Raw genomic sequence first — 72,089 nt, forward strand, 5'->3', positions numbered from 1 at the left:
CTTATATTGTTAAACAGCCTCATGTGCGTCACCTTGTCAAAGGCCTTCTGAAAATCCAAGTAAACAACATCCACTGATTTCCCTTTGTTTATCCTGCCTGTTATTTCCTCCAAGAATACAAACAGATTTGTCAAGCAAGATTTCCCCTAAGGAAGCCATGTTGAATTTGGCCTATTTCATCATGTGCCCCCTAGTACCCCGAAACTGCATCCTTAATAATTGACTCCAACATCTTCCCTACCACTGAATCAGGACAACTGGCCTATAATTTCCTTTCTTCTGCCTCCCTCCGAAGAGTGGAGTGACATTAGCAATAATTCATTCTAGAACCATTCTAGAAACTAGAGATTCTTTAAAGATCAATAATAGTGCCTCCACATTCTTCTTGGCACCCTCTTTCAGAGGCCTGGGCTGTACACCATCTCATTCAGGATACATTTCTAGCTTCAGGGTTTCAGTTTCCCACGCACCTTCTCCTCAGTAGTAGCATCAACTCTCACTTCTGTCCTGACTCTCTTGAACTTTCGCCATTCTGCTGATGCCTTCCAAAGAGAAGACTGACCCAGAACGTTCATCAAGTTTGTCAGCCAGCAGTCCAATACCTATTCTCGCCGTTCCCTCTTTATATATCTGAAAAACTTCTGGCTTTACCTTTTATATTATTAGGTAGATTACTTTCATATTTCATCTTTTATCTCCTTATGGGTTTTTAGTTTCTGTTGGTTTTTAAAAGGTTCCCAATCCTCTAACTTCCTACAAATTTTTGCTCTATTATATACACTCTTCCTTTTATGCTACTTTTGACTTCCCTTGTCAGCCAGGGTTGCCTCATCCTCCCTTTAGAATATTTCTTCATCTTTGGGATGTATCTATCGTGTGATTTCCCAATTTCCCCCTGAAAATCCACTCATTGCTGTTCTGCCATCACACCTGCTAGCGTTCCAATCAACTTTCACCAGGTCCTCTCTCATGTCTCTGTAACTCCCTTTACTCCACTGTGATACAGATACATCTGGCTTTAGCTGCTCCTTCTTAAACTATGGGTTTAATACAACTATATTATGATCATCTCCTAAGGGTTCCTTTATCTTAAGCTCCCTAATCAAACCCTGTTTATTATACAATCCAGAATAGTCGATCCCCTAATGGGTTCAACAACAATCTGCTCTAAAAACCCATCCTGTAAACATTCTGCCAATTCTAGGAATCCAAAATCAGCACAAAGCTGATTTTTCTAATCTACCCACATACTGAAATCCCCTACAACTATCATAACATTTCCCTTTTTACATGCCTTTTCTATCTCCCATTGTAGTTTATATCCCACATTCTGGCTACTGTTTGGAGGCCTGTACATAAATCCCATCGGTATCTTTTTACCCCTGCATTTCCTTAACTCTACCCGCAACTATTCTATAGTTTCCAGTCATATGTCACCTCTTTTTAAGAATTTGATTTAATTTTTTTTTAACCAACAGAGCCACCTCTCCCTCCTCTGCCTGCTCCTAACTGTGATCTTCTTTCAGCCATGATTCAATGCCAATCTCTAAATGCACTACAAGGTCATCTACCTTATTCCTAATACTGCATCCATTCTAACATAATACCTTCAGTCCTGTATTCATCACCCTTTTTGATTTTGCTATGTTACACCTCCAAGTCAACCACTGATTGCATTTTTATCAGCTGCCAGACCTTCCTCAGTCTACTATGTACTGCATCAACTTGTATAACAACTGCTCCATCTTCAGCCCTATCACTCCAGTTTCCATCCCTGTGTCAAATTAGTTTACCTTCTAATTTGGTTGACAGAATACATGCGTGTATTCTATATATATATACCTTCCTGAGTTAGTCTCATATGCTTGCATTTAGCCTCCAAACTTTTCCAATCCAGGAACCTGTCCACATGCCTTTTGGGGCGGCAAAGTAGAATAGTAGTTAGTATAATGTTATCACAACACAAGTGACCCAGCTTCAATTCGACCACTGTCTGGAAGGAGTCTGTATGTGACATATGGGTGAGTAGGTTAATTGTTCAAATGGGTGTGGTTGGAACATTTTAGCATATGGACTGGCACAGAGGTAAGAGATTTTGTCTTGATGAGCGAATTATTATCCAGGAAGAACTTGACTAGGATTAGTTTGATCTTGAGAGCATCATCAACTCATGATACAAATTGTGTATCATTCAAGATATAAAGGGAGATGGTTTGGAAAATAAAGGGGAAATCAAATACAGTGCTTTGCAAAGGGTATGCATAAACTACTGGGAACAAGAAATCAGATAGCTAACTAGCAACATTTCTGTCAAAACTATCTCAATCAAAGGCACCTTTATGAAATCCAGATTACCTGTATTTTTATGCTTGATCTGTTTAGGGCAAAGTCACATCATTCATTCTTAAGTTGTTAAGTGATTTTTGAGGTGCCAATATGACAATCAATGTGAAATTTATACATACCTCTTTCAAGCACATCATGGGTCAAAGGATGATCACCACCCTCCCTAAAGATGATTTTGCAGTCAGGGCTTGGGTATAACTGGAGGTTATTTACTATGTTTTTCCTGCTGAAATTAAGGATATTTTTCCAATCAATTTATATAAAGATGTAGAAATATGCTGACTGGATTGTAAGAATTCAGGTATACGGATTAGTTACAACCATAGACCCTTTCTATTTGAGATTCAATTATATTCTTTTGCATTGCTATAAACTTGGACTCAAGATCCTTTTTTTCCCACAGTTGTGTGGCTTTCTGTTTTTTTCCAATTCTCAGTGTTAAAGATTAGTGCTTTGAATTGCATGTATAAATACAACACAACATGATTTGTTGTAAAATTCTGCAATTCTCCAGTGGAACACTTTGGAGCATTTAAAGCCACTTGCACAATGTGGTGAACTATGTGCCTGTCTGGATACGCCCCCTGCTGACTGCTCCTGTGGCTCCTCCCACAGGCCCCTGTATAAAGGCGATCTGAGGCCTGACGCTCGGCCTCAGTCTCCAGGACATGGTATGATGGACACTCACTCCTGGTTCCTTCTTCCAGTCAGTAAAAGCCGATATCTCGCCTTACGTCTCAGTGTGAGTTATTGATGGTGCATCACACATGTTAAGTTGTTGCTGTTTAGATGATGCTGAAGCATTGAGAATTTTCATGCAAAGACTTCATTCTGTGAGATGTTATTCCACTGATTAAGTGCTAATTTGGACCACCATAGATTTTTGCATGCTTTTTTTTATCTTTGCAATGCTTACAGATACTTTAAGTGTTAAAGAGGATCCTGGATACAGTTAAGAATCCTGCCATTAATGGACACTTATGACATAGCATGTGAAGTACCCAGTCCGAAAGTCTTCATCCACACAGTCCACTGTGCTATTTTCCAAGACTACTTGATTGCAATCCAATTGAATGATGGGGCAGTTGCTTTGATCAATGATAAATTTCATTTCACTACTACAATCATCACTGAACTTGCTTCATTTGATATATTACTGAAACCCGTATCCATGCCTCCTCTGCTCCAAAAGGATTCTTACTGGTCTACTTTACTCTCCACGTAATTCTGCAGTTTAACCGTACACTTTGCCTGTTACATCTGTGGTCCTAATTAAGCAACACTGATGGTAAGTTTGGTAGATAGCACAGAAAATTGTCGTAGAGTACAATGGGATATTAACAGGATGCAGATATCCAGTAAAGTGTTAAATAATTCACTTTGGAAGGGCTGACTTGAATGCAGGGTTAATAGCAGGATTCTTAACTGTGTGGAGGAACAGGGGGACCTTGGGATTCACATCGACCTAAGCTTCAATGCACATATTGAATTGACTTTATTACGTACAACCTTCACATGTGAATAAAATTCTTTACGTTACGTCTCTAAATGTGCAATTTATAATAAATAATATGTACAACAGGATAGTCAACATAGAAATACAGTTGTATCAGCATGAGTTAAGGAGTCTGATGGCCTGGTGGATGAAGCTATCCTGGAGACTGTTGGTCCTGGTTTCTATGCTGTCGTACCGTTTCCCGGATGGTAGCAGCTGGAAAAGTTTGTGGTTAGGGTGACTCAGGTCCCCTATGACCCTATGGGACCTTTTTACACACTTGTCTTTGTAAATGTCCTGAATAGTGGGAAGTTCACTGGGCTGTCTGCTCCACTCTCTGCAGAATCCTGAGATTGAGGGGAGAACAGCTCCCATACCAGGCAGTGATGCAGCCAGTGAGGATGCTCTCAATTTTGGCCCTATAAGGAGTTCTTAGGATTTGGGGGCCCATACCAAACTTCTTCAACCATCTGAGGTGAAAGAGGCGTTGTTGTGCCTTTTTCACCACACGGCCAGTGTGTACAGACCATGTAAAATCCTCAGTGATGTTTGTGCCGAGGAATTTCAAGCTGTTGACCCTCTCCATCCCAAGTTCAGGGTTGGGGTGAGTGAAGCTATCCCAACTGGTTCAAGAGCCTGAAGGTTGAGGGGTAATAACTGTTATCTCCTTCCTAATGGCAGCTGCAAGACAGGAGATGACCTAGGCAGTGGGTGTCCTTGATGATGGATGCAGCTTTCCTGGAACAGAGCTCCTTGCAAATGTGCTCAATGGTGGAGGGGGCTTCACCTGTGATGGGCTGGGCTGTGTCCACTACTTTTTGTAGTTATTTTTTGTTCAAGAGCATTGGCATTCCCATACCAGTCTTGACACAATCAGTCAATATACTCTCCATTACACATCTGTACAAGTTTGTCAAAGCTTTAAATGACATTTTATTCTGCACAAACTTCTAAAGTAGAGGCTCCTTTGTGACTTCTTTTAATGGCAGCTGCACAGTAGACCCAGGACAGATCCTGAGGTGATTACGCTGAACCATTTGAAGTTGCTGCCTCTCTACATCTGCCCCTGATGAGGACCGGCTCACAGATCTCCGGTTTCCTCCTCATGTAGTCAATAACTAACCATTTGGTTTTGCTGACATTGAGGTTGCTGTGGCGCCACTGAACCAGATTTCCTCCCTCTTTCCTATATGCAGACTTATCATACTTCTGATCTCTCAAAGTTGTAGCCTTAAGAAGGTGTATAGTGTGTTTGCCTTTATTACTCTGGAGATTGAGTTCAAGAGCTGTGAGGTAATGTTGCAGCTCTATAAAACTCTAGACCATTGGAACATTGCGTTCAATTGTGGTCACTTTATAGGAAGGCGATGAAAGCTTTAGGGAGGATATACTAGGATGTTGCCTGGATTAGAAAGCATGTCATACAAGGATAGGTCAAGCGAGTTAATATTTTACTCTTACGAGAGGGGAAGAGGTGAAATGCCTCATAACTCTATTTAAACTTTCTAAATTGATCTTTATTGAAGTCTGTTCACTTATTGGAGGCAATTTTTTTCAGCTCCATGAAATTCTGAAGTTGAAGGCATTTGCTCCCCATCCACCCTTGATAAATATCTTTCAAAATATTAGTGAGACCAAAACACCTTATTTTTTTACCTAGATGCGTACAGCATAGATTTGCACTGACACGTGGAAGTACTTCAAGAATTGACACCCTCAATAGGCTACTCCAGCAGGTAGGGAAGAATAGAATAATGTTTACCCAATGTCTTGTTCACAAAACCAAAATCAGAGGACCTACCTCTGTTTGGACATTCAATCTAAAGACCAAAGAGAAGCCTGCTAGAAAGATTATTTCTGGAGTAGCCTTGCTTCTATCAATTTAAAGATACATCGTCAAGTAGTAAAGATTAAACTGAAAATTACCTTTTAATCCAAGAATTAAATATTGTTCAATATGTTCATGGACAGAATTGCAGAGAGGGGGCATTTTCCCAATCAAGGGTGTGTAATATACATCTCCCCCCCCTTCAATGGCCATCCATTTTAATTCCAGTCATTCCCCCTTCTCCAGCCCTCTATCTCTTTCACCCTTTCCAGCTCTTACTTCACCCCTTCCTCCCGATTTCATCCATCACCTTGTGTTTCTACCTCTCCCCACCTAACTTGTTGCCTCATTTTTCTTCTCTAGTCCTGATAAAAGTCTCAGCCCAAAATGTCAACTGTACTCTTTTCCACAGATGCTGCCTGGCCTGCCAAGTTTCTCCAGCATTCTGTGTGAGTTGTGTGCAATTTATAAATTAGCTGTGTTCATTAATATCACAATTTGCCAGCAATAAATCCACTGTACAAATATAAAGATGACTTTGCAATGTAAGTAAGTGCAACGGACAGAAATATATCCAGGTGACTGGAAGTCTAATGAATTGATTTTATCATACAACACTTACTCATTTTTATTTTATAGTTTGCGTTAATGATTGAACACATTTTTACAACATTCTCTTTAGGCCAGAAATGCAAACTTGCAGTCATAAAAAAAAAGCACTCAGATTAGCGAACAGTCAAATCAAAAATCTAATGCTTTAATGTTGCTGGGTTATCAGACTCATAGCTTTAATAGCTTTAACATTTCCAGTTTTAATTATCAATCCTTACGATGTGTAAAGAACACATCAGATGCATGCATCAACACCATCAGATTATGCACAAGAGGACATCTTATTAACCCTCATTTAGTGTTAACGTGGTCACTGTAAACAAGATGTTACCACTGAACAGCATGATGTTTTCTTGCAACCAAGACAATAACATTACAATTAACACCAGAAAATTTAACAACGGTTTAAACAAACTTTTCGATTGCTAAGCTATTTATTTCAAAAAACACAAACTCAACAGACCTTATTTAGCTTCAATAACCAAGTGTTTCCAGGCATCAATTATGAAGCTAAAAATTAAAGTATGCTTTTATACATGTTCCACTAAGAAAATTAAAATGTAACATTATAAGCAGCCGCATCTTTACAAATCCTAGTTCTTGTTTCAGTCTTCAGTTAGTTGTCTCTGTAAACTAAAGTACAATACAAACATTACAACAAGTAATCAAAATTTCTACCCATTACTAAATTAAGATAAGCTCTGGATAGACAAATGACAAATGTTGTATTTTGAAAGGGTCTTCAAAAATCTCATTCTTATTGTTGCCTGAGTTACTGTGCTATGGTGGATTCAACTGCAACATTCAAAGTCTAGAAGCCTGACATTTCCTTCCAAGATGGAAGCCATTTAGGCCCTTCATATTCCTGTCACATACTGAACAAACAATCTATTTCAATACGAATCCATTAATTACTCCCTACATTTCCCATCAACTGACTCAGGTTCTATTACTTGCCTATAAAGTTGTTAATTAACCTACCAACAGATACATCTTTGGAGAGGCCACATGGTCTTGGGGAGAATTCACAAGCTCCACAGAAACAGCAGCGGAGTTCAGAATGGAACCCAGATGACTGGCCCCGAATAGAACCAGTACTGCCTTTCCAGGGTTTAAATTTAATCCCTTAATTCAGGAACCGTGGATATCAGCTGAAGAATTAGCCAATATTCTAGTTGATGGTGGTAGTTTCAGGAGCTATGGCCAACTCCAGCAATTCCTTGCAATAATTAAGATCATATCATCTTTATTATCCCCATGGACATATCACCACAAAACTGCACAGCACAAAAAATGACATTCTAATCACACCTCCCACTATTTGTCTATTGTCCTGTATTCTTTGCGATTTAAGGGTTCAGAGTGGACAGCGGATTAATCAACCTTCACTATATAACATAAGGGACACCCTTGGATTCTGCAAGTCAAAATGTGCATTGGAAATCTGGGCAATGTTAAATAAATAGTTAGAAAGTTATATGCAGCATAGGTCAAAGTTCAGCTGCATACACTCCATTCATTTGCATCTAACCTAATGAGGAAAATATAAAGAGGACAAATCTAATTAGTATTATGTAGAGATTGAAATCTGTGAATGTAGAGAATGTTTTCGCCATTAATGTTGAGGAATTTATATTATCAATGTACAAATCCATATAGGTGCAGACAGCCAAGTGTTAGATAGATAATTGATTAAGTAGTTGTTGATAGATGATAGGGAAGTGATAAATAGAGAGTACAACAGTGGACAGGTAATAGCAAATGGATCACTTGCAACTAATTTTCAAGCTTTAATGTCAAAGACAAGAGAGGAAAATGGTCTAAGTACAGAACTTCAAGATAATATTAAATCTAAGGATAAAGCATTAGGTTTGCCAAGGTGGCAGTTAGTGGAGTTGTCTCACAGCACTAAAGACCCAGGTTCAAACCCAGTCTCTGAGTGAAGCTTGCACATCCTCCCTGTGACTGTGTGGCTTTTCGTCTGCATTCCAAACAGTGAGCAAGTGAATGTGAGAATGTGGTATTAATATGCAGATAGTGCATGTTTCCATGCTGTGTAACTCTTGACTGCTATATGAAAAAAATAGCAAGTCTTTGAGGACAGAGTGTCTGAAATTCAAAAAAGGAGAACCAGGACCTTAGGGGGAGGGGAGAAAAGAAAGGTGAAATGAAAACAAGAGCAACACACAAAGAACACATAAAACCAATGTGCAAGGACTTCATCGGCGCGGGGGGGGGGGGAATCAAGAGTATTCAATAGAGAGTAAGGGGAATACGAAAGCAGCAAGTAGCTAGTGTTGGTCTTCAGAGGACAAAAAAAACCTCCCACAAATTAGCCTTTAATTTGCAAATGAAGATGTGGAAGAAATTAATCAGCCTGAAACATTAATACCAAGCTCCTGAGTATGAGAATATATTGTGATCATCACCTTTCAAAATACAATATACTCTGGAATGTTTCCTGCAAACAGAGGAAACAAATGTAACTCCACTATTTGAAGTAAAGAGAATACAGGGAACTACTAATTATTTCCTGACAATGTTAATTGGGAAAATGTTGGAATGTATAGAAGATGTGATAGCAAATCTTCTAAAGAATTTGGTACAGTCATTGTAGCTTTACAAATGGGAAATATTTGGAGTTTCTTCGAGATCTACACAGAAATAAATGTGGAGTACTTGGGTTTTCAGAAAACCTTGGCCAAGATCCTACACACATGGTGAATAAGGTCACAGGGCAGGGAACGGGGAACAGTGTATGAATGAAAATTGAAATTAGGTTAAAAATGGGAAACGGATGCAGTTACAAAGCCGTAAAGTGACCAGTAGATACTGGAAGGATTGGTTTCAGGTTCTCGCTGAGCAGACCAAAGTTCCACCTTTTCAAAGGACATGAAACTACATCAGAAAAAGTCCAGTGAACAGAATGCAGAGGATTGGTTCAAGGACAGTAGACAAGTAAAATGGGAACCCACATCTGAAGTTATCCACATCAGCAGGGAAAATAAAAATGCTGTTTCTTTAAATTTTAAACATTAAGATTGTTTAGTGTTGATGTTCAAAGAAATTTGCTGTCCTTGTAATCAAATCAGAAAACTGAATGGCAAATGCAGCAGGTAGTTGAGAAGGCAGATGATACACTGGCCTTTACTGCTTTGATAATTTAAATACAACACTTCATTCCACAATTAGACAGAGTCTACATAAGACTTCCAAAAATACTGTATACAATTATGGTGCTACATGTAACTTGCTCTAGGAGGTGCAGCAATGTTTCACTTGACTGCCTCTGGGGTGCGACATCTGTAAAATTAATAGAGTTGACTACACCTCGGAGTTCAGAAGGATAGACAGTACACTCACTGAAATGTACTGAGAAATCAAGGGATATGGGACAAGATAGCACATTGTACTGATGTAGAGAACAGCCACAACGTTAGTGAATGGCACATCCATCTTGAGAAGCTGATTGAGGGAAATGAAGGGCCTTATTATAGGCAAAATATGGAGAGGAAGCAGATACCTTTCACCAGGACACTGCCTGGATTTGTGGTTTATGAGCTACAGGAAAGGCTGTTCTCCCTAGAGCACTGGAGGCTAAGAGGAGACCTTACAGGGAGTTTTTAAATTTTGAGAGGAATAGAGTAGGCAGTCAGAATTTTTACCCTTGGGGTAGGAACATCAAACACTGGAGCAAATGCTTTTAAGGTTAGTGAGAGAAGCTTAAAGGCATTTTTTTTTTAATTTTCACTTTTCTTCTTCATTTATTCAGAGAGAGTAGCAGGTTCCTGAAATAGGTTTCCAGTAGAATTGGCCACATCAATATGGTTCCAGAGGTTTTCAGATAAACACATAGGTATGGAATGGAGGGATATCGATGATTATATAGGAGGAGATTTCAAGACTGACACAACAGCGTAGACCAAATGGCCTGTCCAGTATGTTCTATCGTACGAATGTACTACACCTGAAGAGATTGATTAGCAGCACGAGCAACGTTGCTGAGGTAGGCTGAAAGAGCCCGTTGTGCTATGATTCGCGCTCCCATGTTCTCATCACTTTTAGGTGGTGAAAGTAATTTGATACGGAAATGGATAAAAATCCTAATTGATCCCATTCCCTCAAGAATCCAACTGATCCCATTCTCTTACCTTTCTAAATAGGCTTGAACATTGTCATATCCATAAAATTTTGCCAAATGAACTAGAATCCCAGTGGCACACCGCCCATCCCGACGACGGCAGAAGCTACAATTACAGATGCCTCTGCAAGGAGGGCACACCCAGTCCTAGAAAAAACAAAGCAATTACAGCATTACAGAAGTCAGCAATGAAGAGGGGAGTAGTTTTGATTCCTCTTGGTTACTTACAACTTAAAAGAACTAATTTAATGCACCATAAAATGAAGAAATGCTAATCCAGCCCTGGGGCATGCTTTAACTGGCAATATTATTAATGTATGCCAAAAGGCAAACAGGTCTTAAAGCATTTAACACCAGCCAGAAGTAGTACAAACTTGTTTTAGGATTCAAGGTAATTGCAATTCATATGAGATAAATAACTACATGAAAATGCACCCTTAGAAAGGTGTACATATGGAAGCAGCTACATACTGCTCTTGTATTTTATCAGAACTGAATTTAGTAGAATACAACATGCTACCACTATTTCATATGCAGATAGCATAGTGTTTTATCCTTTCAAACAGAAGAATGAACACAGTAATTGTATTGCCATGGAAAACCTGTACAGTATGATCTGGCACAGTACAGCAAATGTTTAGTACTTTTATCTGTATACATACTGGATTTAAAAGGGCTGATCTCACATTTTCCCCGTATCGGTTGCGCAAACAAGGTCCACAAAACTGTCCTCTTACGCCAAAACAATCATGATTACGACAGATTGTTTTTGTATCTATCGTCTTCTGTCGACACTGATGGCATGTGCTTCCCTACATGCAGAAAGTAAACATTTTGCCCTTTAGTACAATATTAAAAGAACACGATTCAATTATAAAGTGTGGTATAAAATTATGATTTCCTCAAAAAAATTTAGCAGACTCCATATTTAGTTATTAAAAAACTATACAAATTATAATCAATTTATTCACAGTAGAACTAAAATTAACTCCATTAATATGTTTAATCTTAGAGCCAGAGCATGGAAACAGGCCCTTTGGCCCATCTGGTCCATGCTGGCCATAGCATCCTCCATGTCACCCCAGTTACCTGCATTTGGCCCATAACCCCCGAGACCTTCCTATACATTGTCTCGTGAATATCACATGGTCAGACCTAGTACTCATTCCCTTCTGTGCAAAGAAGTTACATCGCAGATCTCCCTGACATCCCTTCCCTCTCATCTTCTATCTGGCCCCTCTAATTTTGAACTCTAACCCCAGGGAAACAGTTATGAATGTCCATCTTTTTCATACCATTATTTTAAACTTCTAGACTCTGGAAAGTCATATAAACATAACAGGAATATTGTGAAACAGACAAAATACAAGTAGTTAATGATAATGAACAGCCATTCCCAAATGAAAGTAGTGCAGCCCTGAAGTTGAATATACATGTGATATACTGACTTATCACCCTGTTAAACATGTAAACAACAAAATAGTGTACCGGTTTCTGGTTTGATGAAGATTTGTTCAATGGCATTATTAAAAAAGTCTGAAAATTACCATACAACGATCGTATATTTTATCTTTAACAGTGATGGCAATATTTTCTAAATCCTCTTCTGTGATATCATCAGCAAGTCTGGGCTTACATTTGGAAGATCTTCGCCTCTTTTTCTTTAAGCTTCCATCCTATTAAGTGATGTAAAGAAACAAAATTTAAACCAGAAATTCAAATTAACTATTAGAAGTAACCTTAAACATGCAACCACAAAATTATAGCTATACAATTATCTATTTTTGTAGCAACTTTTAATCTAAAACTTCATGGACGAAAATTTACTGCAAAGGAAATGCTGTAATTATTGTGGTTACTGTAGTTTATCATTTTTTGGCAGAATGCTAAAACAGAAGATCCTTTCCCGAAGACCAACTACCTCAACAAAACGTTCTGACAAATCATTTCTCAAGCGGAAGTTTTTCACTTGGTCCATAAGTTTGGTAGGAGAAATCGCCAACTTCTCCACAGAAAACCCCTTCGGAGGCCGCGCACTTCTTGTTGGATTCACGCGGCGCTCAATCTTTCCTTCAGAGAAAGTTCTTTTTGGGGTTCGTTTCTGTTTCTGAAAAGATAAAAGGTCACTGTACTTAAATAGAGTGGAACAAATAGATACCACATCATGCATACAGCTGAAATCTAACACATAAAAAACAATAGCAAATGTTTATATCACAGTATTTTGTTTGTACTGTACAGTAAAAGTATGTCAGTCCACATGCTTGTCTGGAGTGAAGGTGAAGCTAGTAGCTTTGAATGAAAGTTATGTTTCTTGGTAGACAATCATTTACTGTATACCGATAGTAATTTTATTGAAAAATGTACACTCTTGCTGCTTTTGTAAATTAGCCATTATTAAAAACCCCATTCACCCCGGACATTCTTCCTTCTCCCTCTCCTATCAGGCAGAAGATACAAAAGCCTGCAAGCACATATTCAAGGATAGTTTCAATCCTGACGATTAAATGGTTCCCAGGTACAATAAAATGGACTCCTAACCTCACCAACTACCTTATTATGATCTTGCACCTTATTGTCTACCTGCACTACATGTTCTCCTTATTCCGCATAGTTATTAATTTACCTTATGCTACCCTCTTAATGAACAGATCTATATGATCAGTACGCAAAGATTGCTTTCACTGTACCTTGGTACATGTGACAATAATAAACAAATTCCAATTTTGGATTGTGGGCAATTAGACAATACTTACTGAAGGTGAAGGAGTCTGTACGTTCACTGGAAAGAGCCCAGGGATTGTTTTTAGTTCTGCCATTAGTTTAGCAAGCTAAAAGAAAAATACAAATAATACTTAAAAAGGTAACAACATCTAAACAAATGTAAGATTAAAATCACAATATATCACCGGGTATGAGAAGCACAAAATTACTCAACATACAAGAACAAGCTGAAGTTGCTTGAAGAAGCAATTTAGCATGCCACACCGACCATACGTTAAAGCTATGCTTCTCATGTAAAAATGGTTATCTGCAAAACAATTACTTTTAGCGCCATCTTTACTTTCACTTTGTCAGTGAATTTTAGTTGTATCCAAAAATATCAGAAGAGTGGAGAATTTCACATGCAAAAAACTGGGTGCACAGCAATCATTACTGTTAAATTCTTGCTGTAAAAATGAACAGAAATTTATAGCAACTAATTCAGACTGCTGAAGCATGTTTTGGATTTGTTGAAAGTGAATGGCAACAAATATATTTGGGTATTTTAAAGATTGGCTATCGTATGCATTTGCTAAGATTAGTCATCTTATTTTTTATGACATAATTACTTAATCATTTTAAAACAACACTGTAACTTAAATCAGAATCCATATTTCTGATCCTAATCTTTAATTTATCAGCAAAGTCATAGAGCAACACACACAAAACGCTGCAGGAACTCAGCAAGTCAATAGTATCTATTGACGGGAATAAACAGTCAATATTTCAGGCTGAGATTGATCATCAGGATAGGAAAGGAAAGCAGCTATAGTCAGAATAAGATGCGTGGAGGGGGAGGAACACAAGCTGTCAAGTGGTAGGTGAGTGGGAAAGTGGATGGGTGGGAGAAGGGGAATGAAGTGAGGGGCTTGGAGGGGTAGGGATAGGTTGAAGAGGTAAAGGGCTGAAAAAGAAGGAATCTGACAGAAGAGGGAAGTGGACCCATCCATCTACCCCTTCACCTCGTCCTGCAGCTTTTACTATTTCCCCTACCTCCCCCTTCCAGTCCTACATAAAGGGTCTCAGCCTGAAATGTCAATTTTTTATTCCTGTTCATAGATGCTACCTGACTTGCTGAGTTCCTCCAGCACATTGTGTGTGTTCTTCAAGGTCTCCAGCTCCTGTAGAATCTCTTCTGTTCGGCGAGATGATGAAAGTTCCTATCAACAGTGTTATCAATTAGAAGGTAGCTGTGGCTGTCAGGAATTCCTTGGAGCAGCATTCTCAGCCCCATTACCTCTAACTCCTTTATGAGGTGACCAATCTTCGCTGCATCAAAGCCGGAAGTGAGAATGTTCAGCGATGACAGCAGACTGTTCAATTCCACTTGCAACTCCTCAACAGACTAAGGAATCCAGACAGTTAGAAGTGTGGGCCAATAAGTAGCAAGGAGAATGTGCAGCGTCATAAGGCCAGGTAGCGACCATCAGTAACAAATGGCATCCAACAATAACTTTCAATCGTTTCACTAATGGGAACCACTTTCCACTGTAATATACAATGACCACAAACATCTGCTAGACTAGGCACATAAACAGTGATTACAAGAGCATACCAAAGGAGTAACATTCTCTGACAGGTGAGTCACCTCCCAATACTTGAAAACTCAATACTCCCAACACAAAGGTCTTTCCACCATCTGCAAGGGTCAAATCAATCCCAAACATGTTGACATCACCCAGGACAGCCTGCTTGACAGCTTTTACACTACTCTAAAACATTCAACATCTCCACTAACAGTACAAAGCAACTGTAAAAGGATCCTTTAGTTACTTGCCAAGGCTACCTCAACAATACCTTCCAAGCCTGCAGCCTATAGCAAGAAACACAAGAGTAGCAGATGCATGGGAACACCACCTCTTGCAGGCTCTCCTCAAAGTAATGCACCATCTTGGCTTATAAACGGATTGCCAGTCCTCTGTCAATTGGTATAGATCCTGGCACGATAGAAGGATCTTCACCAGAACAGCTGCAAAGGCTTGAGAAGGTAGCATGACACCCTCTCTGAAGACTAAATTAGAGATGGGCAATAAGTGCCAGTTTTTCCAGAGATGTCATATCCTCAACGTGAAAGTAATAATAAAAGAAATTATAGAGTCTCTTGATCACTCATGTTTCCTGATCACTACACCCCAGTCAGAAACTCTAATCAACTCCAACTTGGTGGAAGGGAACTTTTCCAGGGTCAGAGCTCCAACGATGTCAACGTTCGATGCACCAGCGTCGGTATGGAAGGGTCTGAGAAACAGACTGACATAAGGAGCAGAACAGACAAGGTAAACCAGAGCTCTAGGCTGGGTAATGGCCAGGATCTCTTTAATAAAATAAATGCCAAAAAAATATTTCCAGGCTCACAACCAGAAATGAGTTTAATCATTCTTCCATTTCTGGTATCCATTGTGTACCCACGATTGTAATGGCATTCAAATATTTGGATCGAGTCCTCAGCACTCTTAAGTGGGAGGCTGAACAGCCAGAAGTTGTGGTCCATGTAGGTACCAATGACATGGGCATGACGAGTGATGAGGTTCTGCATAGGGAGTTCAGGGAGATCAGTGCTAGGATAAAGGGCAGAATGTCCAGGGTTGAGACTAGAACTAGGAAGAGTATACAGTTTAATCTGTGGCTAAGGAGTTGGTGTAAGATGGAGGACATAAGATTTCTGTATCATTGGGCTCTCTTCCAGGGAAAGTGGGACCTGTACAGAAGAGATAACTTGCAGCTGAACTGGAGGGGAATTAGTATCCTAGTGGGAAGGTTGTTAATGCTGCAATGTGAGGTCTAAAGTAGAGTCGCAGGGGATAGGATATGGACACACACGCACAGGAAGAAGTCTTCTAAAGGCAACAAGACACAACCAAACCACAAGTCCAAAGAGTAGGCCTATAATAGAACAAAATTAGTGGGAAGTTAAGAGGATTGGCAAGCTTTTAAAAACCAACAGAAGACAAATAATCATTATGGAAAAGATGGAATATGAAAGTAAGGTAGTCAATAACATTAAAGAGGATACAAGAAGTTTTTTCAGATACATAAAGTATATGAGAGGTGAGAATGGATATCAGACAGCTGATTAACAATACTGAAGAGTTAGTAATAGATGACAAAGAAATGGCAAACAAACCGATTAAGTATCTTGCATCAGTCTTTACTGTGGAAGACACTAGCAAAATGGTGGAAGTTCCAGGTGTCAGGGGTCATGAAGGGTGTTAAGGTATCATAACTAGAGAAGTTTCTTGGGAAATTGGAAGGTTTGAAGGTAGATAAATCACCTGGGGCAGATGATGTACACCCCGGAGTTCTGAAAGAGATGGCTGAAGAGATCATGGAGGCATTAGTAATAACGTTTCAAGAATCACTGGATTCTGGAATGGTTCTGGAAGACTGGAAAATTGTATATGACCCCCCTCTTCAAGAAGAGAGAGAGGCAAAAGAAAGGAAACTATAGGCCAGTTAGTCTGACCTCAGTGGTTGGGAAGATGTTGGAGTTGATTATTAAGGATGAGTTGTCAATGTACTTGGAGACACATGACAGAATGGGCAGTAGTCAGCATGGTTTCCTCAAAGGAAAATCTTGCCTGACAAATCTGTTGGAATTCTTTGAAGAAGCAACAAGCCAGATAGACAAAGGAGAATCAGTTGATATTGTGTACTTGGGTTTTCAGAAGGACTAAGACAAGGTACCACACATGCGGCTACTTAACAAGAGCCCATGGTATTACAGAAAATATCCTAGCATGGATAAAGCAGCAGCTGATTGGCTGGAAGCAAAGAGCAGGAATAAAGGCAGCCTTTTCTGATTGGCTGCTGTGACTGTGTTCCACAGGTGTCTGTGTTGGGACCAATTCTTCTTACATTTTATGTCTGTGATTTGGATGATGGAATTGACAGCTTTGTTGCAAAGTTCGCTGAATATATGAAGATAGGTGGAGGGGCAGGTAGTTTTTGAGGAAGCAGAAAGGCTACAGAAGAACAGACAGATTAGGAGAATGGGCAAAAAAAATGGCAGATAGGAAGTGTATGGTCATGCACTTTGGTATTAAAATGAAAGCACTATTTTCTAAATGGAGAGAAAATACAAAACACTGAGGAGCAAAGGGACTTGGGAGTTCCTGTGTAAGATTCCCTGAAAGTTAACTTGCAGGTTGAGCCTGTGGTGAGGAAGGCAAATGCAATGTTAACATTCACTTGGAGAGGACCAGAATATAAGAATAAGGATGTAATGCTGAAACTTTATAGAGCACTGGCGAAGCCTCACGGAGAACTGCCAGCATGTTTGGGCCCCTTATCAAAGGAGGGATGTGCTGAAACTGGAGAAGATTCAAAGGAGAGTCACAAAAATGATTCCAGGATTGAAAGGCTTGTCGTATGAAGAGCATCTGATGACACTGTACCTGTATTCACTGGAATTCAGAAGAATGAGGAGTGGCCTCATTAAAACCTATCGAATGGTAAAAGGCCTTGATAAAGTAGGATATTTCCTGAGATGGGAGACTCCAAGACACAGCCTCAGAATAGAATGGGCATCCTTTCAGAATGGAGTTGAGGAGGAATTTCTTCAGCCAGAGTGGTATATCTGTGGAATTCTTTGCCACAGGCAGCTGTGGCGGCCAATATTTTATGTATATTTAAGGCAGAGGTTGATAGATTTTTGATTAGTCAGGGCTAAGGCATCCGGGGGGTGGGGGGAGAGAGAAAACTGGATCAGCCATGATGAAATGGTGGAGCAGATGTGAATTCTGCTTCTATATCTATGGTCTAGAACAGAGTACTTCCTACTGACCCTAGGAAGTTTCCACATCAATGCCACCTCTCTTTGTATCTACACAAAAGGAAGGTGCCAGGTAGAGAAAAGCCACTCTCCCTTCTGGGATGAAGGTAGTAAAGCGGTCTGCTTTGTCCCAGCTGGGCATCTCACTGACATCTGAGGCCCTTTGCACATTTTCCTACATAGCAAGATGAAGAGAACAGGGGAAAAAAATATTGTAGATGTTTGTCAGTATTCACCTTACATTTACACTACCCCATTCTGCTGACCTTGTGTCAGTGAACAGAAAAACATTCTGCTTATGCAAGCATGAATTAAATTAAATAGCAGTGGAGGTAACGTGGCTGCAAAAGGCACAAAACTGATTTCTGTGGACTTTCATTATTGGGAAAAAAAAGCAGTCATTCCACAAATGTTATACAAATACTGTACATAAATGACAGGTCACATACTCTGGCAAATAAGATCTGAAAAAGTACAAGGAATCTTGCATACAGGACAATTGCATATATAACGGCTTTAATTGAAAGTATTTAAGCTGCTTCTCAGAATTTGTGCTGCTTTTGTCTGATCACAATTACACACTCCATTAACCGAGTATTTTGTAAAGCAGTACACTTACCATCTCTTTATTCTCTTTAATGTTCATAGCTCGCTTTAGCAAAACATTAGACCTCTTCTTCTTTGACCCAGAATCATCATCTGATTCAGATTCAGACATAGCCAGCTCATGCTCCTTTCTCTTTACCGGCCGCTTTGTGGGGAATTTAAATGCTACACGCAGTCCAAAATGGGTTTTCTTTGGCATTGGTTCAATTTCACTTTCAACGGAAGATATATCATCTTCATCCTCATCACATTCAGTGAAACCTTCATCTTCATCCTCATCCTCAATTTCCGAATTTGCAGACTGCAATGAAGATAAACTTAAGATATGAACATCAACTAAAATAACACCTACAATATTATGTGAATGCTTTTATGCTACTGGCCACATTTACGATCTTTAACTTCAGATTCAGATCATTTACTTATCACAGGTACTGCATATTGAAACCTACAATGAAATGCACTGCTTGCATCCACAACCAAAGGATGTACCAGGGAAGCAGACAAGTGTGACCACACATTCTGGCACTGCCACAGCATGCCCACGATGTCCAGCAGAACAACCACAAGAAAACAACAAAGCAAGACTCCTTCCTCCCTCACAACCCCTCCAGTCCTCTAATCGCAGCAAAAAGAAAAATGGCACAGACACAAATGGGTATTTTCAGAAAACAATTTGATATTCAGTCTATTGCCATTTTACCCAAATCAATGAAACAGATTTACTGAATGGCCAACTCAGTCACATCTATTGTGGTGAGGAGTGGCTGGGGGCCAACAACTGAAAATCATTTACACTTGCCACTGTATTAGTAACTAATTTACTAATCGGGAGCAATGTAAGCATCTAAGAGGGCAAACAAAAATAGTAAAGTTTAATTAATGTGTTAATTGAGTCAAATACAGTCCTCACCTTTAAATCCAGCTCACCATTAGCTTCAAAATTGTTTGAAGGAAACCCTTCAAAAACATAATCAGTTGAGCAACTATCCTCTGTGAAAATTTCAATCAGCTCTTCTGTAATGTACTTGGACTGAAATTTGGAAACCTGCAAACAAAAAGAGCAGAGCATGAAGTACAATTAATTAGATCTACGTAAACAAGCCAGTGATTCACCGGTAGCAGCAAATACTAATATAATTCATAAAATAACATTACCAACAGCTTCAACTTTCCTACAGTCATGAACGTTGACATACCTGGTCTGAGAATAATTATTTAAACTTAAGATCAAGTTACAAAAATGTCATCATTATACAGACTCATGAAGCAGGCATTATTGGCATGATATTTATTAGCAATCTTAAATTGTCCTGGGTTGGGGGGGGTTGGCAGGGGAGGGGTCTACAAACAAGAAAAGCTTGTATGATATTTCTGGAGAGCAGCTAAGATCTCAGCTTCTTCTTCACTCAGAGACTTAATGAATAAAATGAAGTTGCCAGTGTCATTTGTACTGGTGGGGTATTTTCCAATAACACTGTGTCTGTGTTTGGGATGGGTTGCTAGGGTAGTGTTGCAAGTATGATAATGCCACTTAGCAAACTTCTGGGCAAGCACAGGGAATAAAAGCAAATGGATCATGTGCAGGTAGAAGACATTAACTGAATTTGGCATTATGATTAGCCTGGATATTATGGGTTGAAGGGCACTTCTTACCCTCTATAGTTCCACGTACCCCAATCTCTGGAATACATTACCGTCCATTTCTTAAGTATTTCTATTACAACATAAATGCCCAGTAGCTATAAAGTATCATTAGAGGCTCCCAAAATATGAAGGCGACGAAATACACGATGACAGGAAAGCAGGGGAGTGCAAATCATTGGGGAGCAACAGGTCAGTGATATTTACCACCATGTCGCAAGTTCGGAATTGAATTTCTGCTAATTTAAAGTCCGAACAATGTGGATAATTTCGTAGAATACACCATGCAGGACAAGGCAGTGCACTTGACTAGCACAACAGCTTACCTCACACGGTAAAGTTGCAGATTAGACCACAAGCCACCGCAGCAGAATTAGGCCATTCAACCCATCGAGTCCTGACATTCCGTCATGGCTGATTTATTATCCCTCTTAACCCCATTCTCCTGCCTTCTTCCCGTAACTTTTAACGCACTGACTAATTGAGAACCTATCACCACCACTTTAAATACACTCAGTGACGTGGCCTTCAGTCATCCGTGACAATGAATTCCAGACTCACCACCCTCTGGGTGCAGAAACTTCTTTTCATCTGTTTTTAAAAACAGGAAGTCCTTCTATTCTGAGGTTGTGCCCACTGGTCCTAGACTACCACACTAGATAAAACATCCTCTCCACATATGGCACATTGGATGACAAACCTTGCTATTTCTTTAGCATTTGTCTGTTTTTTCTTTAAAAAAAAGAGGCAGAGTTCCTAGCTTGATGTTCAACCCAGCGTGGATGGAAATCCTGCAAGGAGCCGGCTGGATCTGAATCTGGGACCACTTGCCTCGAAATCCAGTGCAGATACCACTACACCACTAGCCAGCTTTTTCCACTCTATCCAGGCCTTTCAATATTTGATAGATTTCAGTAAGACCCCCCACCCCCAATTCTTACAAACTCCAGCGAGTACGGGCCCACAGTCAAACGCTCCTCTTTCATTTATCCTTTAATTTCCAGAAACCTTCTTGTGTATCTTGTAACCTCCAATAGCAGGCAGTACATCCTTTCTTAGATAAGGGGCCCCAAACTCACAATACACCAAGTGTGTCCGACCAATGCCATATAAAGCCTCAATATTACATCCCTGCCTTTATATTCTAGTCTTCTCAAAATGAATCCTGACATTGCATTTGGCTTCCTCACAACTGACCCAAACAGCAGGTTAACCTTTAGGGAATCCTACACAAGAACTCCCAAGTCTCTTTGCAGCTTTGATTTTTGAATTTTCTCCCTATTTTGAAAATTATCTACGCCTTTATTCCTTCTATCAAAATGCATGATCACACACTCCCCTACATTATATTCCAACTGTCACTTTGCCCATTTCCCCAATCTGCCTCAGTCTTCAGCAGACTACCTGCTTTCTCAACAATATTGCCCCCCCCCCACATATTTTCACATCATCCTCAAACTTGGATACAAAGCCATCAATTTCATCATCCGAATCATTGACATATGTGAAAGAAGTAGTCCCAAAAAACAGTTCCCTATACTCCCACTCTTTCCCTCCTGCCAGTCAGCCAATTTTCTACCCATGCCAGTATTTCTCCTGTAATGCCATAGGCTCTTATCTTTTTAAGCAGCCTAATGTGAAGCAACTTATGAAGCCTTCTGAAAGTCCAGAGACAACATTCACCGATTTACCTGTCTACTCTGCCTGCTATTTCCTTAAATAATTCCAATAGACTTATCAGACAAAACTTCCCCTTAAGGATACCATGCTGCTTTTGGCTGATTGTATCGTGTGCCTTCAAACACCCTGAAACCTCATCCTTAATGGACTCCATCATCTTCCCAACCACTGAAGTCTGGCTAATTGCCCCATAATTTACTTTTACTGCCTCACTCACCTTCTTAGAGTGGGGTGACATTTGCAATTTTCCATTCCTCAGGAACCATTCCAGAATGTAGAGATTCTTGAAAGATCATTACTGATGCCTTGACAATCTTTTCAGCTACCCCCGTTTAGAACCCTGGGGTGTAGTCCATCTGTTCCAGGTGACCTATCTACCTTCAGACCTTTCAGCTTTCTCTCTTTAGTAATAGCAACTGCACTCACTCTGCCCCGACACTTTTGAATTTCTGCTAAACTGATAGCATCTTCTGCAGAGAAGACTGACGTAAACTACTTAATAAGTTTGTCTGCCCTTTCTTTGTCCCCTATTACTACCTCTCCAGCGTCTGATATCCACTTTAGCCTCTTTACTTTTTATTTATCAGAAAAAAAACTTTTGATATCCTCTTTATTGGCTAGTTTTCCTTCTTATTTCCTCCTTTTCTCTTATTTTTTAGTTGCTTTTTAAAAGCTTTCCAATTCTCTAACATTCTACTAATGTTTTCTCTATCATATGCTCTCTCTTTTGCTTTTATGTTATCTTTGACTGCATCTGACTGTACCAGCCTATGTCCTATCACCGTGGTTCCCATTCCCCTGCCAAACTAGTTTAAACTCTCCCAGGCAGCTCTGGAAAACAAAACTTGGTTCCCAGCAATAGAGAAGACTTTGAAGCACGATTTGATTTCAAGCCAAGGTAAAAGTAACTTCAGGCTTCCACAATCAGTTGAATGACTGCTACAATCTTCACTTCCACTCAGATAAAGAGATCAAACTAACAAGTACCCTGACCACTCTGTCACCAGTGAACTAGATGTGGAATGTCTAGGCTCAAAACTAGCAGTCCACTGTACTGCCAGCCTCAACATACTCAAAAAGGCCCAGTTAGCGTGAAGAGAGCTAAATTTAGGAATTTCCAATCTAAGCAGGCTGTTTTGACATAACTACACAAGAATTCACTCATAGTTGCACAAAACACAAGAACCAGTAGGTTAGATAGCATTACTGACAAAAATTAACTGCATCTTGAAATTCCATTTTTACTAAATGCATCCTTAAAATTTCAAACAAATTACATCCTGTTCATCTCCACTCACATTTATGCCCTGGTTAAATTTGTCCTCAGCAGAACTAAGTAATGCATTGGATTCTTCATCTGGAAAACCGAAAAACTCTTCATCACTTGGTGCATCAAATATATCCGCCAAAAACTTTGGTATCTGTGAACATAATGAAGAAAGTAAGATCAAATGTGAGAAATTTATCTAGCGTACAGGATTTTAAAACCTTAACAAACAAAATTGAAAATGTTTCATTCCAGCAATCTGGAGAGCTCAACAAAGTTAGCAAAATTAAATCTCTATGGTCAACCAAGACCTTTTTGAATAGCACAACAGATAGGAGAGGCCAAGCAGTAAACGAAAGCAAGAGCAGACATTGATCTTAAGCTGTAGATTATCTGGAAAGAACTAAGAGCATAAAGATAGAATCAAAATAACAAAAGAGTTTAAATACAGGCCACTTTAAATTACTGAAAATTGGAGCAGGGATTAAAAAGGCTACAATAGAGTTCAAACAAGGAAATAAAAGACTAAATACAGAGATAATAGAGTGGGAATATAGCTATCGGTACATCAGATAAGCGCAAGACCGTGCTGAAAGATGAACAAAGTGGAATAAGTACAGATGCAGCACCCAAAGATATCAGAGTGGCAACTAGTGGAGTGGTTGTGGGGAAAAAGGTCGTTACGCCTACATACAAAGACAGGAATCGAAAGGTTGAGTATGGTGCAAATAATGCTCTGAGTTGCATCTATTTCAGTACAAGTATTGTAGGTAAAGCTGAACATAAATTCAGACATGGAATGAGCACGTTGTAATGAGACTTGGATTCAGGGAAGGCAGGACTGGCAGCTCACTGTTCCCAGGTTCCATTGTTTTAGATGTGTTAGATCGAGAGGCATTAAAGAGGGAGGAAAGGCATTACTAGTTAGGGAAAATGCCATAGCAGTTCTGAGACAGTCCCCTTGATCCCTTGCCTCCTTACTTTCTCAATAAGCCTTGCATGGGGTACCTTATCAAATGCCTTGCTGAAATAAATATACACTACATCTTCTGCTCTACCTTCATCAATGTGTTTAGTCACATCCTCAAAAAATTCAATCAGGCTGGTAAGGCATGACCTGCCTTTTACAAAGCCATGCTGACTTCCTAATCATATTATGCCTCTGCAAATGTTCATAAATCCTGCCTCTCAGGATCTTCCCCATCAACTTACCAACCACTGAAGTAAGAAACACTGGCCTGTAGTGATGTGCTACACACAGCGCTGAAATAATGACACGCAGTCAGTAAGTCATTTCGAGACTAGTTTATTCAAACTTTGCGGCGCTGGCATTAAATCCCTAGCACCCACCCTCTCTGGGCAGAAATGACCTCAGAGGTACATTATCAAAGTCTCCCCCCGTGCGCTAGCTATTTGTGAGCCAGTTCGCCTACACAAAAAGTGGGTCGCCACATAACCCCGCCCCCCCCAGAACCAGCAATACACCCACCAATGTCCACATTCTGGATCAGCCTCTGTTTGAGAGGTCTGCCTCTGCGCCATGGTGCCTGAACCTTGACTGGCTGCGCCAAGTCCACATAGGCTGGTTTGAGTTGGTCCACTGTGAAAACCTCCTCTCTCCCCCCAATGTCCAGAACGTACCTGGACCCGTTGTTGTTGATCACCTTGAATGGCCCCTCGTAAACACAACTGTAGCGGTGCCCGGTGTCCGTCCGTGCTGTGAACTTGGTACGGGGGCCAGGTTGCTGAGCCTTTCGCGCAGCCTGTCCAAGACTGTTGCGGGTTCTTCCTCTTGCCCCCTTGGGGCTGGTATGAACTCTCCCGGGACGGCCAGGGGTGCGCTGTACACCAACTTGGCCGACGAGGCGTGCAGATCCTCTTTGGGCGCTGAGCGAATTCCAAGCAGGACCCAGGGAAGCTCGTCCACCCAGTTAGGTCCTCTCAGAAAGGACATGAGAGCCGACTTCAAGTGACGGTGGAAACGTTCCACTAGTCCGTTCGACTGTGGGTGGTAGGCAGTTGTGTGGTGCAGCTGCATTCCCAACAGGCTGGCCACAACCGACCACAAGCTGGAGGTGAACTGGGCACTTCCATTGGAGGTAATGTGGGCTGGTACCCTGAAGCATGCTACCAAAGTTGCGCTCAGTGCTCGGTTGCAGGAATCGGCAGATGTGTCGGTGAGCGGGACCGACTCTGGCCACCTCGTGAACCGGTCTGCCATTGTTAGGACGTACCGCGCTCCTGATAGGGGGCCCACGATATCCACATGAATGTGGACGAACCTCCGGTGGGTGGGTTCAAACTGCTGCGGCGGAGCTTTAGTGTTCCGCTGCACCTTGGCTGTTTGGCACTGTGTGCACATTCTGGCACATTCACTGACCTGCTTGTGAAGTCCGTGCCACGTGAACTTGCTGGAGACCAGCCGGATGATTGTCCTGATAGATAGGTGCGCCAAACCATGTATGGAGTCGAAAACTCGCCGCCTCCAGGCTGCTGGGACGATGGGGCCGGTAGCCACGTCGCATAGGAGGGTCCCCTCATCTGGGCCTACAAGAGAGTCCTACAGCTGCAAACCCGAGACTGCGGTCCTGTAGCTGGGCATCTCGTCGTCTGCCTGCTGCGCCTCCGCCAGTGCTGCATAGCCCACCCCCAGGGACAGGGCCTGGACAGCTGGTTTGGAGAGTGCGTCCACCACGACGTTGTCCTTTCCCGAGACATGCTGGATGTCCGTCATGTACTCGGAGATGTAGGACAGATGTCGCTGCTGGCGAGCCAACCAGGGATCAGACACCTTCGTGAACGCGAAGGTCAACGGTTTGTGGTCCGTGAACGCAGTGAACGGCCTGCCTTCTAAGAAGTACCTGAAATGCTGGACTGCCAGATACAGTGCCAACAGCTCCCAGTCGAAAGCACTGTACTTGAGTTCGGGTGGTCGTAGGTGCTTGCTGAAGAATGCCAGGGATTGCCAGCGCCCCTCGATGAGCTGCTCCAGCACCCCACCGACTGCTGTGTCGGATGCGTCCACCGTGAGGGTGGTCGGAACGTCTGTTCTGGGGTGCACCAGCATCGCGGCATCTGCCAAGGCTTCCTTGGCTTTAACGAAAGCGGCTGCGGCTTCCTTGTCCCAAGTAATGTCCTTGCCTTTCCCCGACATCAGGGTGTACAAAGGGCGCATGATATGGGCTGCTGAGGGGAGGAAACCGTAGTAGAAGTTCACCATACCAATGAACTCCTGCAGGCCTTTGACCGTGTTGGGCCGGGCAAAGTGGCGGATCGCATCTACCTTGGCGGGCAGAGGTGTTTCCCCATCTTTGGTAATCCTGTGGCCCAGGAAGTCGATGGTATCGAGACCGAACTGGCATTTGGCTGGGTTGATCGTGAGGCCAAAATCACTCAGGCGGGAGTAAAGCTGGCGGAGGTGGGACAGATGCTCCTGGCGACAACTGCTGGCTACAAGGATGTCCTCCAAATAGATGAACGCAAAGTCCAGGTCGCGTCCCACCGTGTCCATTAGCCGCTGGAACGTCTGTGCGGCATTCTTCAGGCCGAACGGCATTCGGAGGAACTTGAACAGGCCAAACGGGGTGATGAGTGCTGTTTTGGGGATGTCTTCAGGGTGTACCGGGATTTGATGGTATCCCTAGATGAGGTCTACTTTGGAAAAGATTCTTGCCCTGTGCAGGTTTGCTGCAAAGTCCTGTATGTGTGGCACAGGGTAGCGGTCTGGAGTGGTAGCCTTGTTCAGTCTGCGGTAGTCACCACATGGTCTCCAACCCCCAGCTGCTTTGGGCACCATGTGCAGGGGGGAGGCCCATGGGCTGTTCGACCTCCGTACGATCCCCAATTCCTCCATCGCCAGGTGGAGCTTTTCCGAGGGGAGCCTTCGTGCGCGGGTGTGGAGGGGTGATCCCTGAGTCGGAATGTGGTGCTGTACCCCGTGTCTGGGCATGGTAGCCATGAACTGCGGTGCCAGGATCAAAAGTCTGCCAGGATTCTGGTAAATTTGTTGTTCGACAGCGTGATGGAGTCCAGGTGTGGGGGCGGCAACTTGGCTTCACCCAGGGAGTATGTCTGGAAAGTTTTGGCATGTAGCAGTTTTTTCCCTTGCAAGTCGACCAGCAGGCTGTGAGCTCGCAAGAAGTCCACCCCCAGGAGTGGTTGGGCCACCGCGGCCAGTGTGAAGTCCCACATGAACCAGCTGGTGCCGGACTGCAGCTGCACTGTGCGGGTGCCGTAGGTCTGTATCCTGCTGCCGTTCGCAGCCCTCAGGGTGGGTCCTGGCTTCCTGTTGCGGGTGTTGTACCCCGTTGGGGGCAAGACGCTGATCTCTGCTCTAGTGTCGACCAAGAAGCGGCGTCCCGACTGTTTGTCCCAGACGTACAAGAGGCTGTCCTGGTGGCCAGCCGCCATAGTCATTAGCGGCAGCTGGCCCTTGCAGGGCGGGCGACAACGGCGGGCTTTTGTGCCCCACAGCTGGTGGTAGAAACACTACTGTTCACTGTCCTCCTCACTCCTGCCTCTGTGTTGTGTGTGACCCCCCTGCCAGGCCTGGTCTGGTCTGCTGTTGTGCTCGTGGCCTGGTAATCTGACCGACAGATGCCATGCTCTCCCTCTTGACTTTCCACAGCACGTCCGCCCGGGCCGCCACCTTCCAGGGGTCGCTGAAATCTGCGTCAGCCAGCAGCAGATGTATGTCCTCGGGCAGTGGCTCTAGGAACGCTTGCTCGAACATGAGGCAGGGCTTGTGTCCGTCAGCCAGGGCCAGCATCTCGTTCATCAATGCTGACGGCAGTCTGTCTCCCAAACCGTCCAGGTGAAGCAGGCTGGCACCTCGCTCATGCCGTCAGAGGCCAAAGGTCTCAATGAGCAGCGCTTTGAATGCTTCATATTTGCCTTCTTCTGGGGGTGACTGTATGAAATCCGCAACCTGGGCACCCGTCTGCTGGTCAAGGGCGCTCACCACGTGGTAGTAACGTGTGGAATCAGAGGAAATCTGCCGAATCTGGAACTGGGCTTTTGCTTTGCAAAACCACACCCATGGTCGCGGCGTCCAGAAACTCGGCAGTTTTAGCGAAACTGCGTGAACAGATGAAGAGTCGGTCATCTTTGGTCCAAATCCCATTTGGATTGTCAGGGTCACCAATGTAGCGATGTGCTACACACAGCGCTGAAATAACGACACGCAGTCGGTAAGTCGTTTTGAGACTAGTTTATTCAAACTTTGCGGCGCTGGCATTTAATCCCTAGCGCCCGCCCTCTCCGGGCGGAAATGACGTCAGAGGTGCATTACCAAAGTCTCTCCCCGTGAGCTGGCTATTTGTGAGCTGGTTCGCCTGCGCAGAAAGTGGGTCGCCACAGGCCTATAATTTCCTGGGCTATCTCTACTCCCTTTCTTGAATAAATGAACAACATCTGCAACCCTCCAGTTCTCTGGAACCTCTCCCGTCCCCATTGATGATGCAAAGATCATCGCCAGAGGCTCAGAAATCTCGTCCCTCGCCTCCCACAGTAGCCTGGAGTACATCTCATCCGGTCCCAGTGACTTAACCAACTTGATGCTTTCCAAAAGCTCCAGCACACCCTCTTCCTTAATATCTACATGCTCAAGCTTTTCAGTCCGCTGTGTCATCCCTACAATCGCCAACATGAGTGAGTCTGCAGATGCTGGAAATAAATAAAAACACAAAATGCTGGCAGAACGCAGCAGGCCAGACAGCATCTATGGGAGGAGGTAGTGACAACATTTCAGGCCTTCATCAGGAGTGCAGTAACAAAATCGCCAATTTCCTTTTCCATAGTGAATACTGAAACAAAGTGTTCAATAATACCTCTGCTATCTCCTCCGGTTCCATAGACACTTTTCCACTGTCACAGTTGATTGGTCCTATTCTCTCATGTCTTATCCTCTTGCTCATCACATCCTTGTAGAATGCCTGGGGGTTTTCCTTAATCCTGTCCGCCAAGGCCTTTTTATGGCCCCTTCTGGCTCTCCTAATTTCTTTCTTAAGCTCCTTACTGCTAGCCTTATAATTTTCCAGATCTCTATCATTAGCTAGCTTCTTCAACCTTTCATAAGCTCCTTTTCTCTTCTTGACTAGATTTACAACAGCCTTTGTACACCACAGTTCCTGTACCCTACAATCCTTTCCCTGTCTTATTGGAATGTACCTATGCAGAACTCTACACAAATATCCCCTGAACTTTTGCCACATTTCTTCTGTACATTTCCCTGTTCCCAATTTATGCTTCCAAGTTCCTGCCTGATAGCCTCATATTTCCCCTTACTCCAATTAACACTTTCCTAACTTGTCTATTCCTATCCCTCTCCAATGCTATGGTAAAGGAGATAGAATTGTGATCACTTTCGCCAAAATGCTCTCCCACTGAGAGATACAGAAGTATTTGGATAGACAGCGACTGTTTAGGGATAACCAACATGGCTTTGTGCACGTTAGGGCATGTCTAACTAATCTTATAAATTTTCGAGGTTACCAGGAATGTTGATGAAGGAAAACCAGTGGATATTGTCTATATAGACCTTAGCAAGGCCTTTGACAAGGTCCTGCTTGGGAGGTTGGCCAAGGCTCAGTTATTTGGTATTCAGGATGAGGTAGTAACTGGATTCAACATTGGCTTCAAGGAAAAAGCCAGGATGGTTGCTTCTCTGACTGGAGGCCCGAGACGAGTGCTGTGTCGTGGGGATCGTTATTGGGTCCACTGTTGCTTGTCATCTATATCAATGATCTGGATGATAATGTGATAAATTGGATCTGCAAGTGTGTGGACGACACCAAAAGAGGGGGCACAGTGGGCAATGAGGAATGCTATCACGACTTGCAGAAGGATCTGGATAGGCTGAAAAGATGGCTGATGGAATTTAATGTGGACAACTGCCAGGTGTAGCACTTCAGGAGGACCAACCAGGGTAAATCTTGCACAATGAATGGTATGGTACTGAGAAGAGGGTAGAACAAAGGGATTTGGGAATATATACATAATTTCTTGAAAGTGGCATCAAAGGTTCATAAACAAAAACTCTTGGCACATTGGCCTTCATAAATCAATGTAGTGAGTACAGGAGCTGGGATGTTGATGTTGTACAAGACGTTGGTGAGGCCTAATTTGGAGTACTGTGTGCAGTTCTCATCGCCTACCTACAGTAAAGATATCAACAAGATTGAAAGTTCACAAGGATATTGCCTGGACTTAAGGATATGAGCTATAAGGAAAGGATGAATAGGTTGGAACTTCTTTCTCTAAAGCATAGGAAACTGACAGGAAATTTGATAGATGTATACAAAATTATGAGGGGTATAGATAGCGTAAACAAGCAGGATTTTTTCAGAGGGTGGTGAGTGGAATAAGCTGAACAGTGGAAGTGGAAATGATGGATCCAGGTTTAAATTTCAACATTTCAAATAAGTTCAGTTAAGTGTACAGATGAGAGGATACAGAGTGCTATGGTCCAGGTGTAGGTTGACAGGGATAGGCAGTATAGTAGTTCAGCACATACGAGATGAGACAAAGGCCCTAGTTCTGTGCAGAAGTGCTCTATGACTTGGCAGAAGAAACTGTGATAAATGATATGGTCTGGTAGCCATCACGTGGAGGCAGCTCATGTCATTACTTGACAACTCAAAAGCATCGCAACAATGAGAAAGAATCTTCGTTCAGAAAAAGAGAATGGACACTTTATCTGATGAGGAGAGGCTGGAAGCTGGACAAACTACATATATATCAGATAGTATTTAAAAGACCAAAAGGAGACTTCATTGAAACATATCACCCCAAGAAGTCTTGATGTTGGTCTTGGCTAGAATCAATCCTGTCTAAGCAAGGACTTTGACCCACTGCAATTTGCCTATTGCCACAATAGGTCTACACTGGATCTCAAAAACAGAAAACTACGGGTTCTGGTGAGAGGATCATTTTCACACCTAGATTTTAAAAGTGGTGTTTGGGGCCACTGCTGTTTTTAATTTACATTAACGATCTGGAAAAGCACTTAACAAATAAACTCGTAAAGTGTGCTGATGACACAAAATTAGAGGGATGGGCTGATAATCTGGATTAGGGTAGATACATGATAGATTAAATTTAATATAAATAAATGTGAAATATAACATACAAGTAGAAATATTAGATATAAATATACAATGGGAGGGTTTAAGTTAGAAAGTGCACCGCATGAGAAGGATTTGGATGTCCTGACAGACATCGCTATCAACATCTAGACAATGCACAGAAGCAATTAGGAAGGCTAATATAATGTTGGGCTATTTAATGTGCTCAGTGGAGTTCAAGTCCAGAGATAATCTCCTTAAGCTGAATAATTTCCGACAGATGTAAAGGCACTGTAGAGTTCAGAGAAGGGTGACTAGACTCATTCCAGGTCTGCAGAGTATGAGCTATGAAGAGAATGAAAGAATTAAATCTTTTTAGCCTAAGTATGCGTAAAATGACAGTGGACATGATAGAGATGTTCAAAATCATCAGGGGTATAAGTAAGGCGGATGCCAGCAGCTACTTCAAAATTAATCTATCAAGGACATGGGACCATAGGTGGAGACTGTTTAAAGGAATTTTTCAGACTGACATCAGAAAGCATTTCTTTACACAGCGAGTTGTGGACACATGAAACAAATTATCTAGCTGTGTTGTTGAGAAATTTTCAAATTTGAGCTCGTGATGTTGTTGTTAATGCAAACTGACCGGAATCTGCAAGTGAAGAAATCAAGGTCCCAATTGCACAAGGAGGTTTTGAAGCCAAGATCTTGAAGCTTATTAATTTGTTTTGAGATGAATGTCGAGCTGTAGTCAATAGACAGCATCCTGATGTATGCACCTTTGCTGTCCAGATGCTCTAGGCTTGTGTGAAGAGCCAATGAGATGGTATCTGCTGTGGACCCGTGGCTCCAGTAGGCAAACTGGAGAGGATCCAAGTCGTTTCTCGGACAGGAGTTGATACTCGTCATCAATAACCACTCAAAACACTTCAACACTCAAGACAACACAAACACGAGGAAATCTGCAGATGCTGGAAATGCAGGCAACACACACTAAATGCTGGTGGAATGCAGCAGACCAGGCAGCATTTATGAAACGTCGACTGTACGTCTTCCTATAGGTGCTGCCTGGCCTGCTGCGTTCTACAAGCATTTTGTGTGTGTTGCAACAATCAAGACAAGATGGTATGATGTTTAATATTCTGGGCATTATTTGCTTGTTTTATTTTGCTGTTTGTGCTTTGGTTGTTTGAACAGGTTCCACGGAGTTTCTTTCTTTCGTGGCTGTCTGAAGGAAGACCAGTCTTGGGGTTGTATTCTATATACATACCTTGATAAATGTACTTTGAATTTTTGACTTTGATCCTGTTGATGCAAATGCTACTCTTTGATAGTAATTGAGGCAGGCTACCACGTTCTTCTTAAGCATCGGTATAATCGAAGCCTGCTTGAAGCAGGGGGCTACCTCCCAACTGCTGAAGTGAGAGGTTAAAGATCTCAGTGAACACTCTAGCCAGTTGATCAGCACAGTTCTTTAGTACTTGGCTATCTGAGCTGGATGACTTTCAGGGATTCGCCCTCAGAAACTGAAATCATAGGATCACCAGGGGCTGTGGGAGTTGGTGGTGGTTCCACCATGTTTTGACAAGTCAAAGCAAGGACAGAAAGCATTGAGCTCATCTGGAAGCCAAGCCCTGTGGTCACCCACATTGCTTGATTTTACTTTATAAAAAGGTGATGTTTAAACAGTAGTTGAGCCCTGTGTTGATTTAAGTTTAGTCCAGAATTGCCACTTCACCTGTGAGATGGCATTCTGGAGATCGTACCTGGACCTTTTATAATTTTCTTGGTCACTAGACTTGAATGCCTCTAACTGAGGGCCCTCAGGTTACTAATCTCATGGTTTATCCAGGGAAGATTCGGGAAGACTCTGAATGATCTTGTGGGCACACACTCATCTACAAATGTTTTAATAAAGTCTGTTGCAACCATGGTGTATTCATTCAGATCTACAGACGAGTCCTTGAACAGGGCCCTGTCCACCGCAATCGAAGCAATCCCATAGCTGCTCTTCTGCCCCCTGCAACCAACCCTTTGTTGTCTTAATCTCTGGGGCTTTCTACTTTAGCCTCTGCTTGTATGCAGAGAGAGACAGCCAAGTGATCAGATTTACTGAAATGTGATCAGGACATGGAAATGTCGGCACCTTATCTTAGTGTAACAGTGTCCTGGGAACCCTGGTGCTACAAGTTATAAGCTGATAGTAATTGGACAGGGTTTTCTTCAAACTAGCCTGGTTGAATTACATGACTATGATTTGAAATGCGTCAGGATGGACTGTTTCTTGTTTGGAGATGGCATCATGTAATATCTCAAGCACTTGACTATAGTTGACCGCTCGTGGTTACGTAAGATGCAGTCAGGATTATGGAATTTACTCAGTAAATAGAACTGACAGCATTTGACCATTAGGTGTTCAAAGTGGGGGAAACATGAGTTTCTATGAAACACACACCTCCATCTTTTACCCTTACTGAATCAGCAGTTTGGTCAATCAAAGATATTGAGAAGCCTATGGGTCTGATTGCCATACCTGCCAGGATGGGAGTAAGCCATGTCTCATTCATACACAGAACGTAACTATACCTCATTTCCCTCTGATACAGATATCTTGCCCTCAGATCCTCAATTCTGTTCTCCAGTAACTGCATATTTGCTAACAAGATGCTGGGTAGAGAGGAGGTCTCACCCCTGTGTTTCAGACTGGCTTGGAGGTCCCGCACCTCCCTCCCCCCAGCCTCCTGCCTCACCTTCAACCATTGCAATGAATCTTCAGAAGGCTGTGAAATCTGTACATCATTAAGTTGATTTAAAAGTACATTTCTTCAAGGGAAAGTACACACTGCAGATTGCAGTGAGAGTAATCCAAAAGAGATATATTTAGAAACATTGTACATATCCCATACAATGTCGCCATGGATCACTGGCGCCATCTTCTATCTTAGTATAACAGTGGTCTAGTGTGTTGGGACTTCTGATGCTCAGGTTATATTCTAATGGTTAATTGGACAGGGTGTACCTATTTCCGAAATTAAGTGAATTTAAAATTAAGCAGCATGGCTCAAGCTCAGTCGGAATTGTTCTAAAATAATGCAACTAATTTGCTTGTTTAATGTAAACACTATCTATTACTAAAAACAAAATCTCCTTTACTACACCTGATAGAGGTGTATAAGATGATGAGAGGGCACAATTTTAAGGTGCTGGGAAGTAGATACAGAGATGTCCGGGGTAAGTTACGTGTGTGTTTTTTTAACACGGAGAGTGGTGAGTGCGTGGAATGGGCTGCTGGCGATGGTGGTGGAGGTGGATACAATAGGGTCTTTTAAGTGACTCCTGGACAGGTATATGGAGCTCAGAAAAAGAGGGCTATGGGTAATCCTAGGTAATTTCTCAGGTAAGGACATGTTCAGCACAGTTTTGTGGGCTGAAGGGCTTGTATCTTGCTGTAGGCTTTCTATGTTTCTATTATATTTTAGGCTACACCAGAACCAAGTCACTGGCTGAAAATCTGTTAGCCCTTTTCCCTTAAGGCATCTTTTTTTCCCCGAAAATATTCTTTGGCTTAAATTAATTGAATACCTCCAATACCTTATTCTCTTCCTATACTGGCCCAATCCATTCTGTTTAAGGTCATTGCTTCAATTTCAGTTCAATCCATTTTGCTTCAATTCAGAATATAATTATGTATCAAGTGGCGTTGTGAAAATGTCAAATTCTACCAAGCAACACACACAAAATGCTGGTGGAATGCAGCAGGCCAGGCAGCATCTATAGGGAGAAGCACTGTCGACGTTTCAGGCCGAGACCCCAAATTAAACTGCATCAGCACATGTTTTGATCTGCCCCTAGTCACAATGACCAATTCTTGATGCATGTTCTTCAGCTTTTCTTGGATCTACCCCTTTTCCCCCACAGGACCTTGCATGCCATCATCAGGCAGGCAAGGACATCAAGAGTTCTTGAAATGTGGCCGTACCATTTCCACCATCTCTCAGCATAGGTTACAATTTCAGAGTACATTTATTATCAAAACTTGTATGCCATATACAACCTTGAGATTCATCTTTTTGCAGCCAGCGACAAAACTGAGAGGGAAAAAAAGCTTCCATGAAAAGTCCCACGCCACAAAGACTGCCAAACAAGTCGTACGAAGGACAAAGAAAGTAAACAGACAATGCACAGAACGTGAATCAGAGTTTCCGAAAGTGAGTCCCGCAGCCACGGAACCAGTTCAGCACTGAGGCAAGTGACCATGACGGGATAAAATTTCTTCTATGACTTCCAACTTGCCACATCCTAAAACATCATATTCCAAGCTTACTTTTAAGCATCAGTGTCTTACCCCAATTGAAACTTCCCAGATAGAACCACAGAATACACCAGCCAAGTCAGAAAGCTAATGAAATTCTGATCCACAGCAATAATTGACTGAACATTTTAAGAAATTCTGAAAAAAAAATTCTTAAGTGGCAGGGGTTGAATTCCTGCACACACTCTGCTGTAGTGGTCTTCATTTCTAACTGGCTTTTGCCAAACTCGTTTTGTTTTAGGGGGATCTGGTCATGTCACTGCTTTGCATCATTGGAGTAGGTTTGAAATCGAGCTATGAGCACACATTTGACAGACAGACATGCAGATCTATCTTAATGTTTGAGCATGGAACTTAGTGAGTGACTTCCTCGACTAAGTCAGAATATTGACAAAACTGAAGTTAAACAAGGAATAGCAATCACGGAAATATAAAAGCAGGAAGTGCTCTAATCACATTCAGGTTATGCAGCCTCTGCTTGCAATCCACAAATGCTGCCTGATCTATTGTGCCTTTTCAGCATTTTCTGGTTATTTTTCAGATTTCCAGCACCTGCAGTTTTTCCTTTTATTTGCACCCACCAGTAGTATACTAAGGAAAAAGTCTAATTTCATAGAACATTTAACCAAATTCTGAACAACTAAATTATTAAGTCGTTTATACATAGCTCCACTTACATGTTTAAACTGTCCACATTCATTCCCAATATCAGTATCTTCAAAACCCATAAATTCTTCATCATCACTCTCTGCATTAAAGATGTCTGTAACCATTTTTGACATCTATAAAATGTGGGAAAAAAGTCAACTATTAAATGTTAAACATAATAATGTAAAAATAATTGCAAAAGCGCTAATAAAAGAGGCTTAATGTAATTATGGTCGTAATTGAGTATTAAGCAAAATGGTATTACTAAGGGAAAATATTGCAAACATTAGTTTCCTTCCTGTTGTGTTGTGTTTATGTTTAGCGTAAACAAAGATCCAAACACACGACTACTGCGTCATGTTGTTGATGACTGTGAAAGAGCACCGAAGAATGACAACGTCGTGACGGTTATAATTATTAAATTGCAAATAGGTCGTTATGAAGAATTCAGTAACTTTTGCAGCTCTTCAGATTGCTCCGCCTATTCAGTAGGAAAACTCTTAATAACACGTGTCACTATTATGCAGAGTTCTCTTGGGTCTAAAACTTTACTTTAACGTATTCACGTTCTGCTTTATGCGAGAAACCGTGGTTTTAAACTGGAAGCCAAGCTCGGTGGGATTTCTGACACTCCAGCACCGGCCGATACCGGAGAAAAATGAACTTTTAAGATATTTCGCGCCATCCGATTCCACGCCAGCGTTATGTAGCCGGTTGAGAGTGGGAAGTGGGGAGGAAGAGTCACTCACCAGGCCGGGGGGCTGCGCCATGCCGCAGGTTAAACGTCCCGGCACCGGGACCGGGACCCGGAGCGCTCGCCGACTCGGGACAATGGAACCCCGCGCTGCAACCGGGCCAGCCCCGCAGGGGAGCCCGCCGCTCCGGCCTCACTCCCCGCACCGGCCCCCGTCCTCCTCCCATCACCTGAACACACCTACGCACAGTTCCCCGCCGTGGCTGTCCTTTTGCGCACTTTACTAACCGGTGACTTCGAAAGTCTTGAGTAACCTTCCACTTCCCAAGTCATCCCCCCCCCCGTTCCGCAGATGGTATCGGCCATCAATTTAGAAAGGCGCCGCATCTTTTGGCGCGAAAAGCTGCGCTCGGCTTCGGGCTGTAGGAAGTAAAGTTCAAAGTGCAAAATGAGGTTCGGAGTACATGTGTGTCAGCGCACATGCAAGCCCGAGATTCCTCTTTTCCCCGTCGGTGTGCTGAGCGGATCTATAAAACAGTCAGTGTGAACAGGATCAGCGAACAACAAACTGTGCAATTGCAGATATAAATAAATAAGCAAGGGGAGCATGAAATAACAAGACAAAGAGTCCTTAAAATGAGATCATTGGTTGTGGGAACACCAGAAATAGAATGAGTGCGGTTATCCCTTTTTGTTCAAGATTGAGTACTATCTGTTCTTGAACCTGGTGGTGTGAGTCCTGAGGCACCTGTACCTTCTACCTGATGGCAAAAGCAAGAAAAGAGCATGGCCTTGATGGTGAGGATCTTTGATAAAGGATGCTGTTTTCTACAGCAACATTTAATGTAGATGTGCTCAATGATTCGGAGGGCTTTACCCATGATGTACTGGGCCAAATCACTACCTATTGTAGGATTGTCCACTAAAAGGCATTGGTGTTCCCATACCAGGCTGTAATGCAGCCAGTCAGCACACTTTCCACCACACATCTACAGAAGTTTGTTTAGGTTTTTGATGACATGCTGAATCTCTGCAAACTCTTGAGGAAACATAGGCATTGCCGTGCTTTCTTTACAATTACATTTGTATGACATGTCCAGGACAGGTCCTCTGAGATACTGACACCCAGGAATTTAAAGTTACAGATCCCCAATGAGTACTGGCTCATGAACCTCTGGTTTCTCTCTCCTGAAGTCTACAATCAGTTTCTTGGTCTTGCTGACATAAGGTGAGAGGTTGGGGTCTACAAGTGGGGGAATCCAGGATCCAATTGCACAAGGGGGTATTGGGGCTCAGGTCTTGGAGTTTACTAATAGTTTTGAGGGGATGATGGTATTCAGGTTAGTTTTGAGGGGATGATGGCATTCAGATTAGTTTTGAGGGGATGATGATATTCAGGTTGGTTTTGAGGGGATGATGGTATTCAGGTTAGTTTTGAGGGGATGATGGTATTCAGATTAGTTTTGAGGGGATGATGGCATTCAGATTAGTTTTGAGGGGATGATGGTATTCAGGTTGGTTTTGAGGGGATGATGGTATTCAGGTTAGTTTTGAGTGGATGATGGTATTCAGGTTGGTTTTGAGGGGATGATGGTATTCAGATTAGTTTTGAGGGGATGATGGTATTCAGGTTAGTTTTGAGGGGATGATGGTATTCAGGTTAGTTTTGAGGGGATGATGATATTCAGGTTAGTTTTGAGGGGATGATGGTATTCAGATTAGTTTTGAGGGGATGATGGCATTCAGGTTAGTTTTGAGGGGATGATGGTATTCAGATTAGTTTTGAGGGGATGATGGTATTCAGATTAGTTTTGAGGGGATGATGGTATTCAGGTTAGTTTTGAGGGGATGATGGTATTCAGGTTAGTTTTGAGGGGATGATGGTATTCAGGTTGGTTTTGAGGGGATGATGGTATTCAGGTTAGTTTTGAGGGGATGATGGCATTCAGGTTAGTTTTGAGGGGATGATGGTATTCAGATTAGTTTTGAGGGGATGATGGCATTCAGGTTAGTTTTGAGGGGATGATGGTATTCAGATTAGTTTTGAGGGGATGATGGTATTCAGATTAGTTTTGAGGGGATGATGGTATTCAGATTAGTTTTAAGTGGATGATGGCATTCAGATTAGTTTTGAGGGGATGATGGTATTCAGATTAGTTTTGAGGGGATGATGGTATTCAGGTTAGTTTTGAGGGGATGATGGCATTCAGGTTAGTTTTGAGGGGATGATGGCATTCAGGTTGGTTTTGAGGGGATGATGGTATTCAGATTAGTTTTGAGGGGATGATGGTACGGTAGGAGGTTATGAAATACAAACACTGCCACAGCTGTCGAGCATCCCTTGTTGATTCCAGTCTAGCCTGGAATCTCTACTTCACCCATGAGATGGTTTTTCAGAGATCGTACCTGCACCTCTTGTAACATTCTTGATCTCCAGACTTAAATGCCTCTGATCTGACCCTCAGCAAGTTCCAGATTTCATGGTTCATCCAGGGCTTCTGATTGGGGTAAACCCTGAACGATCTTGTGGGGACACAATCATCCGCAGTTGTTTTAATAAATTCTGTTACAACCCTGGTGTAGTCATTCAGATCCTTACCTGAGTGCCTGAACACAGCCCAGTCTACTGACTCAAGGCAAACCTGTAATGGTTCCTCTGCTTCCCTTCTTAGCCGTCCTGATCTCTGGAGCCTTGCTGTTCAGGCTCTGTCTGTATGCAGGTAGTAGGAATACTGCAAAATCGTCCGATTGGCCAAAATGTGGTCTCAGGAAGGGACAACAGGCTTTTCTTATCGTAGTGTAGCAGTGATCTAGTGTGTTGGGACCTTTGGTGCAACAGGTGATGTACTGGTGATAGTGGGTCAAGGTTTTCTTCAAACAGGCCTGGTTGAAGTCACCAACTGTAACTTGAAATGCATTGGGATGGGCTGTTTCTTGCCTGCAGATAACATTGTGCAGTTTTGCAAGTGCTTGCTTATAATCAGCCATTGGTTGTGTAATAACTGTGGTCAGGATGACGGATGGGAACTCCCAATGCTGTTAGAATTGTCTACATTTGATCACTAGGTGTTCTAGGTCAGGGGAATAAAAGGTCAACATAACCCTTAAGTCTGAACGTCAAAGACAATTGACTAAAAACTGTAAAACCTTCTGGTCGGATTGGTGGGGCAGGCATATCCACTCTTAACCACGTCTCCATGCAACAATTTCCTGATTCTGCAGCTGTGCCCTGAGATCATCAGATTCCAGTGACTGCACATTCACCTACAAGATGGAGAAGGCCTCATTCCTCACTGTCTCAGCCTGGTTTGACTTCCGCCTCTCCTGCCATGTTTCTGTCCATGGCATGGACCCTAACAGGCACCACACTTAACTGCTCTGCTAGAACTAATGACTTATGCTCTGCATTCAATCGTCAAGCATGAGATCGGAAGATCATTGATGTGATTTTGTAGTCCGTTGTTAAGAGGAAATTTACGTGCTGCAGATTGCACTGAAAGTAATTCAAAAGGAGTATATTTAAGAGAAAAACTGCAACACTTTTCTGCAGCCCGCAGAAAGTCACCAATGTATACCAGTACCATCTTGCAGAGTTTTGTACAGAGAAATAAGGACTGTTAGGAAAATCTTGATGAAGGGTCTCAGCCCGAAACATCGATTGTTTACTCTTTTTCAAAGATGCCTCTCAGCCTGCTGAATTCCTTCACCATTTTGTGTCCGTTGCTTGGGACAATTTAGTGGTGTTCCACTTACTTGTAGTATTTTGATTCTTTATTAGGAGTTTGAAGAGATTTGGCATGTCAACAAATACATTCAAAAACTTCTATGGTTGTACCATGGAGAGCATTCTGACAGGCTGCATCACTGCCTGGTATGGAGGGGCTACTGCACAGGACCGAAAGAAGCTGCAGAAGGTTGTAAATCTAGTCAGCTCCATCTTGGGTACTAGCCTACAAGGTACCCAGGACATCTTTAGGGAGTGGTGTCTCACAAAGGAAGTGTCCATTATTAAGGACCTCCAGCACCCAGGGCATGCTCTTTTCTCACTGTTACCATCAGGTAGGAGGTACAAAAGCCTGAAGGCACACACTCAACGATTCAGGAACAGCTTCTTCCCCTCTGTCATCCGATTCCTAAATGGACATTGAAGCTTTGGACACTACCTCACTTTTTGTAATATACAGTATTTCTGTTTTTGCACATTTTAAAACCTATTCAATATACGTAATTGATTTTACTTGTTCATTTATTATTATGTTTTATTTATTATTAGTTTTTCTGTCTCCCTCTGCTAGGTTACGTATTGCATTGAACTGCTGCTACTAAGTTAACAAATTTCGTATCACATGCCGGTGACAATAAACCTGATTCCAATTCTGATCTTTTCCTTATAGCTGCTGGCTTAAAGGAATAATTAGTCTATCAATTTAGTTACTTGCAACCTGGAGACCAGTTCATTCGGCATTTATTTTTTTAAAAGATGTAGATGCCAGAAATAAATGCATAATATGGTGAGTTTGTAAGTTTTGCAACCTCTTCTGGAAGTTCTTTCTTCCCAAGGTCCAGAAGAGTTTTAGATCAGGGAACATCTGAGGAGGGAAAAGCAGTTAATAGTAACCTCAAGAGATTCTGCAAATGCTGGAAACCCAGACTAACATGCACAAATGCTGGAGGAATTCAGCAGGTTAGGCAGCATCTATGGAGAAGAATAAAGAGTCAATGTTTCAGGCTGAGACCCTTCATCATTAACCTCTCTCTTCAGATGTTCCCTGATCTAAGTTTCCCCGATTTTCAGCTGTATTTATCTGCATTTGCACAATTTTGCTTTTGTACCGCCTTTTTACCAAGGTCACTCAACACTACACTTCACCCTCTGCCAACTCTCAGGGTCGATGAACTTGATGTCATGATCCAGACCAGGTCATAGAGACACCTCCCAAAGGCTGTGGATTGCCGTGATTGTAGCCCAGAAAAGGTGTATTTAATGTAGTTAGTAATTTTATCTGCTGCTGGCAAAACATTGCCGCGCCTCACCAGCCCCCATGGCTAGAAATGAGTTTCAGTTCTCAGGGCTCTGGCACCTGTGAAGAAATGTTCCAGTGGGATGGGCTCCTGACAAATTGCAGAAATGGGGCTGCAAACAGGGCTTTGAATTTACTATAATAAGTGGGGGGATCTAGTGGATGGGATGTTCAATAAATCTAAAAATGAGGGCAGTGGCACGGGATAGTGAAGGTTTAATGGCACTGAAATGTAACAAGGAAGAACAAAAAATAGAAGTGAAAGCATGCAACAGAAGTGATAAATTGCAAAAAAAAACTAGGATGTATATCAAAATGCATGTAGCATTTGCAGCAGGAGTGGTAGTCCGATAGCACAAATAGCAACATATGAGTTTGATCCAGAAGCTATTATGGAGCTGTGGTTGTGGGGAGGGCAGGAGTCAATGTTCCCTCTAACTTGTAATGACCGGTGTGCACAAAAATCTTGTGCTGTGCACGTTTTTGCCCGGTAACAATGTGTGTACTGAGTTTTATATATAGAGGTATTCATTTTAGCAGATACCAAAACACTGTCAGAAAGAACTTTGATCTCCTCTTGGTTTGATTGTCCTCACTCTCGTTCATCTGCACTCTGACAAATCATACGAGGCGGGCCTGAAGGAGGTAGTGAAGGATTTTCTCGTTGGAGCTTTTGCACACAGTACATATGTGATTTGCTTGCTAAATGACACTTTGAAAAGTCAGGATTCCAAATATCACTTCACTTCTTCCCACTTGCAAATTCTGCAGCAACTTTTGCATTACAACAATACACACAGTTTCTGTATTGTACATAAATATTTCTCGTAGCTGCACATTCCTGACCTCATGAGCTATCGGCATTGCAGTTTCTCCTGTTTCATTAAGCCATTCCTCTTTAAATGAACTAGCAGTTCTTTTGTGCTTCACGCCCTTTGCTTCTTTGGAATTCGACATTGTGAATCAATAATTTATTCAATAAAAACAGTATAAATAAGCCAGTTCTAAAATCTACAGAAATATCATCACAAACTCCATGCTGTCAACACTGTTCACATCAGGAACCAGAAAAGGAAATATAATTGTGTATGATTGCGAGATACACTTAACATGCCAACGAGATAGAGGGTGACAACCTTTTGTGCACTGTTTAAATTCCTTTGTGCACTAGTAGCAAAAGATGCGTGGGTGTACATGCACACACCTTAGAGGGAACACTGTCAGGAGTGGGTATTTAATATTCCGCTTTGCTATTTTTTATTAAAATAAACTTCATTCATAATAATAAAAAGGTATTTACAAGAATAAACCATGCAATGCCTTTTCACTCTTGCATTCATAGACAATACATTGATAAGTAGATTTCGTAAATCCAATATCAGTGTTGCCACTCATGGCCCCCTAGGGTGGTACACTACTACAATAATTGAGGGGCTTCTTCACCTGGCCACTCTACCCAGTAGCAGGTGAACTCTACGCTGGTTCTTAACCACCAAGCCTTTGCAGTAGCTGCACCAAGCTTCAGTATGTCCCTCAGCATTTGCTCCTGCAGCCTGGAATGTGGCAGTCAGCAGCATTCATCTGCGGACTGCTCCACGTGGTGGCAGACAAGCAGGCTTTGGGCAGACCAAAGGATGTCTTTCACCGAGTTGGTGATCTTCCAGTGGCACCTGATGTTCGTCTCCAAGAGCATCCCTGGGAACGTCCATAGATTGGAGAGTATTTGGTCATGCAGTTACTCGGGATGAGTCATGACACGGGCCTTTGCATCTTTCTTCATACCCTCTTCACAAGCCCGGAGCAAAGAGGCGAGCAGGCAGCGTGTGGTGGAAGTGGTGCTTCCGGCATCCAGGAATGATCTTCTGGTGCATGTCTTGGTAATTGTTGGTGAGATCTGGTGATGAGGCATCCTGCCAGATGGTCTAGAGTCTAGAATCATTCTGATTTTTTCCTTCCCACACAGCCCTCCGTTTTTCTTTCATCTATGTGCTTATCTAAGTGTCTCTCAAATATCCCTGAACTATGTACTTCTACAACACCCCTGGCAGTGATTTCCACATAGCTACCACTCTGTGTAAAAAACCTGTCTCTGACATCCCAGCTATAGGGTCCTCCCAGTTCCTTAAATTGCTGCCCCCTTGTATTAGCCATTTCCACCTTGGGACAAAGCTCCAGCCGATCTCTGCATCTTACCATCTTGTACTCATCTATCAAGTCACTTCTCATCCTCCTTCTCTCTAAAGAGTAAATCATAAGCTCACTCAACTTATTCTCATAAGACATGCTTACTGATCTATGCGTCACCCTGGTGAACACAGGTGCTGGAAATCCAGGCCAACAAACACAAAGTGATAAAGGATCTCGGCAGGTCAGGAAGCATCTACGGAGAGAAATAAACAATTGACATTTCAGGCCAAAACGCTTTATCACGTCTGGAAAGGAAGGTGGGTAGGTGTGTGGGACGGGGTAGATGAAGACAAAAGCTGGGACATTATAGGTGGAAGAGTTAAAAGGAGGAAGAAGAATGAATCTGATAGGAGAGGAAAGTGGACAATGGGAGGAAGGGAAGAAGGAGGGGCAAGAGGGGAAGTGATGGGCAGGTCTGGAGAAAAGAACGGTTGAGAAGGGAGCCAGAATGATGAATGGAAAAAGAGAAAAGGGGGATGCTGGAGAAATTACCAGAAGGTAGAGACATCAAAGTTACTGGAAGTTAGAGAAATCATCCTGATAAATCTTATCTGCATGCTCTTCAAAACTTCCACATCCTTCCTATGATGAGGTGACCAGAAATGAAGGTTTAACCAAAGATTTTAGAGCTGTGGTAATACCTCATGAAACTTGAACTCAATCCCATGACTAATGAAGGCCATATGCCTTTTTAACCACCTTATCAACTTGTGCAGCAACTTTGAGGGATCTATGATTGTGAAGATCCCTCTGTTCTTCCACATTGTTAAGAATCCTGCCATACTGCCTTCAAATTTGACCTTCCAAAGTGAGGCACTTCACCCTTTTTCAGATTGAACTTGAGCTGCTACTCTCAGCTCAGTTCAGCATTGTATCAATATTCTGTTGTAACCTACGAGAACCTTCTACACCATCCACACCACTACCAACCTTCATGTCATCTGCAGACTTAGTAACCCACCCTTCTACTTCCTCATCCAAGGAACGAAGAGCAGATGTCCCAGAACAGATCCCTGCGGAACATTATTGGTCACTGGCCTCCTGGCAGAATCACTTCTATCTACAACCACCCTCTGTTCAGTGAGCAAGCCAATTCTGAATCCACACAGCTAAGTTTCCCAGGACCCCATACCTCTGACTTTTCATATGACCCTACGAAGGGGAAACTTGTTGGAAGCTTTATTAAAATCTGTTCAGACCATATCCATTGCTCTGTCTTCATTCGATAAATCTTTGTTACTTCCTCAAGTAATTTAATCAGGCATATCAGGCATGACCTGCCCCTCACAAAGCCATATTGACTATTCCTAATCAGACTATGCTTTTCCAAATGCTCATAAATTCTGCCTTTAAGAATCCTCTCCAATATTTTCCCACTACTTTCAGAAGACACACTGGTCTATAAGTGGCAGGATTAACTATATTCGATTCTTGAACCAAGGAACAACATTTGCAACCCTCCAATCATCTGGTACTACTCCTGTGGCCAGTGATGACACAAAGGTCATTCCCAAAGGTGCAGCAATCTCTTCCCTTGCTTCCCGTAGTAACCTGGGGTGTATCCCATAATCCCCGGGACCTAATGCATTTCAAAGGCTCAAGTGCATCCTATTCCTTAACCAACAAGTTCCAGCAAATCAGCCTGTTCTATGCTGACCTCAGAGTCATCAAGGCCCCTCTCACTGGTGAATACTGATGCAAAGTATTCATTAGTAGCCTCCCTACCTCCTCTAACTCCAAGCACGTTTCCTCCTTTACCTGAGATCTGTCATAACCTTACTTTAATCATCCTCCTGTTCTTCGGGCCTTCTCTTGCCTCCTTCCAGATTTCCTTAGCTCCTTCTTGGCTACCATGCATCTTTCAAAAGTTCTGTCTGCCCCTTGCTTCCTAAACCTTAAGTAAGCTTCTTTCTTCCTTTTGACTAGATGTTCTACACCTTTTGTCAGCCACAGTCTCTTCACCCTGGCTCAATGGGACAACCTGTCCAGAACCCCATGCAAATACTCTCTAAACAACTTCTACCCTTCTGTTGTATATTTTCTCAATTTCATCGTTTCCAATTTACACTCCCAAGTTCCTGGCTAATAACGTTACAGTTCGCCCTCCCCCAATTAAATGCTTCCACATGCTATCTGCCCCTATCCCTGTCCAAAGTTATGGTAAAGGTCAGAGAGTTGTGGCCACTGTCACTGTAATGCTCACCCATTGAGAGATCTGTCACTTGACCAGGTTAATTACCTAGTGCCAAATTCAATATGGCCTCTCCTCTAGTCAGCCTGTCTACATACTGTGTCAGGACACATCCAACAAATTATACCCCATCTAAATCTTCTGCACTGATATGCCAATCTATATCAGGGAAGATGAAGGTACCCATGACAACAACCTTGTTATTTTTGCATTTTTGTAAAATCTGCCTCCCAATCTGCTCCTCGGTATCTCTTTTGCTATGTGGGGTGGGGGGGGGGGGGTCCTATAGAAATCTTTCAATGAAGAGATTGCTCCCTTCCTCTGTCTTACTTCCACCCAAATTGACTCAGTAGAGGATACCTCCAGGATATCCTTCCTTGCTACGGTTGTGATACAATCTCTGATTACCAATACCTCTCTTCCACCTCTTTTACCTCCCTCCAAGCCCTGCTCAGTAGCAAGGGGGGTAGCTGAGGGATTACAGGTGTAATCTAAGAAATTAATTACTTATTATAAGTATTTGATCCTCAGTGCCTCAAAATGAACTATGATCACTGGTGCGAAATCACCATTCTGTTAGACTGCTCGAAGAACATTATGGTTGTTGAAAAGCAATGTGACGTTTATGTCTTTGGTATATCATGAGAAACCCAGACTAAAGAAATTGTGCTATTTCCAGGCCTGGGTCATGTATTACTGCTCACTACTGCAGTACAGTGTTAGCTAGTAGAAATTCCTATGCTCGCACCATGCAGTGACACAATTCCTGTGAATTAGGGTATGGTGTTCAATGGGGTAAATTTCAGAATCTGCCCTTTCAAATGGTCTTGACTGCATTTCTCTAGCCCAAGGTCCAACAGAGATATCGCTGCTCAACTTTATGTACGCACATGCAGGCAGAGTCAGTCTTAACCTGAACTGTGATGATGTCATAACTTTTCCCTTTATTGAGGCTGGACCTAAACAATAGACGATTGACCATAGTCATTAACCCATAACGAAAATGACAAGAGGCAGACCAACTGATAAAGTGAGTGATAAACTGATCAGTGAGTGAGTGGGCCAGTGAAAGAGTGTAGATTTGAGGCTTTGACTCGAGAGATTCTGGCAGTTTTGGCAGTTGGACTGTGCAGTCAAGTCAATCAAGATTTGAATAGCTCAGCAGAAAGCCGTTGATTAGACAATCAAGATTTGAATAGCTCAGTCTCAGCAGAAAGCAGCTGATTGGGCAATCGAGGTCAGGTGACCAAGCAGTTTGAAAAGCTCAAACAAATAAGTAGAGGGTTAGCTCAAGCAGTGCAGCCTGTGGAAAGCGGCCAGTGAGTGAGTGGGCCAGTGGAGGAGTGGAGATTTGAGGCTTTGACTCGAGAAGCTTTGACGAGAAGAGACGGAGGACGAGCTTCACTCCAAGTGAGGTTCCTTTCAAAGGAGAAAGTTTCAAAAGTAGAGGCATGTATTGGGTAGGTCATGGCAGCTGAGATCGGCGCTGTGGTTTGTTCATCCTGCAGCATGTGGGAAATCAGGGATACTTCCAGTGTCCCTGACGACTATGTGTGCAGGAAGTGTGTCCAACTGCAGCTTCTGGCAGACCGTATTCAGCATCTGGAGCTGCGATTGGATTCATACTGGAGCATCCACGATGCTGAGAAAGTCGTGAATAGCACGTTCAGTGAGTTGGCCACACCGCAGGTAAAGGCTACACAGGCAGAAGGGGAAGGAGTGGCCACTTGACAGTGTAGCAGTAGGCAGGTAGTGCAGGAGTCCCCGAGGTCATCTCCCTCCTAGACAGATATACTGTTTTGGATACTGTTGGGGGAGATGTCTCATCAGGGGAAGGCAGCAGCAGCCGAGTTCATTGCACCATGGGTGGCTCTGCGGCACAGGAGGGAAGGAAAAGGAGTGGGAGAGCTTTAGTGATAGGGGGCTCGATTGTAAGGGGAATAGATAGGCGTTTCTGCAGCCGAAAAACGAGACTCCAGGATGGTATGTTGCCTCCCTGGTGCAAGGGTCAAGGATGTCTCTGAGTAGCTGCAGGACATTCTGGAATGGGAGGGTGAACAGCCAGTGGTCTTGGTGCACATAGGTACCAACGATATTGGTAAAAAATGGGATGTGGTCCTACAAGGTGAATTTAGGGAGTTAGTACATAAACTAAAAAGTAGGACCACAAAGGTAATAATCTCTGGATTACTACCAGTGCCACGTGCTAGTCAGAGTAGAAATAGGAGGATTTTTCAGATGAATACGTGGCTTGAGAAATGGTGCAAAGGGGAGGGATCCAAATTTCTGAGGCATTGGAATCAGTTCTGGGGGAGGTGGGACCGGTATAAACAGGACCTGGGCTGGACTGGAACCAAAGTCCTAGGGGGAGCGTTTGCTACTGTTGTTCAGGAGGCTTTAAACTAATGTGGCAGGGGGATGGGAACAAGTGCAGAGAGACAGGGGGGTGTAAATTGAGGGTAGAAGCAAAAAGTAGTAAGGTGAAAAGTAAAACTGGCATGCAGGCAAATCCAGAGCAAAAAGCAAAAAGAGCCACTTTTCAACATAATTGTATAAGGGCTAAGAGTGTTGTAAAAACAAGCCTGAAGGCTTTGTGTGTCAATGCGAGGAGTCGTAGCAAGGTGGATGAATTGAATGTGCAGATAGTTATTAATGAATGTGATATAGTTGGGATCACAGAGACATGGCTCCAGAGTGACCAAGGATGGGAGCTCAACATCCAGGAATATTCAATATTCAGGAGGGATAGACAGGAAAGAAAAGGAGGTGGGGTAGCATTGCAGGTTAGAGAGGAGATTAACACAATAGAAAGGAAGGACATTAGCCTGGAGGATGTGGAATCGATCTGGGTAGAGCTGCATAACACTAAGGGGCAGAAAACGCTGGTGGGAGTTGTGTACAGGCTACCAAACAGTCGTAGTGAGGTTGAGGATGGCATTAAAGAAGAAATTAGAAATGCATGCAATAAAGAAACAGTAGTTATAATGGGTGACTTCAATCTACATATAGATTGGGTGAACCAAATTGGTAAGGGTGCTGAGGAAGAGGATTTCTTGGAATGTATGCGGGATGGTTTTCTGAACCAACATGTCGAGGAACCAACTACAGAGCAGGCCATTCTAGATTGGGTATTGAGCCATGAGGAAGGGTTAGTTAGCAATCTTGTCGTGCGAGGCCCCTTGGGTAAGAGTGACCATAATATGGTGGAATTCTTCATTAAGATGGAGAGTGACATAGTTAATTCAGAAACAAAGGTTCTGAACTTAAAGAAGGGCCAATTTGAAGGTATGAGACGTGAATTAGCTAAGATAGACTGGCAAATGATATTTAAAGGGTTGACGGTGGATATACAATGGCAAGTATTTAAAGATCGCATGGATGAACTACAACAATTGTTCATCCCAGTTTGGCAAAAGAATAAACCAGGGAAGGTAGTGCACCTGTGGCTGACAATGGAAATTACGGATAGTATCAAGTGCAAAGAAGAAACATAAATTAGCAAAAAAAAAAGCGGCACACCTGAGGACTGGGAGAAATTCAGAGACCAGCAGAGGAGGACAAAGGGCTTAATTAGGAAAGGGAAAAAAGATTGAGAGAAAGCTGGCAGGGAACATAAAAACTGACTGTAAAAGCTTTTATAGATACATGAAAAGAAAAAGATTGGTCAAGACAAATGTAGGTCCCTTACAGTCAGAAACAGGTGAATTGATCATAGGGAACAAAGACATGGCAGACCAATTGATTAACTACTTTGGTTCTGTCTTCACTAAGGAGGACATAAATAATCTTCCGTAAATAGTAGGGGACCGAGGGTCTAGTGAGATGGAGGAACTGAGGGAAATACATGTTAGTAGGGAAGTGGTGTTAGGTAAATTGAAGGGATTAAAGGCAGATAAATCCCCAGGGCCAGATGGTCTGCATCCCAGAGTGCTTAAGGAAGTAGCCCAAGAAATAATGGATGCATTAGTGATAATTTTTCAAAACTCCTTAGATTCTGGATTAGTTCCTGAGGATTGGAGGGTAGCTAATGTAACCCCACTTTTTAAAAAAGGAGGGAGCGAGAAACTGGGGAATTATAGACCGGTTAGTCTGATATCGGTGATGGGGAAAATGCTAGAGTCGGTTATCAAAGATGTGATAACAGCAAATTTGGAAAGAGGTGAAATCATCAGACAAAGTCAGCATGGATTTCTGAAAGGAAAATCATGTCTGACGAATCTTATAGAATTTTTTGCAGATGTAATTAGTAGAGTGGATGGGGAGAGCCAGTGGATGTGGTATATTTAGATTTTCAAAAGGCTTTTGACAAGGTCCCACACAGGAGGTTAGTGTGCAAACTTAAAGCACACGGTATTGGGGGTATGGTATTGATGTGGCTAGAGAATTGTTTGGCAGACAGGAAGCAAAAGGAGTAAACGGGACTTTTCCAGAATGGCAGGCAGTGACCAGTGGGGTACTGCAAGACTTAGTGCTGGGACCCCAGTTGTTTACAATATATATTAATGATTTAGACAAGGGCATTAAATGCAGCATCTCCAAGTTTGCGGATGACGTGAAGCTGGGTGGCGGTGTTACCTGTGAGGAGGCTGCTAAGAGGATGCAGGGTGACTTGGATAGCTTAGGTGAGTGGGCAAATTCATGGCAGATGCAATTTAATGTGGATAAATGTGAGGTTATCCACTTTGGTTGCAAGAACAGGAAAACAGATTATTATCTGAACGGTGGCCGATAAGGAAAAGGGGAGATGCAACGAGACCTGGGTGTCATTGTACACCAGTCATTGAAGGTGGGCATGCAGGTACAGCAGGCAGTGAAAAAGGCAAATGGTATGTTGGCATTCATAGCAAAAGGATTTGAGTACAGGAGCAGGGAGGTTCTACTGCAGTTGTACAGGGCCTTGGTGAGACCGCACCTAGAATATTGTGTGCAGTTTTGGTCCCCTAATCTGAGGAAAGACATTTTTGCCATAGAGGGAGTACAAAGAAGGTTCACCAGATTGATTCCTGGGATGGCAGGACTTTCATATGAAGAAAGACTGGATCGACTAGGCTTATACTCACTGGAATTTAGAAGATCGAGGGGGGATCTTATTGAAACATATAAAATTCTAAAGGGATTGGACAGGCTAGATGCAGGAAGATTGTTTCCGATGTTGGGGAAGTCCAGAACGAGGGGTTACAGTTTAAGGATAAAGGGGAAGCCTTTTAGGACCGAGATGAGGAAAAACTTCTTCACACAGAGAGTGGTGAATCTGTGGAATTCTCTGCCACAGGAAACAGAGGCCAGTTCATTGGCTATATTTAAGAGGAAGTTAAATATGGCCCTTGTGCCTAAAGGGATCAGGGGGTATGGAGAGAAAGCAGGTACAGGGTTCTGAGTTGGATGATCAGCCATGATCATACTGAATGGCGGTGCAGACTCGAAGGGCCAAATGGCCTACACCAGCACCTATTTTCTATGTAAAGAAGTATGGACAGTTTTGTGTGGAGTATCTGAAATATGAATTAATACCAGCTTCAAGCAACCAACGTGCCTGCTGTGTGAAGTACTTTTTACTCATTTTAATGGACTAAAGAATACATCTGTGGGATTCAAACCTATGCCAGTAGTCCAGCAATTTAACCACCTCGTATATTTATGTCGTGGTTTCTCGTGCCCCACAAATGACCAGGAGATGCAGAAGATTCTTCAAGAAGGATTAAACTTTAATTTGCAAATCAAAGCTGAGACAGTCATTGAGCTAGTCACTGATTGCACACCGATCTCTGGACACAGCATTTTGTATATCAATCTCCTGGTCCAGTTTCACACGTAGCACACATACGTCCCATTGACTTAATCATGTTCTCATCTACATCTCTTAGCTACCTCTCATTAACACACCATTATCTTCTACATTCCTAGGATTTCATTTTGGATACATGCATAGCAAGCTGACTACATAGTTTTGGTTACACAGCAAATAATACAACTTTTATACTCCATAATATTTTTATACTCCAATATATCTCCCCTTTGAGACCCAGAGGGGCTCACACAGAGAAAGAAGACTAAGAGTCCGCGCACAAAAGCCGCAATAAACTCAAGCATTTATTTCCAAATCTCGGGTTAAACTATAATTTTCTGCGCCAAGATCTCAAAGCATTCTCTCCCTGTTACCCTGGGCCGCTGAGCCAAAAACCTGTCCCTTTGTACCTGAGACAGGGAAGAAGAATCATAAGCCCTTACAATCTACTCCCACACTGTCGTTTTGCTCTTGTTCATCCTGCAGGTGTTGTAGGCTGTAACGATACATTTTCGGTGTTTCTTCCTCCACTAAGCTTGCTTCAGTAATTGCCATGAGCATCGGAAATTGTTTGGTTGCAGCACGCACTACAAGAGACTTGAGACAAGGAAGAAAACGGCACAGCACAAACGCACAGCTCAACAATATAATACTGACAGTTATTGCTATTTTAGTCAGCCATGCTCCCCATCCTCCGAGTCTACTTTCTAACCAATCAAAGAACTGATGTTCAAATCCTGCATTCTGTTTGACCTCCGTCAGCAGATTCTTTAATTTATTCATTGCTCTGATGAAAGACCCTTCTGGGCTAGTATTGTTTGGTATGAAAGTGCAGCAACGTTCTCCAAACATTACACACACACCCCCTTTTTCTGCCAAAAGCCAATCCAGTACCTGTCTGTTTTGCCACGCCATCCTGCTAGTTGCATCCAGCTGTTGCCCTAAGGCCTCCAGTGCATTATCAGTGTAGTTGATGAATCTCTGTTGATAGTAGTATATATAGTTTATCCATTCAACATTTTTGCTTACCCCTATCACAGGTATGATAGCTTCCCAGTGAGCATCTCATGCGGTGTCAGGCATGTTATTCGATTAGTTTGCATGCGGTAACTCATCAATGCTAACGGTAAAGCATCGACCCAATTAAGTTTAGTGTCTGCACAAATTTTGTTTAGTTTGGCTTTCAGGGTTCCATTAATTCTCTCTATCATGCCCTGCGACTGAGGGTGGTATACACATCCAAATCTTTGCTTTATCCTCAGCACCTGTAGTACCAGTTTGACCACTTTCTGGATAAAAGCTGAACCTTTGTCTGAGCTAACTTCTGTAGGTATTCCAAACCTTGGGATCACTTCATTTGTCAGAAATTTTACCACTGTCTTTGCCCCTTGATCTCTTGAAGGTACCGCCTCCACCCATCTGCTAAATCGATCAATTACTACCAGCATGTATCTTTTCCCTCTCACTGTCTTTATCATGTCTAAGTAATCGATCACTAGATGTTTAAATGGTCCTTCAGGTCCAGGAATGTGACCTATTGGGGTTGTAATTCCCTTCTGAACATTATTCTGTGCGCATACCTCGCACTGTGACAAGACGAAGTCCACTGAAGCCTGTAAATAAGGTGACCAAAAACCATCCTTCTTTATTTTCTTTATCACTTCCCCCCTTGCACAATGGTCCATCCCATGCGCTTCTGAAATCAGAATCGTCAGTAGAGGGGTGGGCGCTACCAACAAACCGTCTTCCATGCTCCACAAGCCTTCCAGGTTCTGCTTGGCGCCCCTTTTTCTCCACATTGTCTGTTCTGCCAAAGTTGCCTTACCTTGTATTTCAATCAGGTCCTCAACCTCCGGTTCTGGAGTTAGGCTTACCTGGGGGGCAATGACAGCTGATGTACACCTAGACTGCCTCGTCCGCAGCTTGATTTCCCTTTGTTATTACATCATTTCCCTTTTTATGTGCCTGTCATTTTACTATAGCCAATGCTTTAGGATTCATTATGGCTTTTATTAAGTCTAGAATTTGCTGACAATGTTGTATGGGATCTCTATTACTTTTTTGAAAACCTCTCTGTTTCCACACTGCCCCGAACGAATGGCATACTCCATGAGCATATGCCGAATTAGTATAGATATCTACTTTCTCACCTTCCATCATTTCACACACAGCTGTCAGGGCTTTGATTTCCGCTAGTTGGGCGGAACACGGTTGGGAACAGGACTCCATCCTAATAATCTTATAGCTCAACTGATCCTGCTGTACGACTGAGAATCCTGCATGATTTCTATCATAATCCCTATAACAAGAGCCATCTACGAACAGAACCTTTTTATCTGCATCCTCTAGTGGTTCTGACCGTAAATCTGCTCTCAATTTGGCAAATGCTATTGTCTTCCCTACACAATCATGGGATTCTCCTTCATAGCCAAAAGGGACAAAATCGGTTATATTACTGGTAGAGCATCTCTGTATAGTTATATCTGGAAATGTCAATAGCATCTGATACATTGCTATCCTGGCTGGCGTCAGCACAAATTTCCCTCTTTCCAGCAATTCTGCTACTTTGTGGTGTGTGTACAGAGTCACAGGATAGCCCAGGGTTACAGATGATGCCTTTTCATATGCATAGTACAGCACCGCCTATCCCTGATATCAGGATACCCCTGAGCCACCTCATCTAGTCTCGTGCTGTAGTATGCTATCAGCTGCTTTGCTTTTCCTGTGCCTGTCTCTTGTGTTAGAACCGCTGTGACATAACCCTCCTGTCGGTTGGATACATACAAATGAAAAACCTTCTCGTAGTCAGGCAAAGCTAATGCTGCTGCTGACTGCAATTCCTGCTTAATAGTATTGAAAGCTATCGCCGCCTCTCCATTCCACTATAAGCCATTCTTCAAATTTGTATGTCCTGCTTCTTTCATTATCTTTCTCAAAGGTGCCACAATCTCAGCATATTCTCCTATCCAATCTGAGCTGTACCCTGCCATTCCCAAAAACGTCATCATCTGCCCTACAGTCTGGGGTTTGGGGGCATTAGTTATTGCCTCAATCTGATCTGGTGCTATCGCCTTCACTCCCTTGGATATTACCCTGCCTAAGTATTCCACTTGCTGCGTGCAAGATTGCAGACTCTTTATGTCCTCCGTGTGCCAGCTTCTCTACAGAGTTACAGTGTCCTGCTCACACTGTTCCTTACTGTGGGAGCAAATCAACACATACACATACTGTAACAATGTACTTTCTAACAGTATACCCTCTAGGTCTGCCTTCAACACCTGATTAAAAACATGTGGTGAATGTTTAAATCCTTGTGGCATTCTGGTATAGGTATACTGAGCACCTCTGTAAGTAAATGCAAACAAATACTGACACTGGTGGGCTAGAGGAATGCTGAAGAAAGCTGAACACAAATCAATCACTGAAAAGTAACTTGCTTCTGGTGGAACATTAGTCAAAAGCTTGTGTGGGTTGGGGACTACCTCTGGCCAGTCCTCTACCACATCATTTACCGCTCGCAAGTCATGCACCAATCTCCACTTAGATTTATCTGCTTTTAAGACGGGCAGCAATGGGGTATTGCATGGACTGTTTGTTCTTTTAAGCACTCCTATTTCAAGCAACCACTGCACTGTCGATGCTATTCCCTCTTCTGCTTCTTGTCTTGTATTGAATTGTATTGAGGGTATTGTGGTCTCCGGGGTGGAATTGCTCCCCTTTTTAGCCTTATTTCCACCGGACTAGCTGTTTTTATTTTCCCTACGTCCGTGTCATGCTGTGACCACAGAATAGACGGCAACTCATCTAACCTTTTATCTTTCTGCTGGCCTCTTTCCTTTCCCAGCAAGGGCAGGTGTGGTTGGGGAGTTATTTTGACCTCTCTCACTGTCCCTACCATATCTACACTTACCATTATTTTAATGCAATTGTTGTCTTCTGATATCCACACCTCTGGCGTGATTTTCCTCCACACTGTTACGGTTTCAACACTCTTAACTAAGGGTCCTAAGTTTTTAAACTGATATCTCTTGTTTACCAACAATGTTACGTGGGGCGCAGCCTCCGGTATCCTGTACCATTTTTCTAAAAAGGCGTTCCACTTAACTTGTAAAGCTGCCCCTTGCTTTCCAATTATCACAGCCTCCCCTTCCAGGTGCTGTTGGGTACATACCTCCAGGTGCCATCTCTCCTCTAATTCCCTGTTCTGAGTCTCGTCAAAAATCACTGTACAATGTAGCTCAGATTTGGGCATTACAGCCCTGGGTAATATAGCCTGCACGCCCTTTTTCCATTTTTCCCAGGTTTCCTGAATCTGATTTGCGATGTCTCCTATCCAAAAGACATTAGCCTTCTTGTCTTCTCGCACTATCAATTGAGCCCCTACTCTTTCCACACTCAGCCCATTTCTGGTGCATTCTAATTTTAATTCCAGTTTCAATAAGGCATCTCTGCCTAACAAATTAATCGGAGTTCCTTTAAATACTAGCACCAGCAAAACAATTCCTTTATTTCCCATTCTCAACTGCACTGTGTCAACTGTGTTTTGCCCGAGAACCCTACCGTCTTAATAAACTTTCCTGACATGGGAAGGTGAAGGGCATACTGTGGCTGTACACAAGTGTACGTGGCTACAGTATCTATCATCATTGGTGTCAGTTGCCCTTCTAACACAACCTGAACAATGGGTTCCTCGTCTGCCTCCCTTGTTATCATTGGGTAATGTCGCTTTCCACTCAAGTTCTCGGGGCACCCCTAATACCTTGCATAGGGGTTCACAGGTCTGTTTGGGCTTGTGGGGGCTGGTCCTTGGCTAAACTTTAGTTCCTTTCTTATCGGTTCCTGCTGGTGTGTGACAGGCCATAGTGTAAACCAGGCATGGGCAAACTACGGCCCACGGGCCATATGCGGCCTGTTAAGCTTTTTAATCCGGCCCGCAGAACTTGATGAAATTATATTAATAAACCTTGTTTAACGTCTTTTCCCCGCAATTCTGGCGTTTTCCCAATAGATGACGCACTCTATATACATTTGTGGCAACCCATTTCCTGGCACATCCGAACCGGCTCACAATTAGCCAGCATTCCGGCTAAGGGAGATAGCCTGCGGGGATTTGCGAGCACAGAGCTTTGGAGCCTCTGCGCCACGGGGGGGGGGGGGGCAGGTTGAGGGAGGCTTAAAAGTGAGGCTGGGAATTTCGAATAAAGTTTTTTTCTTCGACTGCAGTTACCGACTCTGTGTCGTAATTTTAGCGCTGCACGTAGCACACCGCTACACATTGACCTTTGTTGAGCTGCAGCGTATTACTCCACATTTGTGCTTTACTCTTTCTTCGGCTCGACCTATTTGTGTGAACAGGCGTTCAGCGTCATGAACATTAACAAAGCCAGCCACAGATCCAAGTTAACTGACCAACACCTCAGATCCATCCTGAGAATCGTCACAACAAAACTTAATCCAGACTTTGATGCGCTGGCTAAAAAGGGAGACCAACAACACTGTTCCCACTGAAATTAAAAATAAGTTTCTTCATTGTGTTATGTAAAAAATGCATTTGAAAATATTTTTTTCAATAAGCCTTACATGTTACATGTCATTTCTGTTAAGTGATGGACATGAGTAGTGCGCAGGTGCACGTACGTTCTCAAAATAAAAACTGCGCTCCAGATCAAATAACGTGCTCTGCATACTGGCGCGCTCTCACTGTTCTGTCCTTGTGCTGGTCGTTGTTGAGTTTTGGCACAGGGGACAATTGAATAAGAAGGAGCAGGATAAGTAGACCTGCATCTCCTACCGTTTTTGAAATAAAGACAGTCAGGAGGAGAGTGATGATGATAATATCTTGAAGGATAACAGAATTTTCAGTGCTTTAAAATAATAACTGTTACTATTAAAAAAAGCTGTATTTTATTCATTTAATTTTCAGTGTTTTAAAAATCATTTCAATAAATAGCTAAATGGGACTTCAAAGACAGATATTTTGTTGTAATGCATTTGTTCATTTTCAATTGAAATTAAAGCACATGTTTTCTACATATCCCATGATATTTTATTTTCTCTTATGAGGTGTATTACCAAAACACTCCGTCCATCTGCTCCTGGTCCGGCCCCCCTGTCAAATTTTAGAACCCTTTGTGGCCCACAAGTCAAAAAGTTTGCCCACCCCTGGTGTAAATGGACAATCTCTTTTCATGTGACCTGGCTGATTGCATTCCCAGCACAATCTCTCTACCTCTCTTTCCCCCTGTTTCCTTACTGGTCCGCTCTGCCCATAGCTTCTCTGTCCCCATCCTTGGGACTTCCAGTCCTGTCTGAGCAGTTTGAATTTAGTCTGTTCCTGATAGGGCATTTGTGGGAATGCTCCCCCAAAGACGATTATTGGCATGGGGTTTTCCAGCCCTTGACTTACAGTATCATTGGTCCCTCCATATAGCAGTGCTTTGTCCAGTTCGATGGCTGTACTCGGACCGGTGGTTGCTGGCAGCATCTTTTTGCTTTTCTCTTTTTCCTTCTTTTTGAGTTCTTCAAGCTGCATTTGTATTAACTTTCTTTGCACCTCTTCCTGCTGCTCAGCCAACCTTTGTTTGTCTTTCCGGTATTTCTCAACCGCATGGACTACGTGGTCTCTAGATTCTTGTGGGGTCTTTGACGTTAGCCCAACCACTTCCTCCAGTTTGGATTTTACTTGTGGAGTCATTGCATCCAAAATGCTATGTCGGAACAGTGAGGTCATAAATAAGCTATTCTCCACCTCTTGCTCAGTCTCCAGTCTCCACCTTTTCAACTGGTTTTCTACATAGGCTGTTGAGTTTTCAGTGTCTCCCAGTGGATCCCCTTTTAAGGCTTTGGGATCCACTTTGGGTGGATAAAGCTTTCTGAGGGCCTGCCATACCCTCTGCCTCACTCTGTCAAACCCGTCTCCATCTTCTTTGGTCGTTCGAGTTTACTATGCCAGCCATTTCCATTAGTTCGTTAAATTTGGAGGTTCCCATCAACCTTATCAACAGTGCCTTCAAATCTCCCATAGCCAATAATTGTCCTGCTGTTTCTTCTTCAAAGGCTCTAATCCATTTCCCTGCTCCTTCATATAGATTGGGCAGAGTGTTTTTCAGCCCTTCTAGGTCCTGGGATCCCCAAGGGATATACTGCACTTGTCCTGATCCTTTTACTAACAACGGCATCATTCTTCCTCCTTCTTCCCACCTGCCCTGGCTCTCCTCACCTGACTCCCCATCTGTCTCAGGGTAAGTCTTTACTGCCTCCCACACAAATGCCTCCGGGATTCTCTTCTTCCCTCGGTCTCCTTGTGGAGTCCTTCCTTTCTGCCTTGATTTAATACTTGGTTGGCCCCTGGAGTATTTTTCACATCTCCTCTGGCAATCCCCTCTCAGTAACTTATCTGGCTCTCTCTCTACTGCAAGTCGCTCCCCTACCGCCTCCTTCTGCTCTTCTAGGCTTCTGCCTCCTACCTCTTCCCCACAAATTCTCACATCTTCTCTCTCTTCACTTAACTCTGGCTCCTCCAATGAGTCACCTTCTTTTCTAGTCTGTTTATTTCTATGGTATAACCTATACTCCTCATATTCCTTTTCCTGTCTCAAGTATTTCATCCGTTCGATCCCTTCTTCCATTTCTCTCTGTGCCTGTTCCACCTTTATCTTTTCTGCCTGTATCTCCTTCCATATCGCCGCTTTTTCCTTCTCGTATTGTTTTTTTTCTTCCTCATTATCCCAAACTTGTACTTCTCCCTGCATGTTTACTGTCCCCGTCAGCAGGGGGCATTGCTTAGGGGTTTCTTCCTCATTATAGGGAGGGGGCTTTTCTGTTTCTTTCACATCCGGGTACAGAGCTGAAGCCAGTTTCTCACTGTACCTTCCTCTCTCTCTAACAGGCTGTTTCTCCGGCACCTTAGTGTCTTCCTCGCTTGTAATCAATATTCTACCTGTCCTCCTCAGCCTTCCTCCCTCCGTTCTGAAGAGTTTTAGCACTTCCATTTCTTGTTCTCTTTTTTGCCCTCTTTTCTTAGATTTATCTTTTGGTTTGTAATTTTTAATTAGTCCCTCCATTTCTTTGCACAAACTTACATCAAACGTTCCTTCTCTTGGCCACTTTGTGACCAGGTTATTGGTTCTTTTTCCCATTTTTCTGAAGTTTTTGTGATCTCATTTTTATTTATCGGGAATTTTTTGCTCAGAATCTCTACTGCCATTCCTTTATCTGTCATGTTATTCTCTCTTTTTAAGTTATTTCAGAGATTTGCAGTTCGTTTACTGGATAATATTATTTACTCTAACTCTATGCCTAGTCTATGGTCTATCTACCAGCGCTTTAAACTATATATTGGACTGTCCTTGTTTCCTATTCTGTTCTGCCCGTGCAAACCTCTATTCAGAGTGGTACCCACAGAACTTTCTCTTTGCACCTCGTCTATTCAGACCTTTATCTCTTAAGGCGGTATCCATGAGGAGTTTTTTCTATGCTGCTCATCTATTCAGACCCTTATCTCTTAAGGCGGTATCCACGAAGATTTTCTACTCTAATTCTATTCTATTTTCCTTTCCCTGCCCACTCAGCCCTTCGTTTCATACGAAGCGGTACCCACAGGGATTTACCAACACCACGTGGACTTTTTCTTAACTTAACTTCTTATTAGCTTATTTGTACTTACCCTCACTGCAGTGTTCTTGATCAATCCTCTGAGCCTCCTCTGTTAACCCCCAATTCTGCCAGATTCTTTGGACCGGAGAGACCCTTCGGCAGTGGTTCCACACTTCTGAGACTCCAAGACCTCCCCAAAGCCAACAGAATTCTTAGTCTAAATAGTCGCAAAAAGCGCTTACCTTTTGTTTGGGTGCACCCTTAATTCTGTTAGCCTTGTGGGGGTCCCGGAGGACTGGGAAGCGTCCCCAATCTGCCGTTTCCTTTCCTCAGGTCTCTTTCCAGTCCTGCCACGGTTGCCAATTTTGCCGTGGTTTCTCGTGCCCCACAAATCACCAGGAGATGCAGAAGATTCTTCAAGAAGGGTTAAACTTTAATTTGCAAATCAAAGCTGAGACAGTCATTGAGCTAGTCGCTGATTGCCCACCGATCTCTGGACACAGCATTTTTTATATCAATCTCCTGGTCCAGTTTCACCCGTACCACACGTATGTCCCATTGACTTAATCATGTTCTAATCTACATCTCTTAGCTACCTTCTCATTAACACACCATTGTCTTCTACATCCCTAGGATTTCATTTTGGATACATGCATAGCAAGCTGACTACATAGTTTTGGTTACACAGCAAATAATACAACTTTTATACTCCATAATATTTTTATACTCCAATACTAACACCTGCACCTGCATTTAACTCAAGAAAATTGTGCATGTAGCTTATGTCTACAAGACCACTTCAGTTCTCTTTGGGTGGAAATGATGTCATTAGCCTGCCTTTCTTCTCCTTCCTTGCATTGTTTCAAAAAGGAACTTTAAAGGAAACTCTGATGATGACATACCAAGTAGATTCAAAGACCCATTATCTTTTGAATCATTTACAGGAGTCCATGCAAACACAAACTTTTATGCCCTGTTTGAACTTCTCTTTGGGGAATAGTAATTGCTGAAAAGATTTAAGCTGTTTGGGGCACATTATGTTTACAAAAGATTTTAATTCTCAATTACGCATGCCAGAATAGAGAATTAAAATGTGTTGTTTTAATGTTTTCACTTCTATATTTCTGGATGTGCCTAGATATTTATCTTTAATTTCAAATTCCTTTTAACCACAGTTTGACAGCTGCATGCTAACCACTAAAACCCCGCTTATATCAACATGGGGATGCAATTCAGTCCCCGTGAAAAGTAAGACGCAGTATAATCGAAAACAGAGGATTTGTACCGTATATGTACTGTTAGAATGATTTTTGGGTTTAGGTCATTTACATTTAGCAAATGGCTTTGGCTACCAGTCTTCTGTTCCCTGACAATGTATTGTGGGTTTAACTTGGAACAATGCATTTCCTAAAAGCTGTGAATCCTAGTCCACAAACGATGCTGTCGTCTGTGGGATGGATGTGAACCAGAAGGTGTGAAGCTTGCATGTAGTTTCAAAGAAATCATTACCTATACTTTGTAAATATGGAATTGTCCTTTATGTTTAGCACATAAGATACCAAATAAATGTAATGTGGATTCGGTTTGGAACAATGGATTCCTAAAAGCCCAGTCCAAATGCTGCTGCCGTCTGTGGGATGGATGCGAATCAAAAGATGTGAAGTTTGTATTTAGCCTCAAATGAAAGCATTGTCTATATTTCGTAAATATGGAATTGTACTTTGCAAATAAATATTGAGCCCCACATTTGGCCAGCAGACCTTTCCACTGAAAGCGTCTCCATATGATGCCTGCTGTATCTTGTTTTGTTGAATAAAGAAGCTGCTTTGTATCTACCAGTAACTCTCTCCTTCACGCGATTTCATTCACGCAACAACATGTACCACTGTGAGTCTGGCATGTTAATGCATGGATGAACTGTACATATAATCTTCAATAACTGTTATGTGCTCCACACATCTCTTGGCACTGAGAATCTGCATTAGGTTAAATTCCTTCACATAATGGAACATAAATAGAACTTAGGAATAAACAGGTTCTCAGCCCATCAATGGCAATTTATATCTAGTGTCCTCCACCTGTGTATCTTCCATTCACTCATATTGATGTGTCTATCTAAAAGCCTTTTAAACTCTACCAGACCCCCTGCTTACACTGCTACCGCTGGTAAACTATTGCTATTAAAAATAAAACTTGTTCCTCATGTCATCTTTAATCTTACCTCTTTTAACTTTAGAAGCATGTCCTCTGCTGTTTGACATCACTATATTGTGGACCAGTTTCTGACGGTCTACCTTATCTCTGCCTCTCCTAGTTTTAAACACCTCTATCTGGATTCTCCCCAGCCTACACTGGTCTAGGAAGAACAGCCCAAGTTCACCTAACCTTTCGTTATAGCTCATTCCTACTAAGCCTGGTAAATGTCTTCAGCACCTGCTTCACAATCTCCATATCCTTCCTTAAGGAGCAACCAGAACCACACAAAAAAGCACACACAAAACAAGTGTGGTCTGACTTCAGTTTTATACACTGTAGCTGCAGCCTGACTTCCTTACCCAGCACCCACACCAGTGAAGGCAAGCGTGCCATATGCCCTCTTTATGATACAATTTTTAGCCTATGTTTACATTTCTCCATGATCTCACCTCCTCTTTCTCTAATATTGCAAATGCTTCTGATTTGATTTCTTGTGCGCAATGCACCCCGCTCTTTTTAACTCATAATTAGCAGATTTGGGTTTTGTCACCTAGGCCTCATGCTCCTGAATTCTGCCTCTAGATCCCTCTGTTTATTCCTCACCCCACCCACACCACCCATGCTCCTATCTTCTGATACCTTTTTACAAGCTACATGTGTTAAAAATAACTTTAATTACCCTTCCCTCCATGCCCATCATCCAGTTTTTACATATATATCTTTGCATTACGTATACATTTTTGTATGTTAGGGGACTGCATATAAAAACTCTGAATGTATGTTATTACATATTCGGTATATTTATTAATTATTTCAAGTAACTTTTATCTTCCTCTGTACTTCATTCTGATATTAACAGTTGGATATAAATGAAATCTTTTGGATTCCCTCTGAAAGTTCTCTCCTGTTAGTTTAACGGTTTAACTTATTGAAAACAATACATCTAACCAACAGAAGAATTTTAGAGTGTTCATATTCCAGGCATAACTTCTAGACTTTTGTGTAGAAAAATAGAAAAAGTATTTAAAAATAACATCCATCAAAGCCAGCAAGAATAGAGACGCTTATTTCACAAAGAACTTAGTTCTGTTTCTCAGGGGCATTCCCATGTGTCGTGAAATATTAAGGTTGCAGAACAAAACTTTAGACTGTCTTTGCAGTCTGATACTGCCCTGCTAAGTAACTGTGCAAGTGTGTAGATACTTTGTGAGGTAAGCATTGGAATCAGCTTTGAGCCTCAGGTTGTTCAATAGCTCTTGGGTTTTTATAAATAAATCTTTCAAGAAAGGCAATGATGAATGGAAGGTTAAAAAAAGGGATGCAAAATCCAGTGATTAATCATGTGTCTATTCACATATTATCTATCTTTCCAAGGAAGAATATTATAAAACTCATCAAATAGTCCAATGGATAAGCTGCACATATTTTATTAGTTTCTACTAATAACAATGTTAACTAAAGTGTTCGAACTATTGGAAGTGCCTTGTTAACAATTCAGCAATAGTTCAATGCAAGCAACAAATCTTAAACAAATCTTAAATCTTTTGCTATTGGTCCTGTCGTTAAACCATGTCAACATTATCAAATCCATGTTTTAACATGTTTGCTGTGACAATCTGGAAAGTTGTGGCATATTTTATATTTCCCACTTATGCCTGTCAGAAGGGCAAGCTAGCGTCATTGAGCATGGAGAAAGACTGGTAATCGGAGCGGCACAAACTGTCAGCCGTTCGTTTGGGAAGATTGATCAACTAGATAACTAGGCAGAACTGTTTTGTTGTCTGGTGGTAATGAGGCAGAACCTGTATCCATGTAATACATCTGATGGCAAGCTGCCAGGCAGACCTCGCTGTTCTTTTTCAATCCGAATATTCTTTTTAAAAAAGGACCAATAGCAAAAAGTCTGAAAGGTATTTAGAAATGCAAAGCATGTAATGGTGCCCATATCAATGGGTAATCTTTACCAGCTGTAAAGGGCTTTGTCAGTATGTGATGGACTGACTTTGGCTAGAAATCCATTAATGCCAATTGCATTGTTGACAGACCTGTATACAGATTCAGAATGTCTCCATAGTTTTACACTGTACAACCTTGAGGTTCGTCTCCTTATAGGCAGCCACAAAACAAAGAAAACAATAGAACCCATTAACAAAGACCATCAAACACCAAATATGCAGGGAAAAACCTGTGAAAACAAAAAAAATAAGCAAATAGCATTCAGAACTGAAGTTCACAAAAGTGAGTTCACAGACGTGAGACCAGCAGCTGATTCGGGTGCTCAATATTCACCACTTAAATAATAATCTGATCTTCTATTTCCCTGCCACAGTGGATGGCCTCGCGTTTACCAGCATTGTACTGCATCCATGCCTGCTCAATTAACCTATCAATATCTATCTGCAGACACTCCATATCCTCTTCACAATTTGCTTTTCCACTTAGATTAGTGTCATCAGCAAAATTAAATGTATCACACTCAGCCTCCTCTTTCCAAATAATTAATATGCATTATATTGTGAACAGTTGCAAACTTAGCACAAACCACTGTAACACTTCACTCACCACTGATTGCTGACTGGAGGAACACCTATTCATTCCACCTCTCTACCTTCTATCGGTTAACCAATCATCTATCTACTACCCACAGCCCCATGCATACTTATCTTATAGATAAGTCTTTTAAGTGGCACTTTATCAAATGTTTCTGGAAACCAAGTATACATCATCCACTTGTTCCCTCTATCCACTGCTCTCATTATATTCTCTAATGAGTTCAGTAAAACAGGATTTGCTATTCCTAAGTTGTTGCTGTGTCTGATGGAACCACTCCTTTTCCTTAATGATAGCTTCAAATGTTTTCCTGACTACGCACATTAACTGGCCTATAGTGCCTGTTTACCTTTCGTAAACAGTGGTGTGACATTCACTGTCTTCTAATCTGTTGGGATCTGCCCAACATCCACAGATTTTTGGCAAATTATCACAAGAACTCCTGCCTTTTCTTTCAGTACCTTAGGAGACTTGTTTACTTTTAAGCCCATTAGTTTGCCTAGTACAACCTCTTTAGCGATAGTGGCCGCATCAAGTTCCTTACCTCCCATTGCATCCATAATATGGCATGTTAGACATATCCTTCACTGTGAAGACTGGCATAAAATAAAACCACAGCTATTTCTGCATTACCCAATATTCTCATCTTCAAGGGACCTACGTTCACTTTAGCCAATCTTTTCTGCTTTACTATCTGTTTTAATATGTTGTGATAGTTTGTTTTCATAATCTATTTCCCTATTTTGATTGCTTGCTTAGTAGTTGCTTGTTGCTTTTTAAAGTTTGCTCAATCTTCCAGGTTCCCACTATTCTTTGTAACTTTTTTGCATGAGATTTTAGTTTGATGTCTTCCTTTATTTCCTTAGTTATCCAAGGCTGGATCTCTCCACCCTTACTCTCCTTGCTTTTAACTGAAATATGCTTTTGTTGACAACTGTGACCAATCTTGTTGAAATTCTTTCAAAGATCCTCAATTGTCTCTCCATATAGTCTGTGTTTCCAGTCTACTGAAGCCAACTCTTCCTTCATCCTGTTGTAGTTCCCTTGATCAGTCATAATACACTTTTAGATTGAACTGTTATGAATTTATATGAAGAATTCAATCATACTGTGAATTTTTAAGAAGATCCCTCATTCCAAGATTGTTAATTTTACTCATCTCATTGCACAGGACCAGATCTAAGATAGCATGTTTCCCTGTAGGTCCAGTAACCTGCTGTGCAAAAAAAAGCCTTTACAGATGCATTCTATGAAGCCCTCTTCAAGATAGCCTCAACCAACTTGATTCGCCAGAACTGTGCAATCTGAAGTCCCTCATGACAACTGCCATTCAATTCCTATATACATCAGATATTTCTTGTTTTATTGCCTATGGCTCTGTAATGTTATTATTTGGTGGGTTGTGGATAACCCCCACCAGTGACTGTTCTCTCACCTTTACTATTCATGATCTCTACCTAAATGGATTCAGCATTCTGCTCCTTAGATCTTATATCATCTCTCACTATCACCCTGATCTATCAGTGTTCATCTTGTATCATAAATCTTATTATATCTATCTTGGATGTTCAATCATCTATCACTATCAGCAGGCTTGAGATACCATGTGGAGTTGCATGTTTAGAGGATCGAATGTGAGCTTTAAAATGTGAGTAGAGTATTTCAGAACATTTTGCTGCCCCTAAGATATTGCAAGCAATTGCTTCTTTGGAGAACTGAGTGTGAGCTTTAAAAAGCAACTGGGGCTTGTGAAACTTTTCAATGGGCTTGAGATCAGAAGCAGAATGGAGCCTTTCAGAGTGGGGTGTTGCAACTGTGGACACTGCTGAATGGCCTAATTCTGCTCCTCTGGCTTATGGTCTCCTTCACTCCAAAGAGAAAATCCCTAGCTTATTCAACCAATCATCAGGCGATGTGCTCTCTAGTCTTGGTAGCATCCTGCTTAAACTACTCTGCAGCCCTTCCAGAGCTCCCACATCTTCCTGTTATGAGGTGACCAGAACTGAACACAATATTCCAAGTCTTACTAGGGATTTATAGAACTGCAACATTATCTCATGGCTCTTGAATTCAAACCCTCCAATTAATTAAGCCTAATACACCATAGCCCTTCTTAACAACCCTTTCAACTTGCTCAGCAACTTTAAAACAGGGATCTATTGACATGGACCTAAAATTCCCCTGTTCCTCCACACTGCCAAGAATCCTGACATTAATCCTGTACTCAGCCTTCAAATTCGACCTTTCAAAGTGAATCACTTCACACTTTTCCCAGTTGAACTCCATCTGCCACTTCTCAGCCCAATGCCCTGTTGCAACCTATGACAAACCTGCACACTATCCACAACTCCACATCTGCAAAGTTATAAACCCATCCATCTACTTCCTCGTCCAAGTCATTTATAAAAATTGCAAATAGTAGGAGCCTCAGAACAGATCCCTGCAGAATGCCACCAGTCATACAGCTTTTGAACTCAATCCCCAAAAGAGATGCAAGTGCATTACTTGGAGTACACAAACAACTTTTTGTCCAGGCAAAAGCAGAGGTCAACTGCAGCTCTTTTAAATCTGACATCTAACTTTAGAGGATGTGGGCTGTTCAGTTCATTAGGCCATGTTGGGACCCAACAGAGAAATCTCATCAGTCCTATTCCGTCTATTCTTTTCTGTAACCAGATACTATTGCAATTTCATATGCCTATCTCCCCTTGATTCTTTTACTACTCAACCAGACAAAGGGACAAGTCACAGCAGACAGTAACCTACCAGCATGGCTTTAGTTTATGGGATAAAACTGGAGCAACAGGTGAGAATCCAACAAGGTGATGGAAGCCATTCAGCACGGCTGTGCCAGTTCAGCGCTGAGAGGTGTTTTAATTGTAGAAATTGCACATTGATTATCTTTAGATAAGGGATATTTCTTCTAAGGATGTATTCCTTCCACTCCAGTTCTGCAGGTTCTGATGTGACAGATGGAAGCTGTAGACCCTTCTGTAAATGGGCTGAGTGAATCTAGTCTCGCACATCCTTAATTTGTTCTGTTTACCAGGGAAACTGCTCTCATGATCGGGCTCAGAATCTGAGTGTCTAATTTAGTATTCTGGCATAGGGCTTATGAACAGTGTAGCCTGCCCAATAGAGCAAAGGAGTTTATTAGAACATCAATGCCGTGTTTGTTGACCTAGAAGTGTATATTTACATTGATTTACTTGTCCTGTCTGTGGATTTGGAAGTTCCATGGACAGGGACAGTGATGGTATCTTTTCCAGTGTTGTAATGTGCCTGCTGTAGTTATCTCCAGTGGGTGATAAGATATTGTGGAAATCATAGACTGATACGGGCCAAAGTGGTGTTTTCTGCAAATTGGAGAGGAATTCCACATTCCTGCAGATCATGAAATGCTGAGTAACGAAGAGAGTTGTGAGATCAAGGATATTTCTGAAGTACGTCTATCTATAGTTCAAGGGGAATCAACATGCGACATGTTGATGAGAGGAAAGGTGAGGTGATATTATTAGATTTGGGGATGGATAATCCTCCAATATCTGGTAAGTCTACAACTGTAACTTAAGTAGTAGCACCATTGTTGAAAATAATCAGAGTGCAGAAGCCAGATAAATCTGTAATTCTATAATTAATTAATTTATTTAGAGATCCAGCATGGTAACGGACCGTCTGGCCCAATTTCCACGTCTTTGGAAAGTGGGAAGAAACTGGTGCACCCCAAGGAAACTCACGGGAAAATAATGCAAAAGTAGCTCACATTTTCTCTGTGTAAATACTGATCATTTCTTTGTGGCTGTCATTATTTTAAAGATTAAACAATGGAGTGCCTTTGAATATTTCAGAAACTCTGTTTAAGCCCCTCCTGACTCCTTTGGGTGAAATAGAGATGGGAGGAAACACGTGGGGTATTTGCTTTTTTTGATTAAGGGGAACATCACAGTAGTAAAGGCAGAGCAATCCAGCATAGATACAGGCCCTTCCATCCAACAAATCACTGCTGACCGTATTGTCCATCTAGCTCGTCCCAATTTCCTACATTCACACATATCCAAAGTCCATGTACTGAACCTATTCAAGTGTTATTGTACCAGCCTCAACCACTGTACTAACCACCCTCTGCGTTAAAACATTACTGTTCAGTTCGCTCTTAAATCTTTCCCTGCTCACCTCTGCCCCTAGTAAATTCATTGAACAGAAATTGGTTTATTATTGTCACATGTACTGAAATGCACTTCTAAAAATAATAAACCAAAACAAAGAAAGGGAACTATAGGCCAGTTAGCCTGACCTCAATGGTTAGGAAAGTGTTGGAGTCCATTGTTAAGGATGAGGTTTCAGGGTATTTGAAGACACATGGTAAAATAGGTCATAGTCAGCATGATTTCCTTGAGGGGAAATCTTTCTTGACAAGTTTGTTTGAATTCTTTGAGGAAATAACAGGCAGGATAGACAAGAGAGTCAGTGGATGTTTACTTGGATTTTTAGAAGACTTTTGACAAGTTGCTACTCATGAGGCTGTTAACATGATAAGAGCCTGTGGTATGACAGAAAGTATGTTAGCATGGATAGAGATTTGACTGATGGCAGGAGGCAGAATAGGAATAAAGGTAGCCTTTTGTGGTTGGCTGCTGCTGTCTAGTGGTGTTCCTCAGGGGTCAGTATTGGGACTGCTTCTTAAAACGTTATATGTCAATGATTTGGATGACGGAATTGGTGGCTTTGTGGCCAAGTTTGCAGATGATGCAAAGATAGGTAGAGGGGCAGATAGTGTTGAGGAAGCAGGAGGTCTGCAGAATGTGTTAGAAAAATTAGGAAAATAGGCAAAGAAGCAGCAGATAGAATATTGTGGAGGAAGTGTACAGTCGTGCACTTTGATAGAAGGAATAAGACATAAACTGTTTTTTAAATGGTGAGTGCAGAGGGATTTGGGAGTCTTCATGCAGGATTCCCTAAAGGTTAACCTGCAAGTTGAGTCGGTGGTAAGGAAAGCAACTGGAATGTTAGCATTCATTTCAAGAGGACTAGACTATCAGAGGAAGGATGTAATGCTGAGGTTTTATAAGGCCACATTTGGGAGTATTGTGAGCAGTTTTGGACCCTTTATCCGAGACTATATGTGCTGGTATTGGAGAGGGTCCAGGGAAGGTTCATGAGAATGATTCAGGGAATGAAAGGGTTTGGTGGCTCTGGGACTGTAGTTGCTGGAGTTTAGAAGAGTGGGGGGAGGGGGGAACTCATTGAAGCCTGGGTGGATGTGAAGAGGATGTTCCTATACTGGGTGAGTCTAAGGTCAGAGGGCACAGCCTCAGAATAGAGGAACATCCACTTAAAACAGAGATGAGCCAGAAGGTGGCGAGTCTGTGGAATTCATTGCCACAGATGGCTGTGAAGGCTAAGTTACTGGGTTTACTTGACGTGTAGTTTGATAGGTTCTTGATTTGTCAGGGTGTCAAAGATTACAGGGAGAAGGCAGGAGAATTGTTTGAGAGGGGTAATAAATCAGTCATGATGGTATGGCGGAGCAGATTTGAGGGGTTGAATGGCCTAATTCTGCTCTTATGGTCTTGTGTTTTGCACTATTCAGAACAATTCAGCATATGAAACTGCAGACCAGTTCTAACCACTTCCAGAACAATTTTAAAATTAGCAGCACTATGGTCACTGGTCCCAAAGTGCTTCCTTGGGGCTTCAGTCATGTGCTCTTGCTTATTTCCCAGGAGAAGATCAGGCCTTGGTGTATAGAAGATTACACTCAGGAATGAAATTGTGAGGGCCAAGAGGACCATGAGATGGTTTCAGCAGAGGTAAGTAAGGAGAATACTAAGAGCTATTTTAAGTATATTAGGCATATTACGAGAAAAAGAATGACAGGGAAGAGACCAGGGTACCTCAAAGACCAAGATGGAAATCTATGTGTGCAACTACTGAAGATGGTCAGAGTTCTCAATAATTATTTCTCCACTGTTTTTACCATGGAGAAAGATGTTGTAGGGGATATGTATTATGTGTTGTGTGTTTATTATGTGTTGGCGTGTGGCCAAGTAGTTAAGGCATTGGTCTAGTGATCTGAAGGTCACTGGTTCAAGCCTTAGCTGAGGCAGCGTGTTGTGTCCTTGAGCAAGACACTTAACCACACATTGCTCTGCGACGAAACTGGTGCCAAGCTGTATTGGCCTTACGCTTCCCTTGGACAACATCGGTGACGTGGAGAGGAGAGACGCAGCATGGGCAACTGCCAGTCTCCCATGCAACCCTGCCCAGGCCTGCACCCTTGAAACCTTTCAAGGTGCAACTCCGTAGTCTCTCGAGACTAACGGATGCCTATTTGGTAAGATGCTTATATGGTAACTATACACATAGTGTCTTACTATACACATATGCACATAACTATACACAGCAGTGGGATAGTGGAAAAAGCAAAGGGGTTAAGTTATGTATTTGTGCTTATTTCATGTCAGTTTGTAGCTTGGGACCACGGAGCTGACCACTGAGATAACTTTCAATAATGCTTAATTGTATGTTTGCTAATTGTTTATAAAGGTTTGGAAAAGGGAATTTGACTCCTTGGAGCGGTGGGCATGTCACACAAGTATAACAGCTCTGTGGGTTTGTAGATGGCAGTAATTGTTTTGATTTTTGATTAGTTCTTTTTGCCGCTGTATTTTGTCAGCAAATATTCTGACAG

The 72,089-nt window shown here is 42.3% G+C and overlaps 1 protein-coding gene across 2 annotated transcripts; it reads right to left on the reverse strand.

The window, feature by feature from the left end:
• Positions 1–6,405: 6,405 nt before the first annotated feature.
• On the reverse strand, positions 6,406–37,266 carry LOC132395725 (cell division cycle-associated 7-like protein). Of its 2 annotated transcripts, none has more exons than XM_059972677.1 (11): positions 37,162–37,266; positions 36,209–36,313; positions 23,185–23,307; positions 19,476–19,610; positions 18,576–18,863; positions 13,179–13,253; positions 12,344–12,529; positions 11,970–12,098; positions 11,085–11,234; positions 10,433–10,569; positions 6,406–6,914 (listed from the first exon to the last, which is right to left on the reverse strand). In XM_059972677.1, the coding sequence occupies exons 1-11, from the start codon at positions 37,258–37,260 to the stop codon at positions 6,887–6,889; spliced, it is 1,455 nt and encodes a 484-aa protein (XP_059828660.1). In that variant the 5' UTR covers positions 37,261–37,266; the 3' UTR covers positions 6,406–6,886. The 2 variants fall into 2 exon arrangements, with proteins under 2 accessions (XP_059828660.1, XP_059828661.1); XM_059972678.1 differs by lacking the exon at positions 37,162–37,266 and adding an exon at positions 36,929–37,140.
• Between the last annotated feature and the right edge of the window lie 34,823 nt (positions 37,267–72,089).

This window comes from Hypanus sabinus, chromosome 6, assembly GCF_030144855.1.
Source record: "Hypanus sabinus isolate sHypSab1 chromosome 6, sHypSab1.hap1, whole genome shotgun sequence".
In the NCBI taxonomy this organism is placed as follows: Eukaryota; Metazoa; Chordata; class Chondrichthyes; order Myliobatiformes; family Dasyatidae; genus Hypanus; species Hypanus sabinus.

Bases quoted from the DNA above. Each gene is read 5' to 3' on its own strand.
- LOC132395725 (XM_059972677.1), bottom strand. From the start codon at position 37,260: ATGCGGCGCCTTTCTAAATTGATGGCCGATACCATCTGCGGAACGGGG. The intron at 12,530-13,178 runs GTAAGTATTGTC...TTATCTTTTCAG, and splicing joins TACAGACTCCTTCACCTTCA to AAACAGAAACGAACCCCAAA. The intron at 6,915-10,432 runs GTAAGAGAATGG...ATTGTACTTTAG, and splicing joins GTTCAAGCCTATTTAGAAAG to TTTACAGAGACAACTAACTG.